The 71,343-nt window shown below is 35.6% G+C and overlaps 5 protein-coding genes, 1 long non-coding RNA gene and 1 other non-coding gene across 14 annotated transcripts; 5 read left to right on the forward strand and 2 right to left on the reverse strand.

Moving 5' to 3' along the window:
* The first annotated feature begins 8,262 nt into the window (after positions 1-8,262).
* Positions 8,263-8,370, forward strand: LOC130943041 (small nucleolar RNA R71). Its single transcript, XR_009071579.1, has one exon. It is a non-coding gene; the product is annotated as a small nucleolar RNA R71 (small nucleolar RNA).
* A 3,195-nt stretch (positions 8,371-11,565) lies between these two features.
* LOC130942120 (protein FAR1-RELATED SEQUENCE 5-like) lies at positions 11,566-13,895 on the reverse strand. 2 transcript variants are annotated; one of them, XM_057870817.1, is made up of 3 exons: positions 13,702-13,895; positions 12,960-13,226; positions 11,566-12,170 (listed from the first exon to the last, which is right to left on the reverse strand). In XM_057870817.1, exons 2-3 carry the CDS (start codon positions 13,203-13,205, stop codon positions 12,156-12,158), a joined length of 261 nt encoding a protein of 86 aa, XP_057726800.1. In that variant the 5' UTR covers positions 13,206-13,226; positions 13,702-13,895; the 3' UTR covers positions 11,566-12,155. The 2 variants fall into 2 exon arrangements, with proteins under 2 accessions (XP_057726800.1, XP_057726799.1); XM_057870816.1 differs by having other exon boundaries at positions 11,566-13,226.
* Positions 13,896-14,303: 408 nt separating this feature from the next.
* LOC130941873 (uncharacterized) lies at positions 14,304-18,392 on the forward strand. Of its 6 annotated transcripts, none has more exons than XR_009070736.1 (6): positions 14,305-14,767; positions 15,223-15,364; positions 15,556-15,644; positions 15,852-16,683; positions 16,779-16,983; positions 18,128-18,392. It is a non-coding gene; the product is annotated as an uncharacterized LOC130941873 (long non-coding RNA). The 6 variants fall into 6 exon arrangements; XR_009070734.1 differs by having other exon boundaries at positions 14,309-14,767; positions 15,852-16,017; positions 16,465-16,683; positions 16,779-18,392; XR_009070737.1 differs by having other exon boundaries at positions 14,309-14,767; positions 15,852-16,017; positions 16,490-16,683; positions 16,779-18,392.
* A 2,939-nt stretch (positions 18,393-21,331) lies between these two features.
* On the forward strand, positions 21,332-28,045 carry LOC130939200 (style cell-cycle inhibitor 1-B). Of its 2 annotated transcripts, none has more exons than XM_057867321.1 (4): positions 21,332-21,497; positions 21,742-21,873; positions 26,447-26,502; positions 27,349-28,045. In XM_057867321.1, exons 1-4 carry the CDS (start codon positions 21,440-21,442, stop codon positions 27,574-27,576), a joined length of 474 nt encoding a protein of 157 aa, XP_057723304.1. In that variant the 5' UTR covers positions 21,332-21,439; the 3' UTR covers positions 27,577-28,045. The 2 variants fall into 2 exon arrangements, with proteins under 2 accessions (XP_057723304.1, XP_057723305.1); XM_057867322.1 differs by having other exon boundaries at positions 21,333-21,497; positions 21,745-21,873.
* Positions 28,046-29,252: 1,207 nt separating this feature from the next.
* LOC130940252 (proteasome subunit alpha type-2-A) lies at positions 29,253-35,786 on the reverse strand. The gene is made up of 12 exons (XM_057868348.1): positions 35,538-35,786; positions 35,299-35,358; positions 35,086-35,162; positions 34,289-34,353; positions 33,917-33,963; positions 33,246-33,321; positions 32,460-32,527; positions 31,810-31,879; positions 31,247-31,332; positions 30,273-30,335; positions 29,873-29,938; positions 29,253-29,545 (listed from the first exon to the last, which is right to left on the reverse strand). Exons 2-12 carry the CDS (start codon positions 35,337-35,339, stop codon positions 29,497-29,499), a joined length of 708 nt encoding a protein of 235 aa, XP_057724331.1. The 5' UTR covers positions 35,340-35,358; positions 35,538-35,786; the 3' UTR covers positions 29,253-29,496.
* Positions 35,787-37,953: 2,167 nt separating this feature from the next.
* Positions 37,954-41,751, forward strand: LOC130940251 (uncharacterized). The gene is made up of 7 exons (XM_057868347.1): positions 37,954-38,709; positions 38,834-38,940; positions 39,045-39,085; positions 39,165-39,246; positions 40,396-40,483; positions 40,567-40,623; positions 40,814-41,751. Exons 1-7 carry the CDS (start codon positions 37,954-37,956, stop codon positions 41,459-41,461), a joined length of 1,779 nt encoding a protein of 592 aa, XP_057724330.1. The 3' UTR covers positions 41,462-41,751.
* A 20,352-nt stretch (positions 41,752-62,103) lies between these two features.
* LOC130940536 (uncharacterized) lies at positions 62,104-65,772 on the forward strand. The gene is made up of 4 exons (XM_057868699.1): positions 62,104-62,398; positions 63,168-63,460; positions 63,610-63,726; positions 64,467-65,772. The coding sequence occupies exons 2-4, from the start codon at positions 63,170-63,172 to the stop codon at positions 65,316-65,318; spliced, it is 1,260 nt and encodes a 419-aa protein (XP_057724682.1). The 5' UTR covers positions 62,104-62,398; positions 63,168-63,169; the 3' UTR covers positions 65,319-65,772.
* Positions 65,773-71,343: the final 5,571 nt, after the last annotated feature.

Raw genomic sequence — 71,343 nt, forward strand, 5'->3', positions numbered from 1 at the left:
GCTTTCTTTAGGGACCATCACAACTGAGACCTAAGGTTGAGAACTAAAGTATGGATATTGAATTTCCGCATCATCATCCACTTCATCATCCGCTAGTTGTGCACCACCAAAGTCGCTCCAGCATGTTTGAAAATTGTCTTCATCATCCTCCTCCTCATCCTCACCCTAACAATTAACAAAAGCAATAATATACAACACACCTTATTAATTCATGTCTACTTTGAAGGCAACTTTGAAGGCATTTAACCATATCAGCTATTAGTATCACTTGTAGGAAACAAGGAATAAGTGATTCCCAAAAGGTAACACATAATTTCCAAAAAACATTATCCATTTCATGCACACAAAAACTTATTCAAATAAAACATCAGATCATATTCATAGAACATTATTAACACTCTAATGAATCCAAACGAATAGAGCCACAAACCTGGTCTGACCATTCCCCAAGACCTTGGTTATACACGTCGCTCTCCAAGTAGTCCTGATCGTTGTCATGCCTATTCCTACGGCTGTCCGCATTCAAATAGCAAGATAATCGGTTATGCCCCACCCTCCTACAAAGACCACACCTCTTAACTCCCTTCACTGATGGGTGATTAATTGAATCCTTTCTTTGCCTCTTCGTGCGGCGGGCCAGTCGCGGATCCCTGACGCATCCCTCAAGTGTTGATAATTGTGCCACACATGTCCGCATGCCTGACTGGGGGAAATCTTTTTTCAGTTTTAAATTTAGTAGCTCATTGCGAAATTTATTCCTCAGCTCATTAAATTCGGCTTCACCAGAAGATGCAAGAACACATATCTCACTGCAAAGATCATTTAACATCCAATTACGGCAGGTTTTCATTGATTCCCAACAAAAAGGTCCCTTTTCCATAAATTCCCACACTTTTGACCGAGCATTCTTCGACCATCGATCTATAAGAAGACTCTTTGGTATCTCTTCCGCATCAACATGTACTAGAACTGCCACGATATGATCACAAGGTATGCCAACCGATTCCATCCTAAAGCAGGAGCACTTAAATATTGATCTGTCCCTATAGTGAGACACGTTCCATTCTTTATTAGGATTTTCCGACCTGGACAGTGTATAAATCTCACAACTTGGTGTCAGCGTACATGAACGCACCTTTAGCGTACAAGCTCTTGACAACATTGGCCTGAATAACATGAAAATCTCTCTTGTTAGTATGTTGGCGGCAGATCTTTCCAATGCATGTAGTGGACTCTACAACACTAAATCTCCAACAACAGATGCCAACTCACTTTGTGCTTCCCTTGACCTCATTTCGCATATGCATCGCAAGAACTGTTCGATAAAGTCTCTTAAGTTATGTCGAGAGTGCACGAATTTTCCGAGCATAGAAAGCAATCCCTCACACCTTGACGTTGTTCGAAACCCACCAAAGAAATGCCCACGAATGTAAGCAGTCGCCCACATTTTCCTCCTAGCATACAAGTCACAAACCCATTCATTATGTTGAAGACCGAGCTCCGTAACCAATTTGACCCACCGATCTTCGAACTCTGAAATCTCATAATCAAAAAGCATGCACTTCTTAAATTCAGATGTGAACGTCGGATTGCTGAGATTAGAGGTTGCATTCCTAAGTAACTGCCATGCACACAACCTATGGTAAGCACTCGGAAACACAGATTCGATTGCTTTTTTCATGGCCTTGTCCCCGTCAGTTATTACACACCCTGGGGCTTTGCCTTTCATAGCCTCAAGAAATTATTGAAGCAACCATGTATATGTCTCCTCCTTCTCATTCGCAACAAGCGCTGCGGCAAACACAATGGTTTGGTTGTGGTGATTAACCCCAGAAAATACAACCAACGGGCACATGTACTTGTTCTTACAATAAGTCGCATCGAACGCTAACACATCCCCAAACAAATTATAGTCTAGTTGACTACAGCTATCTGGTAGCGCGAAATTGTGAATAATACTTTTCACAACTCTCATAATCCCTGGTCATGAACTCCAAAAACTTGGTGGTTCAATTCCATGGCATTACACAACTTCGCACAACTAACCAGCAAGTGCACTGGGTCGTCCAAGTAATACCTTACGTGAGTAAGGGTCGATCCCACGGAGATTGTTAGCATTGAAGCAAGCTATGGTCATCCTGTAAATCTTAGTCAGGCAGACTCAAATGTATATGATGATGAACGAAAATAATATAAAAGATAAAGATAGTGATACTTATGTATATCATTGGTGTAAGAGCTTCAGACAAGTGTATGAAGATGCCTTCCCTTCCGTCTCTCTGCTTTCCTACTGTCTTCATCCAATCCTTCTTACTCCTTTCCATGGCAAGCTCGTGTAGGGTTTCACTGTTGTCAGCAGCTACCTCCCATCCTCTCAGTGAAAGCGATTGCATATGCTCCGTCACAGCATAGCGGAATTCATCTGTCGGTTCTCAATCAGACCGGAATAGAATCCATTGATTCTTTTGGCATCTGTCACTAACGCCCTGCCCTCAGGAGTTTGAAGCACGTCACAGTCATTCAGTCATTGAATCCTACTCAGAATACCACAGACAAGGTTAGACCTTCCGGATTCTCTTGAATGCTGCCATCAAGTCCTGCCTATACCACGAAGACTCTGATCTCACGGAATGGTTGGCTCGTTTGTCAGGCGAGCACTCGGTTGTCAGGCGATCAACCATGCATCGTGCAATCAGGAATCCAAGAGATATTCACTAAGCCTCAGATGCTTGTAGAACAAGAATGGTTGTCAGTCACCTTGTTCATGGGTGAGAATGGTGATGGGCGTCAATCATCACCTTCATCATGTTGAAGAACAAGTGATATCTTGGACAAAGAACAAGCGGAATTGAATGGAAGAACAATAGTAATTGCATTAATACTCGAGGTACAGCAGAGCTCCACACCTTAATCTATGGTATGTAGAAACTCCACCGTTGAAAATACATAAGAACAAGGTCTAGGCATGGCCGAATGGCCAGCCTCCCAAAGAGGGTTCAATCCTCAAAACATGATCAAAAGATCCCCCCTTTTACAATAGTAAAAGGTCCTACTTATAGAAAACTAGTACATAGATGAGTAAATGACATAAAAATCCACTTCCGGGCCCACTTGGTGTGTGCTTGGGCTGAGCAATGAAGCAATTTCGTGTAGAGACTCTCTTTGGAGTTAAACGCCAGCTTTAGTGCCAGTTTGGGCGTTTAACTCCCAATTAGGTGCCAGTTCCGGCGTTTAACGCTGGAATTTCTTGAGGTGACTTTGAACGCCGATTTGGGCCATCAAATCTTGGGCAAAGTATGGACTATTATATATTGCTGGAAAGCCCAGGATGTCTACTTTCCAACGCCGTTGAGAGCGCGCCAATTGGGCTTCTGTAGCTCCAGAAAATCCACTTCGAGTGCGGGGAGGTCAGAATCCAACAGCATCTGCAGTCCTTTTGAGTCTCTGGATCAGATTTTTGCTCAGATCCCTCAATTTCAGCCAGAAAATACCTGAAATCACAGAAAAATACACAAACTCATAGTAAAGTCCAGAAAAGTGAATTTTAACTAAAAACTAATAAAAATATACTAAAAACTAACTAGATCATACTAAAAATATACTAAAAACAATGCCAAAAAGCATACAAATTATCCGCTCATCACAACACCAAACTTAAATTGTTGCTTGTTCCCAAGCAACTGAAAATCAAATAAGATAAAAAGAAGAGAATATGCAATGAACTCCAAAAACATCTATGAAGATCAGTATTAATTAGATGAGTGGGGCTTTTATCTTTTTGCCTCTGAATAGTTTTGGCATCTCACTTTATCCTTTGGAATTCAGAATGATTGGCTTCTTTAGGAACTCAGAATCCAGATAGTGTTATTGATTCTCCTAGTTAAGTATGATGATTCTTGAACACAGCTACTTATTGAGTCTTGGCCGTGGCCCAAAGCACTCTGTCTTCCAGTATTACCACCGGATACATACATGCCACAGACACATAATTGGGTGAACCTTTTCAGATTGTGACTCAGCTTTGCTAGAGTCCCCAATTAGAGGTGTCCAGGGTTCTTAAGCACACTCTTATTTGCCTTGGATCACAACTCTTGTTCTTTCTTTTTCTTTCTTTTTCTCTTTTTTTTTCTTTTTTTTTTCTTTTTCGGTTTTTTTTTTTCGCTTGCTTTCTTTCTTTTTTTTTTTTTGTATTCACTGCTTTTTCTTGCTTCAAGAATCATTTTTATGATTTTTCAGATCCTCAGTAACATGTCTCCTTTTTCATCATTCTTTCAAGATCCAACATTCATGAACCACAAATTCAAAAGACATATGCACTGTTCAAGCATACATTCAGAGAACAACAGTGTTGCCACCACATCAATATAATTAAACTGTTATAAAATTTAAAATTCATGCAATTCTTTCCTTTTCAATTAAGCACGTTTTTATTCAAGAAAGGTGATGGATTCATAGGACATTCATAACTTTAAGGCATAGACACTAAGACACTAATGATCACAAGACACAAACATGGATAAACATAAGCATAAAAAATCGAAAAACAGAAGAACAAATAACAAGGAACGGGTCCACCTTAGTGATGGCGGCTCTTCCTTCCTCTTGAAGGTCCTATGAAGTGCTTGAGCTCCTCAATGTCTCTTCCTTGTCTTTGTTGCTCCTCCCTCATGATTCTTTGGTCTTCTCTAATTTCATGGAGGAGAATGGAGTGTTCTTGATGCTCCACCCTTAGTTGTCCCATGTTGGAACTCAACTCTCCTAGGGAGGTGTTTAGTTGCTCCCAATAATTTTGTGGAGGAAAGTGCATCCCTTGAGGAATCTCAGGGATCTCATGGTGAGAGGGGTTTCTTGTGTACTCCATCCTTTTCTTGGTGATGGGCTTGTCCTCATCAATGGGGGTATCTCCCTCTATGTCAACTCCAACTGAATAACAGAGGTGACAGATGAGATGAGGAAAGGCTAACCTTGCCAAAGTGGAGGTCTTGTCCGCCACCTTGTAGAGTTCTTGGGCTATAACCTCATGAACCTCTATTTCTTCTCCAATCATGATGCTATGGATCATGATGGCCCGGTCTATGGTAACTTCGGACCGGTTGCTAGTGGGAATGATTGAGCGTTGTATGAACTCTAACCATCCTCTAGCCACGGGCTTGAGGTCATGCCTTCTCAATTGAACCGGCTTTCCTCTTGAATCTTGCTTCCATTGTGCGCCCTCTTCACATATGGTTGTGAGGACTTGGTCCAACCTTTGATCAAAGTTGACCCTCCTAGTGTACGGGTGCTCATCTCCTTGCATCATAGGCAAGTTGAACGCCACCCTCACACTCTCCGGACTAAAATCCAAGTATTTCCCCTGAACCATAGTGAGATAATTCTTTGGATTCGGGTTCACACTTTGGTCATGGTTCTTGGTGATCCATGCATTGGCATAGAACTCTTGAACCATCAAGATTCCGATTTGTTGAATGGGGTTGGTAAGCACTTCCCAACCTCTTCTTCGAATCTCATGGCGGATCTCCGGATATTCACCCTTTTTGAGTGAAAAGGGGACTTCGGGGATCACCTTCTTCAAGGCCACAACTTCATAGAAGTGGACTTGATGCACCCTTGAGAGGAATCTATCCATCTCCCATGACTCGGAGGTGGAAGCCTTTGCCTTCCCTTTCCTCTTTCTAGAGGTTTCTCCGGCCTTGGATGCCATAAATGGTTATGGAAAAACGAAAAAGCAACGCTTTTACCACACCAAACTTAAAATGTTTGCTCGTCCTCGAGCAAAAGAAGAAAGAAGAGAGTAGAAGAAGAAGAAATGAGGAAGAGGGAGAAGGTGGTGTGTTCGGCCAAGAAGGGAAAGGATGGGTGTTTAGGTTGTGTGAAAATGAAGGGTTGGAGAAGGGTATATATAGGAGAGAGGGGGGTAATGGTTCAGCCATTATGGGTGGGTTTGGGAGGGAAAGTGGTTTGAATTTTGAAGGGTGAGGTTGGTGGGGATTTATGAAGGATGGATGTGAGTGGTGAAGAGAAAGATGGGATTTGATAGGTGAAGGGTTTTTGGGGAAGAGGTATTGAGGTGATTGGTGAATGAGGGAAGAAGAGAGAGAGTGATAGTGGGGTCCTGTGGGGTCCACAGATCCTGTGGTGTCAAGGAAAAGTCATCCCTGCACCAAAAGTTGCTCAAAATCACGTTTTGAGCCATTTCTGGCGTTAAACGTCGGGCTGGTGCCCATTCCTGGCGTTTAACGCCAGGTTGTTGCCCTTTACTGGCGTTTAACGCCAGTCTGGTGCCCCTTTCTGGCGTTAAACGCCCAGAATGGTGCCAGACTGGGCGTTAAACGCCCAACAGCTAGCATTACTGGCGTTTGAACGCCAGCTTCTTCTCCTCCAGGGTGTGCTGTTTTACTTCCTATTTTTCATTCTGTTTTTGCTTTTTTCATTGTTTTTGTGACTTCTTATGATCATCAACCTACAAAAAAAGATAAAATAACAAAAGAAAATAGTTAACTATAAAACATTGGGTTGCCTCTCAACAAGCGCTTCTTTAATGTCATTAGCTTGACAGAGGACTCTCATGGAGCCTCAGAAATACTCAGAACCGTGTTGGAACCTCCCAACACCAAACTTAGAGTTTGAATGTGGGGGTTCAACACCAAACTTAGAGTTTGGTTGTGGCCTCCCAACACCAAACTTAGAGTTTGACTGTGGGGGCTCTGCTTGGCTCTGTTTTGAGAGAAGCTCTTCATGCTTCCTCTCCATGATGATAGAGGGATATCCTTGGGCTTTAAACACCAAGGATTCTTCATTCACTTGAATGATCAACTCTCCTCTATCAACATCAATCACAGCCTTTGCTGTGGCTAGGAAGGGTCTGCCAAGGATGATGGATTCATCCATGCACTTCCCAGTCTCTAAGACTATGAAATCAGTAGGGATGTAATGGTCTTCAATCTTCACCAAAACATTCTCTACAAGTCCATGAGCTTGTTTTCTTGAGTTGTCTGCCATCTCTAATGAGATTCTTGCAGCTTGCACCTCAAAGATCCCTAATTTCTCCATTACAGAGAGGGGCATGAGGTTTACACTTGACCCTAAGTCACACAAGGCCTTCTTGAAGGTCATGGTGCCTATGGTACAAGGTATTGAAAACTTCCCAGGATCTTGTCTCTTTTGAGGTAATTTCTGCCTAGACAAGTCATCCAGTTCTTTGGTGAGCAAGGGAGATTCATCCTCCCAAGTCTCATTTCCAAATAACTTGTCATTTAGCTTCATGATTGCTCCAAGGTATTTAGCAACTTGCTCTTCAGTGACATACTCATCCTCTTCAGAGGAAGAATACTCATCAGAGCTCATGAATGGTAGACGTAAGTCCAATGGAATCTCTATGGTCTCATTTTGAGCCTCAGATTCCCATTGTTCCTCATTGAGGAACTCAGAGGAGATTGGTACACGCCCACTGAGGTCTTCCTCAGTGGCGTCCTCCTCCTCTCTTTCCTCTCCATATTCGGCCATGTTTATGGCTTTGCACTCTCCTTTTGGATTTTCTTCTGTATTACTTGGGAGAGTACTAGGAGGGAGTTCAGTAATTTTCTTGCTCAGCTGTCCCACTTGTCCTTCCAAATTCCTAATGGAGGACCTTGTTTCAGTCATGAAACTTTGAGTGGTCTTTATTAGATCAGAGACCATTGTTGCTAAGTCAGTAGTACTCTGCTTAGAACTCTCTGTCTGTTGCTGAGAAGATGATGGAAAAGGCTTGCCATTGCTAAACCTGTTTCTTCCACCATTATTGTTATTGAAACCTTGTTGAGGTCTCTCTTGATTCTTCCATGAGAAATTTGGGTGATTTCTCCATGAAGAATTATAGGTGTTTCCATAGGGTTCTCCTAGGTAATTCACCTCTTCCATTGAAGGGTTCTCAGGATCATAAGCTTCTTCCTCAGATGAAGCATCCTTAGTACTGTTTGGTGCATTTTGCATTCCAGACAGACTTTGAGAAATCAAATTGACTTGTTGAGTCAATATCTTGTTCTGAGCCAATATGGCATTCAGAGTGTCAATCTCAAGAACTCCTTTCTTCTGATTAGTCCCATTGTTCACAGGATTCCTTTCAGAAGTGTACATGAATTGGTTATTTGCAACCATTTCAATGAGCTCTTGAGCTTCTGTAGGCGTCTTCTTCAGATGAAGAGATCCTCCAGCAGAGCTATCCAAAGACATCTTGGATAGTTCAGAGAGACCATCATAGAAAATACCTATGATGCTCCATTCAGAAAGCATGTCTGAGGGACATTTTCTGATTAATTATTTGTATCTTTCCCAAGCTTCATAGAGGGATTCTCCATCCTTCTGTCTGAAGGTTTGGACTTCCACTCTAAGCTTACTCCATCTTTGTGGTGGAAAGAACTTTGCCAAGAAGGCATTGACTAGCTTTTCCCAAGAGTCCAGGCTTTCTTTAGGTTGAGAATCCAACCATATTCTAGCTCTGTCTCTTACAGCAAAAGGGAATAGCATCAGTCTGTAGACCTCAGGGTTAACCCCATTAGTCTTGACTGTGTCACAGATTTGCAAGAATTCAGCTAAGAACTGATGAGGATCTTCCATTGGAAGTCCATGGAACTTGCAATTCTGTTGCATTAGAGAAACTAATTGAGGCTTAAGCTCAAAGTTGTTTGCTCCAATGGCAGGGATAGAGATGCTTCTCCCATAGAAATCAGGAGTAGGTGCAGTGAAGTCACCCAGCACCTTCCTTGCATTGTTGGCATTATTGTTGTTTTCGGCTGCCATGTGTTCTTCTTCCTTGAAGAATTCGGTCAGGTCCTCTAAAGAGAGTTGTGCTTTAGCTTCTCTTAGCTTTCTCTTCAAGGTCCTCTCAGGTTCAGGGTCAGCTTCAACAAGAATGCCTTTGTCTCTGCTCCTGCTCATATGAAAGAGAAGAGAAAAAGAAAATGTGGAATCCTCTATGTCACAGTATAGAGATTCCTTGAAGTGTCAGAGGAAAAGAGAAATAGAAAGAAGAAGGAGAAGAAGAATTCGAACTTTAATTAGATAAGGTTCGAATTGTGCATTTAGAAGGAGTGGTACTCCATAAATAGAAGGATGTGAGAAGGAGGGAAGAGAATTTTCGAAAATTCAATTAAAAGATGTCAAAAACATTTTAAAAATTGATTGATAATTTTTGAAAATTGAAAGTGAAAAAGAAATCAAGTGATTTTTGAAAAAGATTTTGAAATTTGAAGTCAAAAAGATTTGATTGAAAACTATTTTGAAAAAGATGTGATTAAAAAGATTTGATTGAAAAGTTATGGTTTTAAAAAGATGTGATTGAGAAGATATGATTTGAAAACAATTTTAAAAGATATGATTTGAAAACAATTTGAAAAGATATGATTTTAAAAAAAAAAATTAATGACTTGCCTAACAAGAAAAGATATGATTCAAACATAAAACCTTTCTTAATAGAAAAGGCAAAAAATGTTCAATCAAATCATTAATTGTTGGTAAGTATCTTTGAAAAAGGAAAGAAATTGATTTTGAAAACATTTGATTGAAAAGATATGATTTGAAAAAGATTTGGTTTTGAAAAACTTTGAAAATTTGAAAAAAAATCGATTTTGAAAACAAAATCTTCCCCCTAGCACCATCCTGGCGTTAAACGCCCAGAATGGTATACATTCTGGCGTTTAACGCCCAAAATGCTACCTCTTTGGGCGTTAAACGCCCAACCAGGTACCCTGGCTGGCGTTTAAACGCCAGTCTGCCTTCTTCACTGGGCATTTTTGAATGCTCAGCTTTTTCTGTATAATTCCTCTGCAGTATGTTCTGAATCTTCAATCTTTTGTATTATTGACTTGAAAAGACACAAATTAAAAATATTTTTTGGATTTTTTTAATAATCAAAATGCAACAAGAATCAAATAACAATGCATGCAAGACACCAAACTCAGCAGTTTGTGTACTACTGACACTATATGAGACACATAAACACTCAAGCCAAAAGAATTCAAAGATCAGAGTAAGAAATCATCAAGAATTACTTGAAGATCCTTAAGACACATGAATGAATGTATGCAATTGACACCAAACTTAAGATGAGACACTAGACTTAAGCAAGAAACAGCAAATATTTTTTGGTTTTTATGATTTTGTAATTTTTTTGTGTTTTTCGAAAATTAAGTGGAAAAAGATATCAAAATTCTTAATGAGAATTCCAGGAATCAGTGCAATGCTAGTCTAAGACTCCGGTCCAGGAATTAGACATGGCTTCACAGCCAGCCAAGCTCTCAAAGAAAGCTTCGGTCCAAAACACTAGACATGACCAAAGGTCAGCCAAGCCTTAGCAGATCACTGCTCCAAAAGCAAAATTGATGAAAATCAACAAGCTCTTGTGGTGATAAGTTGAAACCTCGGTCCAATAAGATTAGACATGGCTTCCCAGCCAGCCAGATTTCAACAAATCATCATGAAACTCTAGAATTCATCTTCAAGAATTTCGAAAAAAAAATAAATACCTAATCTAAGCAACAAGATGAACCGTCAGTTGTCCAAACTAGAACAATCCCAGGCATTGTTACCAAAAGCTTGCTCAAAACTTGAACAATCCCCGGCAACGGCGCCAAAAACTTGGTAGCGCGAAATTGTGAACAATACTTTTCACAACTCTCATAATCCCTGGTCATGAACTCCAAAAACTTGGTGGTTCAATTCCATGGCATTACACAACTTCGCACAACTAACCAGCAAGTGCATTGGGTCGTCCAAGTAATACCTTACGTGAGTAAGGGTCGATCCCACGGAGATTGTTAGCATTGAAGCAAGCTATGGTCATCCTGTAAATCTTAGTCAGGCAGACTCAAATGTATATGATGATGAACGAAAATAATATAAAAGATAAAGATAGTGATACTTATGTATATCATTGGTGTAAGAGCTTCAGACAAGTGTATGAAGATGCCTTCCCTTCCGTCTCTCTGCTTTCCTACTGTCTTCATCCAATCCTTCTTACTCCTTTCCATGGCAAGCTCGTGTAGGGTTTCACTGTTGTCAGCAGCTACCTCCCATCCTCTCAGTGAAAGCGATTGCATATGCTCCGTCACAGCATAGCGGAATTCATCTGTCGGTTCTCAATCAGACCGGAATAGAATCCATTGATTCTTTTGGCGTCTGTCACTAACGCCCCGCCCTCAGGAGTTTGAAGCACGTCACAGTCATTCAGTCATTGAATCCTACTCAGAATACCACAGACAAGGTTAGACCTTCCGGATTCTCTTGAATGCTGCCATCAGGTCCTGCCTATACCACGAAGACTCTGATCTCACGGAATGGTTGGCTCGTTTGTCAGGCGAGCACTCGGTTGTCAGGCGATCAACCATGCATCGTGCAATCAGGAATCCAAGAGATATTCACTAAGCCTCAGATGCTTGTAGAACAAGAATGGTTGTCAGTCACCTTGTTCATGGGTGAGAATGGTGATGGGCGTCAATCATCACCTTCATCATGTTGAAGAACAAGTGATATCTTGGACAAAGAACAAGCGGAATTGAATGGAAGAACAATAGTAATTGCATTAATACTCGAGGTACAGCAGAGCTCCACACCTTAATCTATGGTGTGTAGAAACTCCACCGTTGAAAATACATAAGAACAAGGTCTAGGCATGGCCGAATGGCCAGCCTCCCAAAGAGGGTTCAATCCTCAAAACATGATCAAAAGATCCCCCCTTTTACAATAGTAAAAGGTCCTACTTATAGAAAACTAGTACATAGATGAGTAAATGACATAAAAATCCACTTCCGGGCCCACTTGGTGTGTGCTTGGGCTGAGCAATGAAGCAATTTCGTGTAGAGACTCTCCTTGGAGTTAAACGCCAGCTTTAGTGCCAGTTTGGGCGTTTAACTCCCAATTAGGTGCCAGTTCCGGCGTTTAACGCTGGAATTTCTTGAGGTGACTTTGAACGCCGGTTTGGGCCATCAAATCTTGGGCAAAGTATGGACTATTATATATTGCTGGAAAGCCCAGGATGTCTACTTTCCAACGCCGTTGAGAGCGCGCCAATTGGGCTTCTGTAGCTCCAGAAAATCCACTTCGAGTGCGGGGAGGTCAGAATCCAACAGCATCTGCAGTCCTTTTGAGTCTCTGGATCAGATTTTTGCTCAGATCCCTCAATTTCAGCCAGAAAATACCTGAAATCACAGAAAAACACACAAACTCATAGTAAAGTCCAGAAAAGTGAATTTTAACTAAAAACTAATAAAAATATACTAAAAACTAACTAGATCATACTAAAAATATACTAAAAACAATGCCAAAAAGCATACAAATTATCTGCTCATCACTATCCAACCAAAAAAGATGTACCAAACGACCCTCTTCATCGGCTAGGTATCGAACAAACATTCCTGAGTTTTCCTCAGCCATTGACTCCAAGAACTTCAAACAACACATAGCATCCCCCCTATGACCCTCCGTTGCTTCACTATCTGGTTATACATATCTCTCTTCAGGAAACGTACATTTTGGAATCCACCCGCCGTGTGCACAAACGATGAATATATTTGAGGTATTTTGATCCCAACTTTTAGCATTAGATTCATTTGATCGATGGCGGCATCATTCATCTTCCTATGCCCGGGAAGCATAAAGGTCAATCTATTATCAAGCATTTCATGGTTGTGCTCATCCTGAAAGTATGAAATGATCCATCTACCGCTTTCGACATGTACATGAACTCGCATTTCAGCCAAACATCCGCATCTAGTCTCAGGCTTTGGCTCGCGTTTGCGTCGATGGGAATCATTCTCAGACCCCAAATCTCTAAACCCCTCCCTAAAGCAAACAAATTGTTGCTGTGTCACCTCGTTTTTGACATTCCTTCTAATCCTATTCTTTCTAACAGCAAAACCGTTCATCTTTGAATACAATTGGTAGAAAGAAAATGCAACAGTTCGATCACGAAAATGTAACAACCTAACCTCACTTGCAGTTATTTCTTTCAGATTTATATGCCCAAGCTCATCAATACCGTCAACTGCTCTTTCCTCCCAGTTGTCATAGAAGGTGTCACCAAAAAATTCATCAACTGTATAATCAACACCCCGCACTTCCTCGGCATAATTTTCCGGAACACGACAACCCTCAATGTCCTCCCATGCCAAAGGATCATTGTCAGCACGCACATCTTCATCTTGCAAATACAATGAACGCTCGAAATGGTCCATTACTTACTCATTCAAGAACGCCTACATATAACATCAAACTAGCTCTCAGTACAAATAATTTTTTTTTCAATACTTTCAATAGTATATGTATTCTGAATCAATATTGAATATCAAATAGCTTATTAAAAAATTTTAAATCATGCACGTTCTTAAGTTCAAATAAGTTCTTAAACCTATTTTACATTGTGAATAGAACAGATAGCTTCTTCAAAAAAAATAGCTACTTCAAAAAAAATTATGCAACTTGCATAAAGGGATCAAACACGTTCTTAAGATTATTTTCCAAAAATACCAACAACTCAGTTTAACACTATTCTATTTTTAAACCCTATGTGCAAAGTATTATGATTTTTCCGTGCTTCAAAGAAAAAACTTCTAAATTATAATCACACTCCGAAAAGATTTATTATAAATAATAAACAATACAGTAACAAACAATAACATAATAATAAACAAATTGCATTAGAATTCAAAATTGATGTCTTAAGATACTAACCATCAAATTGTAGCAGAAGCACAGTGGAAAAACACCGAAAAGTCATGAGTTCTCATCAACACTCCGGCGAAAATTCCATCCACTGACTGAAATATAAATTTCAAAACGATCCCCTTAGCTCAACTGAATTATGCAAGAATCGAAGAAGATGAGGCAATGCAACCACTATAGTCAATGTTAGGGTTTGAGAAACGGGTTTCAGTTTTACACATGATCCATTGCACAGCACAACTTTGCCTTCTTTTTTTTCTTGGGTTGGGTCATGTATAATGAATTAATCCAAAAATAGATAACCGAGCCCAACAAATTAGAAGACTTCTTTCATATGTCCAACTGTTTAACAAAGGACAACATTGCAATTCCTCTTTTTTATCTATCCCGTTAAACAATATCCTAATATTCTAATGGTCAAATTAAAATTTCTCAATTAACAGGACACCTAATACACTTACCTGTGTCAGCAGTGAGAGGTAAAAGATTCACCTTTTCCTGCCAGGTGCAGGCTAAAAGTCACCCTCTTTCTCAACTTGCTTTACAATTTACATGTACACACTACACACACCCCTAAAATTCTAATTTTTAAATTTTGAACACAAAATTAAAATTAAAAAAAGGGATTCTTTCCATTCTCTATTTCCAATTTTATCTCTTCTTCCTCTTCTTCGGTCCTTCTACTCCTTCATCTTCAGTTCTTCTTCTTTTTTCCTCCTCCGTTTATTGATTCTATTTTCGTATAATCTTCTTCTTCTTCCGTAGTTTTTATTCATCTTCTTCTTTCTAATTCTTATTATTCCTAATTTAAGTCAGATTAGAGTTAATGTACGCACTGAGGCAGAGATTGTCACTGTACCTGATGGCTCCAACCTTTAGGGGAGTCATCTCGGTGGAGGCAACGCTATCACTGGTGGTAGGATTGCGACGGTGGATGAGATGGTGACTGCTATGGTGGTGGACCATGCTATGGCGGTGGTGGTCGCAGTGGGTGCGGTGGAGTTCGTGGTGATCTTCAATGCTGTAGTGATGGATACGAAGGAGGAAGCGGTGGAAGAGAGCAGATCGCTGGAAGGTACTAAGTCGCCGCCACAAAGAGCACATGCAATGAGACTATAAAACCAGAGAGCACAACAACGATATAATAATTTTATATTTGTCTTTATCTTTCTGTCTGTATTGGATTCATCTTCATTTTCAAGAGGTTCCTCATTTTCAAGATGTTCCTAATGTCCGTCCTTTTAATTTTGACTAAATCTATATGTAATTTGAAATTGAAATTTGAATTTTAAATATGCACAACCTTATCAAGCATTCAAACCATCTCTCAAATAATCAAATTTCATTTTTCTTCTTACCATAACCCTCTTTCTTTCTCTATCTTCTCTCATGTCTTTCTTCTCCTAGATCTATATATCTCTCTGCATCATTTTTTTCCTTTTATTTTTGTTATCTCTGTGTTCTCTTTGTCAAGCGGAGATTTCTTGATGGTGACATGCATTATGGTATTGTGTTTGTTGCGAGAAGCAGAGGGAAGAAGTAGAAACACGACAGTTTGGTGAGGCTGAGATGATTCGGATGGCAATAGACAGAACGGAAGAGAAGTCATAGTTGCAGCACTAGAAGCGGCCATCAATGGTCGTGGTGCGATGATTCTGTATTCTCTGTTTATGTAAGTAGTCATCTTCTTCAAATGAATGTATATGATTTTTAATTTTGATATCCCTACTCATGCTCCTCTTTTTTCAGTCACAGATTCATAATGGTTTGCGATGATGAGCTGTGTGTGTTCCTTATTATTTGATCTGATGTATATGTTCTAATTTTGGTAAGAATTGAAATGATGATGTTGTTGTTGTGCAGAGGCGTCTTTGCCTGGTGTGGAGCTTTTAATGCAGAAAATCCATAGCCTCATTGTTGTTGCCAGGATTTTATTGACAATTTGCCAAAAGGTTTTAATCTCTTTCCCTCTTATCTTTAATTTGCATCCAATGTACAAACCAAATAAAATTGTTAAGTAATGCATCATGAACTAATCATTTTTCCTTTGGTTTTTGATGTCCTAGCTTTTGTATTTTCAGAGTATATATTCATTTTCATCATCCTCATAGATCATATTTTTCAATTTTTTTCTTCTCATCACTCTAATAACGGAGCAGCAGTCCGCGACGCTAAAATCAAATTGGCTACTGGAAACTCGTGGGCACCCCGGCAAGAAGGTTCAGCTCTCGGAGTCCAAGATCTGGCAGCTCTGCTTGATTTCCAGAGACATTTTATTGCAACGGCCAAATTTATGGGATCTCCAATCCTTCATTTAGATTTGTGGTACTCTAACTTCTTGTAATCCCTGACTCTACCGCTTTCTTTCTTAATAACAAGTGAATATGTACACTTTTGTGCATCCCTTACTCTACTGCTTTCTTTCTTGCAATCCCTTTTGTTTCGGTCTTCTAACTTTCTTTTTGAAGTCGGCATTTGATTGATTTGTTATTGCGTTTATTTTTTATTTTAATTTTTTTTAATAGTAGTTTTATATTCTTTTAATTTGAGTGACATTACTATTATATATTTTAATATGTTTTTTAACCATATTTTAAAATCTTGATTTTCATTTCATATCACTTCTCTAGAATCTTATTTTTTCAATACATTATTGACTAAGATTTGGTAACTTTTACTGTTTATGATACACGATTTGGTATCTCCTTTTTGAGTTTTGATAATGGAATTTGGTAAATATTTTGATTTTAACTGCTTATGTGATCTCTTTAGATCTTTATCATTATCATAACCTCAGAAACAAGAAAATAATATCACTACAGAAGCAAGGAGGTGAAGAAACCATGATGGCAATCCTAAATGTAATAAATGAAAGAAAAGGGAGGAATTGGAGAAAGAAAGTGGTGGTTCAGGTTCGCATTCCTCCTTGTAAAGCCTTCTCTGGCATCATGGTTCTGCTATGGTGCTTGGTTCAGTTGTGCTTCAAATAAGGTATATATGGTGGATATGAATGAATCCACAAGTTGAGACAATTTCATTTCATAAATAACAAAGTAACTAACTCAGATTATTCTTTGTTTTCGCAGGTAGCATAGGTTCCATTAACATTGTCATACCCATTCTCACATTAGTTTATTTTTTATTTTTTAGTTATTAGTTTAGTGACTTCATTGCCATACTCTATTGTGGCATATTTTTTGGGGTGCATTAAAACATGCGAATGGAATTGAAGGCGGATCAACAATTGTTGTTAGAGTAATAGCATGCTTTCAACCCTTGCACAATTGTCAGGTAAGTACTATATGACTTATATAGACATGATTTTTAAGCTTGATATGAGATAAAAAAAAAACACTTATGTCTATTATGTGTTATCCTCTGTTATTAATTATTGGATTGTTTTATGAGCTCATGGGGGATGAATGCTATCTTCAAGTTTTTCATCGTTTGCTGAAGCCTGTTATGAAGATACATAAACTTTTTATCATCTAGCTGAAGCTTGAAGCTTGTAGTTTTCTTTTATTATTATTTATCTATAAAAGAAATCAAGTTATTGAAAATTCCATATCAAAGCATTGTAGCATCGTAGCACCTACTGATAAATATTTTTATGTTATGCATTTTCACTGAAAATTCATTATTGATTGATTGACTATTGTTCTTTAACTCGATTATTTCCTAATAATTGCTGTACTTCACAAGTCACGTTAATTTGTTGACCAACAATGTCTCGACCCTTTACTACCAGAGCGTTGTAAATATTTGGCATCTTCCCTGAAGGGAAAGCTACATCCAATACCGGACCTATTATTTGGTCGATACGTCCCAGGTTTTTTTTTTTTCAAGCACAGAAATCTTAGGACCAGAAGTGGTAGGATTTATTCTCATATTTTAATATATCCTTTTTTTAGTTTTAGTTAGATTGTTATTTTTTTTCTTGGATGGTTAAGGCTCATACGAGCTAAGGATTTGTATTTTATTTTTATTCTTTTTAAATTATATGGTGTGCTTTATGTATTATGGTATGCTTGAAAGACATCACAGCAGAGGAGGGTATTAGGTCAAAGTTTTTACGATAAAAAAAAGTGTGAAAAATAACAAATATTGATAATCAGGTTGAATACAACCTTTACTCTCCATTTCAAAGCTTTGGTTGGACATGGTGAATAAGATTTGGAATTACTTTTGCTCATGTTTTGATCTATGAGAATATGCATTAGAGTATATATATGTTTGTTTTCTTTTCAAATTAATTTTTTTTATTTGTGATTGAACTTATGTACCATATAATGATTAATTCAAATAATCAACATATATTGTTGCCCGGAGAGGTTTCTTCATTTTATGGTATTATGAGTTCAAATATCTTAGTGATTAAATGATAGATTAAATAACATTAATTATGTCTCTGTTTTTTGGTATTATTCATGAAAAGCCAATGACAGCTTTGGGTGAACAAGTGTGTCAATCTGTGGAGATAATATTGGAAAGATTATGTGCGGGTAACCATTCAATGTATGCAATTTATATGCCTTCCATATGTTCAAGCCTTTCAATGAGTATGACAGCAAGGATGGAACCAGCACTGCCCCAGGCCATTCACTATATACACCATTCTTCATTCATATATTGCAACTGTGCTAAAGATTTTTAGCATTATAAGATGTTTTAAATATTTAATAAATTACTTCTAAAAAATAGATTCATTGTGTTTTAAATGGTTATGCTGTTTTATTTTTTAGTCTCTCTTTATGTTATATGAGATATTCATATTCCAACTGCATAATTAATTGAGAATCCACACTTTTGGCAGGATTATTTTATAGACTTAAACTTTAACTAAAGATTAAATACATGTCATTAATAAACAATAGTCCAGTTAATGGAACCCTCATCCTCTTGGTTGATGTTTTTATTAATTTGAGTTTGAAATCTTAGTTTTAGGTAGGGGTGGCAAATGGGCCTCAACCCGCCGGGCCAGCCCGCATAACCCGCCAAAAAAGACGGGCTGGGCTGGAAAATTGGGACCGCCAAATAGCAAAAATTCGCCTAACCCACACTACTTAAACCGCCGGCTTTGGTGGGGCGAGGCGGGGCGGGCTTCCCCGCCGGGTTTAGTGTTTTTTTAATTAGGGGGTATTTTGAAGAGTATGAAGATAAAAATTGAGTGGTTTGGATTATGTTTATGTTACTTTGAAGAGAATATTTATAATTATGATTTAAATTATGTTTATTTTGTTTTGGAGAGAATATTTATACTTATGTTTTGAATGAAAATTTGATTTATAATTATGTTTATTAGATATTTATAATTACAAAGATTTTAATGTTTATGAATATAAAAATATAATTTTTTATACTTTTAGAAATTATAAATTTATTAATATAGTTGTAAAATTATATATATTGTTTAGTAGTTAATAGTATAAAAAAAGGGAGCTTAGGTGGGCTTAGCCCGCCAACCCCCCAGCTCGCTGTTAGGCGGAGTGGGGTGGGATTTTAGGACCGCCTCATTAGGCGGGACGAAGCGGGCCAGCCCGCCAAAAGGCGGACTTCTGGCAGGGCGGAGCGAGGTGGGTTTTCCTGCTTGCCACCCCTAGTTTTAGGTTTCTATTAATTGGTGCTAAACAACCATTGTATTTTGTTATTATAATTTATTTTGATTTAAGGGTCATACTTTTACTTTGGCTTATTACATAGTGTCTCATTAATTGGCAGGGTTTGATAGTTGATGAAATTTTTTTTAGCGTGTGACTTGATTTTAGTTTGACAGAAAATCTTGCCAATGGTGTGAATGTTACTTTTTTTAGTTTTATTAATAATATTATTTATCTTCAAATAATGACTTTTAAAAGTTTATTATCTAAATATGATGATAATTACATTGCGTTGTATTGTAGTTTTTTGTTAATAAAATTTTCTCATCTTTTTATAATTTTGTAGTAAATGGCATAACAAATATTTTTTGTTATATTAAGGTAATAATTTGTTTATTAAAATTTTAATTTTATAGTTAAATTTTTTACGAGACTTCAATATTAAATTGTTTTGTTTACAACTTTATTATACAATTATATATAATGTGTTTATTATAATCAAACGAAAATTTTATTTTTTTTCTTATAAACTGTTGCATTTTTCTAAAAATAAGAATTTTCTAAAAATTAAAATTATATATTCTTATTTTTATGATCTAATTTAATATTAAAGATCCATATTAAATACTTAATCTAACGATATCTTAATATTATTTTTTTTTTCATTATACTTATTATACCCGTGGCACGGGTACTTCACTAGTTATATATTAATAGATAGATAATAAATTCTGCTTCATGGTCGCTGTCGACTGTCGTTAGGTATATTGGTGTTAAGTACACACTCCTCTTTTAACTCTGAGTCCCTCCTCCATGTAATTGATTAGAGTAAGGTAATGTATAAGTGGTGATACTTGTGGTGGCATACCTCCAAAATTGCTGCATTAGAACTCGAAGGTCAAATGCATTTTCTTATATCTCCGATTTCAATTAGAGTTCCATCATTTGTTGAGTTGGAATTTTTCTTTGACAATCGAATATGGGTAATGCTAGGTAAACAAAAAAAAAACAGCCAAAATTTGTCTTATTTAATATTAATTAATTGTCGCAATGAATATTAAATAAGGTAAGTTATGACTATTTTTGGTTGGTTTTTTTTTGTTACCAAACATTTCCGTAGAAATATATACTTGACACTCTCAATCACTTTATGAATCAATATGAGATTTTTCATCTTAACCAAAAAATTTACATGACGCATATACATAAGTGTAAAGTGTAGGATGCACATATTTACATGAGTCACATTTTCATCACCCTTCATGTTTATATTTACATAAACTTTGACAAATATTATTCATTATTGATCATGGTTAAAAAGGAATTTTATTTTTACAAAAAGGTTTTAAAAATCTTTGTAGAGATTTTTTTAACTAAGAAATGGTAAATTATGAATATTTTAGAGAATATTAAGAACATAAGAATTGAATATAAAATCCTAAATTGAAATAAGATATAGATATATTAAGTAATAAATTATTTTTATGTTTAAATGCAAATATTTTTAAAGAATGTAAAAAAAAAATGAGCAACGCTATATGATCAACAAATATTATTATTTTTTATCAGTACTTAACCAACATAATTTATATTTATATTTATCGAAATTTTGTACTCAAAAATATATATTTTATACTTATATTTATTAGAGTTTATACAAATAAATTAATATAATTTGTACTAATATTTTTTAAAATTTACACATATTAATTAGTATAATTTAGTTGTTAAAAATAATTTAATATATAATTAATTAAACAATAACAAAAAATACTAAAAATTATTTATTTGAAGAATTTCAAAAAATATATATGTTAAAGTAAATTTGCAATCTCGTAAAATATAAGATTGTGTCTTTTAAATTTTAATATAAAAAATATATTTTATTTTATATATATCCCGGTAATGAAAATATTAAAGTTAAAATTGACCCTTAATTTTACAAATTAGAAATTAAAGAATAAAGTAACTCATAAATTACAAGAAATAATAAAGTCGGCCTTTAATAAAATAGAATTCTACTATTTGTACCAAAATGGCGAAATCGGTCAGTGTTGTTTCATGGGAAATAGGTCAGCAGAAACACAAACTCACAGAGCTTTCCATACTTCTCTGTAGCCGCTGTAAAACAATTATCAATCATCAAAATCATGGGAAGCGATAGAAAATGCAAACGACACAGTTATTCCTCACCCTCGGACTCCGAAGGTTTTAATTTTCCATTCTTTTTTACTTTTCCTTTGTTAGATTTTCTTTCTTTATTTAAAACGTAGAAGGTTAGGGTTAGAGAAATTATGGATTTTAGTACCAAATCTCACTCATGAGGTGGAATCATTAAGGGCTTGATTCAAGGGCTGTGCACTAAGCAACAAAAACATGCATTGTGTGCTTCACTTTGTCTGTGTATTTATTTATTTCAAGTTCTTGGGGTTAAATTTTGGTGTTAAATCAGCAGATGAGAGGAAAAGCAAGAGGCAGAGAACAGTAGAAGATGAGGAGAAAAAGAAGAGGAGGAAGTTGGAAAAGAAAGAGAAAAGGAAAGACAAGAAATCTCACAAGCATTCCAAGGAAAAATCTGATAAGGGTAATTTAGCCTCTAAGCCTCCTTTTCTAACCTAGAATGAAAGAAAATTGAGCTGTGCTTATAAAGATTATTAATTGTGCAATATGTCTATGAACAATTAAAATGTGCTGGCAGAACTTGAAATCATTGGTTGATTCTGTGAACTTTGCATATACTTAGGTTTTGATTGTCTGGTTTGGACTACATAGGTCTACACGTTTAACAATTTCATATTAAATCATGATTTGCCGAAACACGATAAGTTATCATATGGTTTGCATTTTGCAATGGGGGAGTTGAGGACTTAAAAGAACGTACTCGTTTCTTAGGTAGTTGCAGCCTAGACATTCTGCGGAAGTTCCTTACTTGTAGCTGGTCCCGACTAGTGGGATAAGACTTTGTTAGACAGCTTTGTCATATCCACTTTAAGCATCGTTCTTCATTCTTTTTATTCAATATGTAGGGTGTGAATATGTTAATATAAGAAGTCATTTGCAAACATTATACAATCATTTCCAGTATATACAGTGTAAAAGAAGGGGAATTAATTTAGTTGTACATGATTAGAGACTGAAAGGTGAGAGGATTATGTCTAATCACATTCACACAACGTTATTATAAAATGATTTCCGATAGTAGAGTACATTTTTGCACCAAATGTAGTTGGCCTGCACCATCTCACAGTTGATTGTATTTGCTACTTATTCATATCTTTCTTTTCGGAAATAATCATGATATCTATTTGATTATGTTCTCATGTCTCATAAACATGATTTTGCAATTTTGGTAAGCAGTAACGGTTATTGGGATTATGGAATGCTATATTTTTTTAGTATAAAAAAATTGTTCAACAATTTGGGATTTCTCATTTTAGTTAATCAAGATGTTTAGTAATTAGGGTTGCATAGAAATCAAATTTGATTTTCGGTTATACTTGTTTCACTCTATAATTTACAATTGAAGTTGTTGTTTGCTGATATCTGTTTTGTCTCTTATCCTTGCCTCCACTTTCTTGTTCTATATTATCACTTTTTTCTAACTTCTCTCCAGTCTTTTTGTCCATATTATGTTCGGTTTGTTTGACATCAATCTTATAAATGTTTGAGCTTGAGTTGTCAAATCCAGTTATTGGACAACCATTGAATGTTTGTCTCTTGATGGAAACAGTACCATCGAAAGTTATTGACTTATAGTCACCAGAAAATTATTGTCAGTGTCACCGCTGGCGCACTGCTGATTCATTTTAGCACTTGTCCATCTTTTCTTGTGGTGAAATGCTTTTCTCTTTGTTGTTTTAAGTAATTAAGTTAATCTATCTGTGCTGAATAGCAAGCAAAGGAGAAATTCTACTTAGAAAGATTTCCCTTATTGTTTAATTCTCGAATTTGTGGTACAGGTGAATTTAAGCATAGATACTTTTTTTTTAATATGGATAAAATTAAAATATTTTTATGTTATGTTCATGTTCATGTTCTCTTTCTGCACTATGGTTCTGCCAGTTGTTAATTACTTTGGGTTAACCACCAAAAGCAACCCCGAAATGTTTTGTTGCTGACAAAAATGACCCCCATTTTTCGTATTGACAAAAATAATAATTTAAAAACGTGCACGAAACTCCTTCCATCAAGAGTGACGTTTTCTATTAACGTGAATGTCTGATGTGGCAAACAGGAAAGCATATGTGGCAAACGGAGTTACCTAGCTGGCAACCTATTCTCAAATTTCCAAATTTCTTAACCCTAATCTCCCAATATTTCAAAATCAGAAAGTCATCTCTGTGAAGAGTGGTTCCCAACAATGGCAGATAGGGTGGTTCCTTTTCCTCCATCTTCCACTATGGTCTCTCTCTTTCTCTACCCTCCATCTTCTTTCATCTTCGCGCATTTCTCCTTCCTCTTCTCTCCATACCGATGTCTCTCTCTTCTCTATCATTCTTCTCTCTCTTCTGAGAATCAACGGCGGCTCCTCCCTTTGCTGCCGCAAGCCGTCTTCTTCTTCTTTGGGAGGTTTTCTGGCTTCAGGAGGTAGCTGTACTGAGTCCTCTATTTCTACAGCCACAACTTCCTCAGCGCTAAGTCTCTTCCTCCTCCAAACGTGGTGTCTTCGTCTTCTTCTTTCAACACCATTCTCCTCTTCTTCTCCTCCCGGCACCGCATCTTCGCCATCTTCTCCTCCTAGTGCCGCCAGAATCGAATTAGTATTTTGTGCAAGCACTTGCAACAAAAATGGTGATTTGGGATCTGAGAAATTGACGACTTTTGGTGAAGGTTTTGGAAGTTCAGGATGAGAGTGATGTTGGGATCTGAGAAATTTGGGGATCACCATCATGAATCATTCTGAAACTGGGGTTTGATTTAATTAAAATTTGGGAAATTAGTGTTTTATATTAGGTATATTAGGGTTTTAGTTTGAAGCTATGCATGTTCTATTCTTCAATTTGATCTCTATTTTTGTCTTTTTTTTTTATAATTTTGAAGAAGATAGTGGCTGGACTGTGTTGATGGTCAGGAGGTGAGAGAGGGAAAGTGAGTGTGAGGAAGTGAGAGAAGAGAGGGAGAGGAGCGGGAGGGGGATGGTGCTGCGGCGGTGGTGGTTCTCTAGTGGCTCTATCACGGCCGGTAGAGGTGCTACAGATGGTGAGTGAGCGAGTTAGAGGGTGAGTGAGTGTGCAGGCCACATCATCCTCCCATTTTGCCACATATGCTTCTCCGTTTGCCACATCAAACATTTACGGTAACGGAGAACGTTTCTCTTGACAGATTGTTTCATGCACGTTTTTAAATTATTAAAGGATATTTTTGCGATACAAAAAATGAGTCATTTTTGTCAACGACAAAATATTTTGGGGGCGTTTTGAGTGGTTAACCCTAATTACTTTATGTAATATTTTTATGGAGTAAACTACCAAAATGGTATCCGGAAGTTTACGTCGCTAATAAAAATAACGGGTTAACCACCAAAAACGCCCCTGAATTATTCAAACGCTAATAAAAATGCACCCGAATTTTACTATCGACAAAAATACTTTCAAATAATTTAAAAATACAACAACAATACCCAACAGTAAATATATATTTTCAAAAATACCTTAGAGATTGAATTTTGATGTAATTTTTTGCAAGCATGATTATAAAAATAAGATATTATTATACATAAAAATTGCTGATTTTTCGTTAAATATATATTTTTTTATAATTTTTTTGTTAACAATCAATAATACTTTTAAAAAATCACAAAACATTATATACATAACAAAAAATCACCAAATTTTATGAATAATAATATCTCATTTTTATAATCATGCTTGCAAAAAATTAAATCAAAATTCAATCTCTAATGTATTTTCTGAGAAATACATATTTTTAATGTTAGTTTTTTTGCAAGATTATCTAACATTAAATATGTATTTCTCAAAAAATACATTAGAGATTGAATTTTGATACAATTTTTTACAAGAATGATTAAAAAAATAAGATATTATTATCCTTAAAATTTGGTAATTTTTCGTTGAGTATATATTTGTTTTGTAATTTTTTTGTTAACAACTAGTAATACTTTTAAAAAATCACAAAAAAATATATACTTAGAAAAAAATCACCAAATTTTAAGAATAATAATATATCATTTTTTTAATTATGCTTGTGAAAAATCACATCAAAATTCAATCTCTAAGATATTTTTTGAAAATATATATTTACTAGTGGGTATTGTTGTTGTGTTTTTAAATTATTTAAGGGTATTTTTGTCGATAGTAAAATTCGGGTGCTTTTTGGTCCGCGTTTGAATAATTCGGGGGCGTTTTTGGTAGTTAACCCTAAAAATAACTCTAAAAGATGCTAACGCCAAATAAGCCCCCGAAAGACTTAAAATCACGGAAAAAGAATAAGATATTAAATATATATTCTTAAAAATCAACTTTAGAAATCAGATTTAGATGCAATTTTTTATAAGAATTATTAGAAAAATAAGATCTCTTTATTCTTATAATTTAATAATTTTATGTCAAGTGAATTTTTTTAATTTTATTGTGAATTATCAATTTTTTTTTAAAAAAAGAAAAATCTAGATATGAAATTTTGCTTTGAATTTTTGTGTACCTTTTAAATATTTATTTAAATGTTACCACAAAAATTTGAATCAAATGAATAAATCGTTTGCCAAATACGAATTTTTTTGTAATTTATAAAAAATAGAGTTTAATTTTGATGCACTAACAGTGTAAAGTGTTCTACATAATCGTGCAATCATATCCATTCTTTTGGATAATCATTCGCGCAGTCAATGTAAAAGGAAATTATTTTAACTGATGTGATGTTACGTAATTGGATGTGTGTAGAATTACTTTACACGGACAGTACCTCAAAATTAAATTCTAAAAAATATATTATTTATTGTTTTTGTCACATTTTGAAATCATTAAGGGACTGTTTTATCCATAACGTCTTTTAGGAATTTTTTGGTGAGCACCTGAATCTCAGGTAGTTGGTCTATTTTTATGGGCATAAACTTTTTAAGTGTATTTTCTCTAGATAAAGGTCATGGTTATTTTATTCTTCTTGGGAGAAAACATAACTGCATGCCATTGTTATTTCAGACAAGAAGTCGAAAGAGACATACAAAAGCAAACGTAGTAAAGGAGATATCCCGAAGGTGAGTTATATTCCTAATAATGCCGCGTGCAATTTGAGAACCTTGTATGTAATGAGAAATTCCTAATTGGGCTATTGGGCCTATTTTTACTCATTACATTGTATCAAGTCTTGTCTCTTCTCGTCATGCTGACTGCTGAGTATCTGTGTCAATTTGCTTTTCCATTTCATTTTACATGTTTTTTCAAGCGTGTTCTCATGCTTTTCTTCTACATTTGAATATATTAATTTTTACTTAAGTTCAATTCCTCAAATCCTGGTTCGCCCACTCTGTCTTTCTGATCAAATTATTTAATATTTTAATATACTAAATGTTGAAGAAAATAGCACAAATGATTGCTCATGCTGCAATTTTGGACATGCGAGAGTATTATATTCTGTAATTTTGAAAAGTCCACGGATAGCTTCTACCATGATTTCATGGTCCATCTCTCCCAAAGACACATGAATGGTTGTATATCCGACAGACACCCTCACGTTTTTAAATTATTTTTGGACTTGAAGCATGGAAGATACAAAAAATTGAAAAATAAGAACAAGAATCAAGTTCTAAAAGTTTTGGTCATAGAGATTCTTATACTATGTCATGAATCATCTCTCCCAAAAGCTTACATTGTTCCGTTAGAGGCACATAAAAGGTTTTATATTTAACAATTTCCCAACTAATTTAGAACTTTTAAGATGGATCATTCATCTGTCTACTCATATCTGTGAAACCTGGAAAAGTTTCTTGCTGATTGTCATTTCTCAATCTAGTGACTACATTTGTTAGTTAGAAGCTGCAGTTGAAATTACTTACCAATTAGTGTATCGGTATTTGTAGTTCATCTTTGTCATTTCAATGCAGGGAATCCAAGAGTTGTCCAGTGATGATTATTTTGCCAAGAACAATGAGTTTGCTACCTGGCTAAAAGAAGAAAAGAATGTGTTCTTCTCTGACCTTTCGTCCGAGTCGGCACGCGAGATGTTCTCGGATTTTGTTAAGGCTTGGAACAAAGGGAAGCTTGAGACGAATTACTATGAAGGCATTGCGAGCGGCCCTCGGACAGCACATAACTGGAAAATCAAGAAGTAGATTTGACGAATTACCTTTCTAACCACTCCCTTGAAACTCAGTAAATATAGATAGATCTCTTCCTGAATCTGCTGTTCATGACATTCCAAAGGAAAGAGGATAAGAGCAGAAAATTAGTTGAAACAAGAAAATTTGGTGGATTTTGGCTTCAATTAGTTTAATGGCGGGTAGGTATGTTATTTTCTTGTGTTTCGGTGAATTAATGTCTGACCAAGGGATGGTAGATCTATGCATATGTAGCATTTACCTCTCTGTATAGCAAAATATTTTATTTTGTTTTATACGAGGGTGTCTCATCTATGGCATAACCCGGAGTATTTTCCCCCCCATAATGTGTAGCACATTATCAGTATTTGTGGAGAATCCCAACGTTATTTACATGCAAAAACTAAGAAAAGTTTGTTCTTCCAAGTAAAAGAAAATTTGCTGGTACTTTTACCAATGCCATTATGATAATGGAAATTTTTGAACCGAGTAAGTAAATTAGCTTATCAGCTAGAAATATTTCATGTTTTTGTAATATGTTCAATCTGTATTCTAGGTTCCTAACATCATGTTACATGATCAAGTTAAATTAATAATCAAGTTTAATCAAATTGCACTAATAATTTAGTGATTTACAATACTAACAAAAAATACACCCACTCTCAATATGTGTGGCTTAGCTCTATTCCACTTTCACTTGTACTCTTCCTCTTTTCTACCAAAATGGCTACACTCACCCTTTTGATTTTTCGATTCAAACCACAAATTCTGACTAAGAATCTCTGATACACTCAGAATCTCACTCTCTATTTCCATCACTCTTGCGTTGATTTTTTTGCTCTCACTCAATCTTGTGATTTCTTCATTTTTTTTCTCACTAACTCTTGGTTTCTACCTTGTAAAACACAAATTCCTTAGCAAAAAACTTAGAAGTTAGAACCCACTCTTACTTTTTCTATTCTATTTCTCTCTTACTATGCACAGGAACCTTAATCTTACAAAACCAGAGAGTAAAATTAATATTACTATTTTAAAATAGTTATCCAAACTTCAATAAAAAATTAATGTTTCAAAATAATTATATATTTATAATACTATCAATTATCTTCTGTTAACACCCTTAATTTAATTATAATAAAAAATTATTACATGTGTTTATTTATTTAAAAACAATTGTTTATTCATACAATTTTAAGTATTATTAATCCAAAGTATTTATTACCTTTTCTAAAGAAGTTTTTACTTTTATACACTGATGTTAAAATTTTACACATTCATTTGATCGAATGATCAATTCATTCATGCAATAAGTATAAAACGCAATAAAATGGTTTAACGTAAGAGACTATTTTTATACACTGATTGTGTTAAATATTTTACACATTTATTAATTATGTAAGTAATTTTAAATAAGCATTTTATGAGCCAATTTGATGCACAAGCATCTAGCATTACAAACTTTGAGCAACGTACCCAAAGAATATAAACAGCCTTATCATTAATGTATCAAGTACTGATTTCACATTTTTACATTATCAATTTATCATTACTGCATTTTGGGTCCAAATTTATGGATTGGTTTAGGGTATAGTGGAACCCAAACCATAGTCCATAGGTTGTTCTGTAAGAACCATCTCCAAATAAAGTCATCGAATGCGAGATTCAACATCAATAAATAAAAAAGAAGCATATAAATTTAATAGTCATTGTCCATTGGCTCATTGCTAGATGGTACAGTTAGACAAGCAGGAATGTCTGGCACTTTTAATAACTTTGAAAGTCTATCGTTCGCCACAACAAAGAGTAGCTCATAAATTTCACCAGTGCCAATTGCAAATAGCAAGTCTTGGTTTCACAGCTCTATCCACCTTGACATTCAACTAAGCACAACTTTCAAAGAAACACCGTCTTACATCAAGGTTTGCTTCATCAAGATTATTCTACTTCACCCAAGTAATCGTCGATTTCGGCAGGGGTCAATACTCTGCAACAAAATTAACCACCTATTAAAGTCACCCATTTAAATTAGCCAAATATGTAAGGATGATTTGAAGTAGCTTGTGCATAATTGTCACGTCTAAGTTCTACAGGAACAATTTTTTTTACTTTTTCTTTTCCCCCTAAAAACTCCTAAAAGTTCAGATAGTCCAATCCAACAAAATCAGCTCAGTTTTCTCAGTAACGAAAATCACAAGCAAGGTTCATGTAATATAGTGCTTGAGGAAAGCAAACCAGAAAGTCAATAAAAAATTCAAGCTACATAAGAAGCTAGGCACACAAATTATTATGTTTTGCAGAAAGAGATTTCCACCTGAACTTTTTGTCGGACCCAATTATGCCAATTTCAATGTTCTTTCCCGAGATCTGTCCCTCAAATCTGTAAAATACCCATGAAAATTAACAGTTTCAGACTATACAAGGTCTTTAAAACAATAGGTTCCAGGATACAATACAATAAACATGAAAAGCAAACAAGATGACTACCAATTCTTAAATTTTTAATACTATTTAAGTGAAACGCCTATTAGGATTAACCTTAATATTGTAGCATCTAAATCAAATCATGGATATTAATTTATTTACCTCCTCCAAAACCATAACTCTGAAACAAAAGTGAACAATCAAACAGTACAAAATTTATTTCGGCCTCCTAGTAGATAGATAGTTAATGATTTTATCTAGTGCATAAACTTGAAAGGACATGACCTTACCCTTCCTTCAGCGTCAATATTGCCGTATGGACTGCATCATCAAGTTCCATGTCATCTGTATACCTGCAAGTGGAGAATGAAATTAACCACTGAAATGATGTGGGAAAAAAGAATAACTCAGATATGAACAACAAACAAAGAAACAAAACCAAACGCATATCTTTCGGGGGAGAGAAAAATGCTACCGCAAACTCACATAGATTAGTCATCCAATAGAATAGACAGACATAGCATATACTTCTAAAGTAAAATTTCAAAGTATGTATTGGGAAAGCATCAATTTATCTATTCTGAGTCCTCAAGTTTGCCAAGTCAACTTTTGATTAGCAACTAATTGATGTCTGCATATTTAAAGCAACTGCACGCTCCACTTAGGTGATAGTAGAGAACCTTAACAGCTATAAGTTATTATGTCATTTTGAATTTTAATACATAAAGATCCATGCCAGTGTCAGCTTTAACAAATTCAACACCTGCACATCCCATTATACTTTCTGATGCTATGGATACGTGTAGGAGCTATTCCTCTTAATGAGGAAATAACAAGAAATAAACTTGGAGATAATAGATTTAATTAACAAATTAACTGCAAAAGAAAAATGTATTTCATCCTGTCAAGCACTCAAGGTTTTAGAGATATGCAAGCCCAAATTACAGATATTAATGCAGACATCATGACTTTTGTGCTTAATAATTAAAGATATTTCCTACATTCATTAAAGTACAACATAAACCAGGTGCTTTCATCAAAGTATAGTATATGGAATGTTGTAAATCAAAATGCGAAGTTTCAAAGATATAAGATAATCCTTTGCACATCAAGCATGACATAAACTGAGATAATACACTCATTCTCGATATCTACAGGAAGGAGAGTGGCCACACATAATGAGCACAGGAGATATATATACAAAAATAACACATTGAACACCACATATTTTGCATTTATAACTTTCGTTAATGTTAAACCATACCTCTTCTCAAGAAAAGTCTTCGCATTAGAAACATTTTTGCCCATAGCAGAAGCTTTCCAAGAAAAGTAAGAACCAGATGGATCCACCTACAGTACAAAAGCAAATTGCACCAAAGCCCAAACTTCAGCTCTCCTAAATCCAAACTAGTGAATTTTCAAAATTCCAAGTACAAGAACTAAGATCCCAACACAAACCTATCGTGCACACAAATATGCAAAAGCATAGACAGACAATTGATTGTTTAAGATAACCCACTAAAATTTAAACTGCATAAATATCAATAACTTCTTCCTATAAATCAAAAACAAAATCAGTTCATGCAAAAGCAAGATAATGTTACACTGTATCGAATTATATGCTCTTTTCTTTTCTATTTTTAATAGATAACTAAAGTAAAGGACCACATGGATTACATTATTATCTTCAGAAACTGCATACATCATTGTTGTTTCATATCGAACTGTGAGACAACACAATGTGATCAAGATAGTAGGTGATATTCATCTACCAGGGTTTACAAAGCAACAATAAAAAAGTGAAACTCAAAAGGCAGATAAGCATACCTGATACAATTGTGGTCCGTTATCATCAAATCCAGCAACTAGTAGGGACACTCCAAATGGCCTAACACCACTATTAGGGGGGAAAAAAAGGAAAAACAGAAACATCAGAATTGAATATAGCAATGAGATAAAATAATGGAGAGAAGATACATCAATTGCAAGTCTACTGATCACTGTAAGCCAGGCATACTATGGTAGTGTTTTGGAACATAAAGGGTGAAAGCAATAAAACAGCAGTGATGCATCTCGTGTCCCTTCTTTCGGAAATCTCATCCCTCTATTTTGGAAGTATAGAACTTATGTAAGAAGTCTTCAAATGAATAAAGAAATTTAAGATTTTGCCTTTGCCCCTCTCAAGTTGATAAATTACATGCTTACAGTAGTTAGAAATGTCTAGTAAGGGCATCGTAAAGTAGATAAATTAAAGGGGAGAAAAAACAGTTAGAAGCAGCTTTGAGATTCGAGAACTAATTAACATTAGAGGGATCGACCTCCTAACACATCAAAGTTAAAGAGGGTTATAGAAATTTATCATTCTCTCTTGAGTAGGGTGGGCAGGGATGACTATATGCAGAAAATAAACTTCCAATCGTATGAGTAGAATGGTAGCAGCTAAAACATATCTGAGAGCTTACGGAGAAATTTATTACCCTGACTGAGTGAATTCCTGCATAACAGCAGCAACTTCCCTTACAAGCTGTGTGACAGGGATTGGTTCCTGCAATTTCCATTATATTTATCATACAGAAGATCCATAATAGAATACCAAAAACATACAAGACAGACAAAAACTAAGTAGAATACCAAAAACATACAAGACAGACAAAAACTACGGCAAAAATTAAGTGCATAATTCTAATTTTAATATACTTAATAACATATAATGAAGTAAACAAAACTTTCCAGAAAGGGGGACAAACAGTGAGGAACATCTAATTCTAATCTATATGTAACAACCAACATTCACAGAAAAAACAGTTACAGATCATATCATAATCATAATTATATATAAATTGTAACTCTAGATGATTCATGTTATAATAAATGAAAAGTATTACAATCATATATAGACTTTATCATTTATTTTTCAATTCAGCACAGCTTTTCATCATAATACACTTTATATTGCCTTTCAGTACAATATGCTGAAAGATACTGAGCAGACAGAGGTATGTAATTTAAATTAATCCATTGGCATATTGTACTGACAGAAAATACAGAAAATAATCAATATAGAATGAATTACAGTACAATATAATGAACATGCTTTACACGGGAAAGTATGAGATATTCAAAAGGTAGAATTCTTTTAAAACCCATAACTCCAAAATGAAACTGGCAATATTATATCTGAATCTGATTTATCAAGCATATAGAACTCAAGCAAGATTCGAGAAACAAATGATATTAGAAAGGGAAAGGTAGATATACTATACTTTATATAATCGGTGATATTGCTCTGCCTGTTTCCTGCTTTTCCTAACCAAGACTCGAAAATCAGGACCCATGCCACTGAACAACAAGAATAAAACTTAGATCAGATGAGATACTAACAGACTAGTTAAGGATAAATGACCACTTCCATTTACAAAAAACTCAAACGCAATAAAAAAGAAAAGAAGAAGAAAAAGTCAGGCTAAGAGCCAGTAAATCTCTTTATCATAATTCACTTAATTCCTGTAGCAGAAATTCATAATCAATTTACCACATGCTTGATTACTGCATGCTTTTTATTACACATGAATAATATAGGCAGCAGTTTGCCAATGAACAATACAGAATAATTGATTCAGATATATGTAGTAGTTTATCGAGTTTGCAATAAGTTTTAACCATTAAGCATGCTATGTCTTGTTTCTATTCTATGCATACTATGTGCTCTAAGTTTGCCAATGATTATTCTATTCTATGGAAGAGATTTTCCCCTACAATAATTGCATCTATTCCCTAAAGCATAACCTTGCCCTCAATCTTGATCATTTATATTTCAGGGTCATTTTAGACTTAAGTGGCCTCTAATGGTTGACAAGACATCAGATAATCATAATTAATGATATCATAAAAATGATTTAATGTAGAAATATTTGACTACATAGAAAGAACAAACCTATATACAACCCCTATATTTGGTGTTAATAACTGAATCTTCTGAACCTGCAATGAAATAAAACAAAGAACTAAGATCAAGTTTCAAATAAGGATGCAACATAAACAAATTAACTTCACACTAATTAGTAAATTGACTAAACAGAAATGCAAGAAAGATAAACTTCATCCTTGGCAATTAATTGACTAAACTAGACAATTGCTTTAGCAACAGTCACACTCTTGCATGTTTCCTTGAAATTCAAAATATACTTAAATTATTCACTTAGCAAATAATATTTGAAGTTAGAGAATAGTAAAACTAAAAATATGTTAATGTCATACTTACAAGCACTGGCTACCAAGTGGGAATTCTAACAAATAACAAGCTTACCGATGCTTCATCAACCAATATAGATGGCAGTTTCTTCTCAGTTGCAATGACTACGCCATTTGCAGCTGCAAGAGTGAAACATAAAGTTACAAATTACAAAAACCACATCACAGAGCAGTTATATTATATGATCGGAATCACCTTCAAGACAAAAGGGCCCAATGAATTAGAGATAAATACTGATTGAGATAATGGATTGCAATATGTCACATACAAGAAATTCAAAAATAAAATAGACAAGATTAAAATGTTAGTTCTAGCCTACTCATTCCACAAATTTCTACATTTCAAAAAGAACACTTTTGCCAAAACCACTTACATGATCTCATAAAGAACAGGAAACCTTTTTACAACAGATGATCATCATATAATAAAAACACTATATAAACATCTGCCTTCTGCTCATCTAATACATCACCATCATATAACTAGAGAGCATACTCTTAAGAGTACTCTTCTTTTTAAGCGTGGCTCTTATAATAACCCTAACACCAAAATGAGTAAGAACTCCATACAATTGAGTCACTGATTTCTTTCCTAAGCCACTATATACCGCCTTTCAAGTCGTATTGTTTTAATATTGTTGCACCAAATTTCGGTAATTTGAAACTGCAGATTTTTTAGCATCCTACCTTACACCTAACAGGACAAGTCAAATATACTCAGCTCCCACTATCCCAGTAGTCATCCACCAAATTATTACTATTTTATTTGCAATAATTAAATTATAAACAGAACCAGCATTGAGCATCTAAAAGAGCTTGAAACAGATCCAATGCCATATATAGCGAAATTACCTTTAATTCCCAAAGATGTCTGTCCAGAACCAACCGCCGTGAGAGCATGTTCAATCTGAACCAGCTTCCCAGAAGGGCTGTTTTTATTTAACACGAAATCTCAAGCACAATAAGCTCAAATGTTGAGACATAAAATCACTCCCACTGTAACTATAGACCCAATAAATAAATAAATAAATAAATAAAGGAAGAAAAAGTCAGCAATGAACATACCTAAATGTGGTGAGAGAGAATGAGTACTGACTATCCCCCATAGGTAAAACCTACAAGAACCTGCGTATATACAAACGCACAATTTTCCTTACAAGAGTTACAAAATCCTAAGCCTTAGATCAACGAATAGTTGGGTGTGGGGAAAAAAAAAGTGTACAGAAGTTAATGGAAAAATGAGAGTGTATAAACAAAGAACAGAATAAAATAAATGAGAAATGGAGAATTAGAAGTAGTATTGCCTCTTGGAAGCGATGATTCTGAGAGAAAGGCGTATGAGAATATGAATGAGATCGCGAAAGAGGGATGAGAAATTGAATTGTGAGTTCCTTTGTGAGGTTTTCGTGGTAAAAGAGAAAACCCTTCCCAGTGAGACTGAAGTGTCCCCCAAGCCACCCTCTGCTTCTGGGGGCGGCGGCCCAAGAGCTAAGCCCATGTAACACAGGGTTTTTTTCCTCAACAAATACGAGAAGCAAACAGGTTGTCAATATTTTTCATAATAAAACGCTAACCCATGTTATAACCCAAAACAAAAAAGAAAAAACAAAAGAACACTAACCCGTGCTACCCTCATCAGTGGTCATTCTCACTCCTCATAATACCAGCACCAGCCCCAGCCGGCTAGCCCTCCACTAGTCCACTCCCTCATTGCAGACTGCCTAGACAACTTGTTCGCCGCCCTGTCGGTGGTCCGCCCTTGTTCCGTGTGCTCGCAGCTGATCTCCTCTGCTCACCGCTCCTGTTTCCGCTCGTGTTAACTTCCTAGTCCACCTCTGTGCCTCTGCTCGTGCTTCTCTGTGGCCGCTGGTGAGTTCTTTTTCTTTTTTATGTAATCAGTTTGGTTAATTAGTTGATGTAGGCATTTAGTTGAACAGACTATAAAATTAGAATTCCGAAAATGCCCTTAACCTAGTGTTAAACCTCAACACCACCACGTCACGCTCTCCCTGCTCCGTTCTGCTTCCTCCTCTGTCCTCCGCGTCGTCAGTAGCCTCTCCGCCATGCCCATCGTTGTTTTCGTGCATCACAATGCTCTGCTACTCATATTGGTTCGGCTGATGTTTCGCTTTGTGATACTATAAACTTGGAGTTATTTTATTAGTTCGAGTTTAGTTGGATTTCTTATCGTCTGTTAAAACTTAGTTATACTTGTTAGTGTATGTAAACTTTTATCAAACACTGTTTTCCCGGTAGTAACGTGAGTAATGCTACCTTGTCTCGATGCTATCCTTCTCTGGCGGTGCTTTGCTCCTTCTCTCAACTTTGTTCTTCTCTGTCTCTTCTCTCATGTCTTCTATCTTGGTTTGCTTGTCAATAATCTTCGTTTGTCAATCATAAAATTGTAGGAATGATGACATAGGAAGGATCAATGGCAGCGTGAATATATAGCGATATAGCACTATGTATCTGTTTGTTAATTTGCTTCTTAGAAATTGGGACCTTTTAATCACTTACAGTTTAATATTTCAATAACTCTTTTGCTTTCTTATTGCATTGAAGAATTACTACTCAATTGCTGTCGTGGAATATTATACATATATTGATTCAATTGTAGTCTAGTGTTTCTTGATTGACACTGGATTTGTTAATTTTTACTCCCCCCCCCCCCCTCTCTCTCTTCCCACCACGACGACCTCCTACCCCTTATTTTTTAAAGAACAGTAGCTTGGTGTTTCATGTAACAAATAAACGATGACTTCTAGGCTTGTTATGATCTTTGTTTTGTCATTTTAGTTTGATAATATTCTGAATTGAACCCTTGTATCAGTATGGGTCTGCTACTAGTTCATTTTTATTCTTCTGGTGTGAATGTTAAAGTACATAATTTGTGAATGGTATAACGTATAATTTGTCGGTGTCTAAATCTTGATGAGTTAGCAAGATTATAGTACGAAGGCCTAATTTTAATGCAGAGTTTTATGCAAGGAAGTTGGTACTCAATTGGTCAATTGGATGAGTTAGAATGATGTTAACAAGAGCTGTTTTATGCTACGGCAAAAAAAAAAGAAAAAAAAAACTATTATTTGGTGGAATTGAATGTTTTCTTAATCAATGAAGTTATTTAACAGTGTTTGTTTATGTTAGTTGCAGTAGTGATGCTTTCATTTAACCTTGGAGAAGTCATTTAACACTGGAGAGGAGTGGGAAAGAAGAGGTCATGGATGAGGTTAATTTGGGAGTTTGGATTTTATTTCATGAATTAGGTTGGGACCAATTTAAGTCAAACAAAACTCATCTGACATCATCCTCCATGTCAACTAGCCGTTGGAGTGCCACGTGAGCTCTTAACCACCCATGATGGCACACTGTTAATGGCAGTGAGACGGAAGAGCTATCAGGATTAACGTGATTCACGGTGAAAATTTTGGGTTCCAATTTGGTGCAAGTTTGTTTAGGGACCAACTTGATTCAAACAAAAAAATTTTTGGGAATAAATTGAGCATTTATGCAAATTGAAATACAAGGGAGTAAAACTGATAGATAGTTCTATAAATATTGAGAATGGATTATGGTTCTCGATTTCTCATCATTTGTAGCTTTTCATTGTGTAACAGCTAACTCTATTATTCATTCCTTCTTGTTTTGTCAATGACCTTTGATCATGTGTTATCCAGATTCAAGTTGTAATAAGACGTTTTCCACTCTCAATCTGGTTTCATGAGTGCTCCTAACCATCAAATTCCATTGCAAAACAATGGCATGGGGATGCAGAACCAGCCTCAAATGGGTGCAGCCAACCAACTAAACCAAAACTTGATGCCACCCTATGTGTCAAACATGCAACCATCGATGAACACACACCAATTCATGAATGCTGCTAATCATCTCCTTCCATTGCAAAATAACCAGTTGCATATGTCTAATATGGGTATGAGTGTGCCTCCGCAGGGTCCATCCCATGCCGGATTTGGTCCCCAAAATGGTGTGAGCAATGCTGGTTACAATCCAATGTTTCAGGCTCAAGGACAAGTCATGCACAATGCAGCTCAAATCAATTTGTCTCAACTCCAGGGGCATATTCTAGCACAAAGTATTCTGAGCATGCTTCAGCAGCCTAATATGAATATGAATATACCTAATGGTCAATTTTCTTCTCAATTTCCTGTGCAAAATATGAATCAGCAGTTACATATGCAAGTGCCGAATCCTTCTCAAGTTGGTCGGCATGGTATGCATCCTGGTTCTGGCCCCATGTTTGGCTTTCCAGGTCAAGTGCCTCAGGCCATGGTTTCTCAAAATCCAATGTTTTCTGCAACACTGCATACTGGTCTAGTGCAAGGAAATCAGGCCAGGCCACAGTTTGACCAGAATGAGAAAAGCCTGGTTCTACCAAATGGGAACACAAATGCCTTTGTCTCATCATCTTTTTCATCTATGCAGTTGCAGGGGAATAGTTCTGCATCACATGCACAAGTACTATTAAATCTATTATGCTTCTTCCTTCTCTTTGCTAAGCTGAGTTTGTTATTGTACTACTTTACTATTGTTGAGGTAGTTGGCTATTGTAATTTAAATTTGAATCCCGTAATTGGTACAGACAAATGTGAATAGCAATACCAAAAGTAACGATCGAAATTCTAGCTGGAAAGGATCACAAAGCAAAAACTTCAAAAATAAACAAACTCGAGGGGGGTTTGAAGGAAGGTATGCTATTTTCTTCTCTCTTGTAATCCCTTGGTACACTGGGTTTACAAATGATGGTTTAGATGGTTTTCCTGTGGTTCACTATTGTTTTCCAATTTGTGTAGATTCCAGAAGTGTAGGTTTCCTAAAGAACATAGGGACAAAGGTTTGAACATTTCTACCTTATCAAGAGGTAAACTTTTTCCCTCCCTGAAGTTAGAGACTAATGCTTGTAGCAAAAGCAGGGCCAAACAATGGAAGAATCGAACATCAGCAGAAACCAAAATTCAGTTTGAATCATAAGGAACAACAGCAGGAACCAAAAAGGTAGTTCTACTTGGCTTTCCAGCCCTTTCTTATTTGGTTTTAAGTGTATCTCTTGTTTGCAACTGCCTTACATTCAACTACTTTAAAATTGTGATTTGTTCATAAGAATCTGCATCAAGACCATTCAATGGCCTTCAAGTAGATATGTTCTTTGAAAGGTTTTAGACAATTTGAGTAGCAATGATGTAAGTGGGAAAGGTAGAACCATGATTTTACATCATTTTTACAAATTGGTTAGAATTTTGGGAATATAGTACCTAAACAAAAAATTTGTAACCAGCCTCAAACATTTGATGAGCACCTCAATAGTTTCTATGGTATAAAAGAGACTGTTATGAATTGACTTGGTAATTGATGATGTTCGATGGTTTAATATGAGAAAAGAGGACGACATGCAAAACCAGACATATTCTTGAGGATATTTTACAACAGGGAAAAGTTGGTCCAACAGGAAGAAGTTTTGGAACCAACCAACTAACATCTAGTCAACTTCGTGCTTCTCTTTCCCCCTCTCCTTCTCTTAGTGGCTAAAAAAAATTGTGTTTGAATCTTTTGTTGACTGATTGTTGGCCTAAAATTGTTTGATTCCTTAGTTGGACCCTAAAATTAGTGTCATTAATTAGAACGGTGTCTATTAGCCCCATCTCCTTGTATTAGTTTTTCTCTCCAACTAAATTATATTCTTTGTTTATCCAAAATAATAATAATAGTAATAATAAAATATAAGTTTGTGCCTATATCCTCTAAATCTAAAAATCTAAATTAGCAAGATATATAGACTAACATCTAAATCTTGTATGTCTAATCATTTGAGTCCATCTGAACAATGAGATCAAATGGAAATATGGAATCGCCAAATAATATCTGTATATAATTAAAAGGCCCCGTCCTTTTGCAAGGCTGTCACAGAATTTTTAAGATATTTGTTTTGTTCAAGTAAATGGGTTCTAACTATCCACATGAAGCATTTCTCACTTTTGCATTGTTTCAGAAATTAAGCTTGTTTTCTCCATACGATTTAAGCTGTTTGTTTTTGGTAATTATTGGTAAACTCTAATTTCATAACAGGTTCTTATGTACTGCGACAATTTTATAACCCTTAATTTTGTATGTGGTTACTGTTAATTACTTTATCTCCTAAATGGTTAGATCATTCTTTGTAACTTACACTGACCAAGAAATCCAACAATGGCGGGAAGCTCGGAGGAAGAATCATCCTTTCAACAACATCCAGAAGGTTTGAAACAAACGGTTCTATTTACTGCTCTGGATTCATCAAATTATCTGTCACAAGTAAAATAACTGAATTATTACATGCAGAAACAGAGTGATCATACGAGAAGCCCCAAGGTGGATAGGGTTGTCTTACAAAGAGAGGTATACTTGACATTTATTTAGCATACAATACCATCCAATATAATAATTTATATTGCTAAAATTAACATTATTCTTCAATTGAGATCCAAACTTTTTTTTCCCATCATAAATACAAGTGTAAACCAGTTGATTGGTTTGGAATCATATCTTTCATCTGATTCTGAGTATTGTGCATATTTGGTCTTTGCAGCTCAAGCAGGTTTTAGCTAAGCAAGCTGAGTTGGGAGTTGAAGTTGCTGAAATCCCATCCTACTATCTGAAGGATCGTCAAAATCAAGGTTCTCAGAGTGAAGGAAAAGACACACTTACCAACAAAAAGAGGAAATTCCAGAACAAGATCGACAGGAAACCCGACAGAAAAGGTCGGTTCTCCAAGAAACAGAAGTTTACAGACAAAGATTCCTTAGAACAACGACCTTCTATAACCAAGAAGAAGCCAACTTTATTGCAGAAACTCCTGAGTGCTGATATAAAGAAGGATAGGAGTCACCTGATTCAGGCTTTCAGGTTCATGGTAACAAATTCCTTCTTTAAATACTATCCAGATAAGCCACTGATATATCCATCAGTGGTTGTTAAAGAAACCGGGTCTGAAGGCAATGCTGGAGAGAAACATTTGCACGCTGGAAAAGATGTTCTTGACCATGAGAACAAGAAAACGGTTAAAAAAATTGTAAATGACGACATTAATGATGTCCATTTCAGTGAAGAGGAAAAGAGTGATGATGATGATTATGAAAATCTGCAAAAAGAACCGTCTTCCTTGGTTCAAAGGCAACGTGATAATGGAATAGGCATTGAGAAATGTGACGAAGAAGAGGGAGAAATCATAGATTGAAATCCAATAGTTAGCCCCTCGTTTTCTTGCAGAGCGCTTTATATATATATGTGGATGTGGATAAGTTATTTTGATTTTTTTTTCTTATTTTATCTCTTTTATTTTTACCTTCATATTATAATATACATCTATTATTATAGAATTTTGTAGCAGAGCGGGGCTTCTACTTACCTACTGGATTCGTTCGGAATTTCTGATTTGGAGATCTGATTTATAGAAGTCAAGTAACTAGTATTTATATTCAAAATATTAACGAATTATTTAATTTCCATTTATTTATTTTTTATTATTAGAGAACTTAAGGCATTATTTATTTTCATTATTAAAGAACTTAAGTCAAATATTTAATATTTTTTGTAAGATAAATGTCTTGTATTATGATCTTTTGGTAGCAACTTTATAATTCAATAAATAATTACATTATTGAACTAGAGCAATTATGTATAGAATAAAAGAAGATTTTGATGAAAGATATTTTAGATTTTCTAATCGGCAAAAACAAAAATGATAAATTTCTTCTTATATTTTTAAAATTGACTAAATTTTTATAAACAGTTAACTGTTTAAGTTAGAAATTCTTATATATATTTGATATATTAATTGTATGAAAATTAAAACTGTAATTAATAAATACGTTAATAACTATCATAAGAAAAAGAAAATGAAATTAGTCTGATGTTTTTCGAAACATAAATACTATTTGATCAAGATGGATACAGTCTTTCTTTTTCTTTGGTGCTCAAGAGAAAAGTGATTTTTTCTTTTTTCTTTGTGCCTTATCCAAAACAACATAGCACCACCAACAGTAAGATGTTCTTCTTTTTAAGAATGGCAATGGGTTGGACAAGGCTTAGTCCAAGTAACTATGGCTCAGATACTTAGTTTCATTATTTAGGTTTCACAATGACATTTAGGCCTATTTCATTTTAACTTGAACTAATTATGAACTTACTTATTTTGCTTGTGAAGTTCCTAAGTCTTGGTTAGTATTCAGCAACATTCAGCATAGTACAGCATTAAATTCTTTTGCCCAAGAACCACCAGCAATGGACCTTTTTTGAATGTCCTTGCTAGGCCAAGAGAGTAGCAACTTATTGATTTGCTTAATGTCCAAAGTTCATCCCAATATGCTTAACATATTGATCACTCCTCTTCTCTATTATAGGCCTACAAAATAAAATACATTTTAAACAATCTTGAGCTTTCAACCCAGCTAACTATCAATGTTTGTTATTATCAAAAGTTAATATATTATTTCTCAAAATTAACAATTTCCTCTTTAATGACAAACATAATATATTAGGTATTAATCAAAGAAATTGAAATAGAACAAGTTTAGAAACTTCCCTTTGATGATACCAGATTAACTTGATGTACTCCCCCTCTCTTTCATAAGGATTGCTCTCCCTTTCTTCCATAAATGTTGCTCCCCCTTAATGTACACTTATCGCTTAACCTAAGGACACAATCAATAATGACAATAAAATATTCTAATGTATATACATGTTTATCTAGAATTTTATGGTTACACAAAAGCATAATAATCCATACAAGCAAATATTACAAATTATTTTAAAATAGTCTTGTATAGCAGTATGGTAAGCAACAATTCAGCAACACAAGTATAAGCTCAACATAATCATAAGCACATAAGTATCTATGAAGTTCAAAAGACTTAAAGTCAAACATTCAGTTCACAATCACAAGACTAATCAAAACTAATAACCAATAATCTCAATAATCCTTATGAAGCCTCATATATACATTTTTCTCCCCTTATTGTCATCAAGGTGGGTAAAAATAAAACAAAAAACAGAACTTACAAAATAATGATGTATCCTTGAAATATTGTGGAAATGAAGGTAATGTTTAAAAAAATAACATCATAACTGTAGCAAAGTAGTACTATAATGAGTCTATATTTTATGATAATTTTTTTTGAATTGAGTAGATTTCATCACATAAACTTGTATTTATTCACTTGAATAGCATACTTTTGTGAATTCTCTTTAAATTGCACTTAATTGTTAAAAATATGCTTTTTGTGCTCTAAATAATCAATTTCATTCCACTTTTATTCCATTTGATACCGTGATATATTTTATTGAGTAATTCAAGATCAATAGGCAAGGATGGCTCTGGAGAAGTGGAAGGAAAGTATGCAAAGTGGGAGATTTCATGAATAAATAAGGAGAACACAATGGTGTATGCGTACTGATATGGAAAATTGTGAGAACAATATTCCACCGGCAAGTATATCGGGTCGTATTTAAGTAATAACTCACTTAGAGTGAGGTCGATCATACGAGAATTGATTGATTAGAAAACTTTAATCTATTGGTTATACTAGTTGAACAAGCAAGATAATGGGATTTGGGTGAATTATAATGACAAGAATTTAAATAACTAGAAACATACAAAGAAGAAAATAAATGACTAAGAATTTAAAGTGCATAAGAGTAAATTGCTAGAAGGTAAATGACAAAGAAATTAAATTGCTAAAATGTAAAGGAATTGTAAAAGAAAATTGCAATCAGGAAAGAAAATAAATGAAATAAGAAAATGCTAATGGGTGAGGTTCATTAGAGATTGGAGATGCTTGGATCTTCCTGAATCAATGAACTTCTTTTCTCTCTTTTGCATGCAATGTTTAGATTTATGGCGGATCATATGTAATTGAGTTTCGATTCCTTGGTTACTCAATTTCTCAATTCATGATCAAATATCAATTCCTTAATCAAATGCTTATGCAAAGAGATGAAGCATAATCTCTAATCCAAAAACACACAACTCATAAGATCCCAATCTCAAAGTGATTATATGTCATGTATCAACTTTGAATCAAAATCAAACTCATTGTGAGAAGAAAACTTCAAACTGAATTACTATGACTCCTTTTCCAAGGTTATCATAGAATTCTAATAGATTCAATTCCTCTCCCGATGAAATTGAATCTTTGAAGAACAGAAGCCCTCTCTTAGATAAACAAGACACAATTTCTAATCCAAAATCACACAACTCCTAAGACCCAATTTCGAAGAGATTACATGTCACAATATCAACTCCGAATTAAGCCAAATTCATTGTGAGAAAAGAGTTTCAAACTGAATTTCTATTATTTCTTTTTCAAGATTCACATAGAATTCTAATAGATCCAATTGGATCTTTGAAGAACGAAAACTCTTCTCAAATATAACAAGGATATAATCAAGAAGAAAAGAAGAAGAACATTAATTCATTTCAATCTTTGCAGAGCTCCTTCCCTAATGAATTGGGGTTTAATGAATCATCGGTCTGTTACACTAGAATTCAAAATTACAATGTTGGAAAATAAACTAAAAACTAAGTACAAGTAAAGTATGAAAAGTGGTGTGTAATCTCCTCTAGGGAGTCCCCTTTTACAGTTCAAAGCCCCCTCCATTTATACTAGTTCTTTAGCTTCTCAAGTCTTCAAAAGATGCTTTGGAATTGGGCTTTGTGGACTTGAGTTGGAGGCATTTGGGGAGAAGTTGCCGCTGTCTAATCCAACGCCAATTCCAACGCCATGTTCTTCCAGGATCCAGTGATAAAATCCACTCATTAGAGCAAATAAATATCATAAAATGTGGATTTATCACATCCCCACACTTAAACAATAGCATGTCCTCATGCTAAACTCAAAAAAGAGACAAGGGGTATTACATTTATTCAATCCAAGAAAACTACATATATGCAATCTATCTAAATGAATGCAACTACTTAGTCAAAATGAATCAAATTCCAAGAATACATATATAAACATAAGGGCTAAAGCAATAACAATCAAATCAAATCCACAATTGAATTGAGTTATTGAAAAGAGTTAACAACTTGCAAGAAAGGAGATAATCAAAGGTGGAAACATAGAATTTGAGCAATCGAACCCCTCACCGGTTGTGTATACACTCTAATCGATCAAGTGTTTAGGGTTGATTCACTCAATTCTCTTCAAATCAAGCTTTCTAAGATTTGTTTTCCATCTAACAATCAACAATCATTCAATGCATGCATACAAGTAGCATGAGGACTTTTCATGGTTGTAATGGGGTTAGGGTAAAGGTAAGGTTATATATGGTTAAGTGAGGTTGATATTTGAATCTTTGACAAACTTAAGCTCTCACCTAACCTACATAACAACCTATACATTTCAAATGCAACCTAACTACTCATTCTTCACTTTTTCACACACTCATGCATTCTTTTCAGTCCATGTCACATATGCATTGTTCTTTTATTTTTCAAACTTTGGGCCATTTTGTCTCCTTTTTATTATTTTCTTTTTTTTTAATACAAAATATATACAAGAGTGTTAATGAATATGGTTTAGGTATTTAATGCATGAACATGTACCCAATTTCTAAGATTTTCAACAAAAGTACAAAAATCTACTTTTACCTCAACTAAAGTTCCCAAACTTTCCCACATTTAGATGATACACCCTCTCACTATCCTAAGCTAATCAAAGATCCAAATAAGGGATATTTATTATTTTTCACTTAGGGGTAGTGGTGTGCTAAATTTAAGAACAAAAGGGGGTTAAAATAGGCTCAAAATTGGTTAACAAAGGAAGATAAAAGGGTAGACTATTTGGGTAAGTGAGCTAATTGAAAAGATTGCCTCAATCATGTAAATGCATATATACATCAAACAATGGACATAAAGAATCAAACAAATCAAAGATTGCAATCATAGAAAGAAAATAACACACACAAGAATGAGAATAGTGGTTATATGATGCAACCACATAATGAGGCTCAAAAGTCACATGCTTATGTGTTCTTAGCTCAAAAACATGTTCCACAATATTTTTCAAGCAAGTTTCAATCAAAAGTTCCAACTCAAATCAATTAGGATGTCAATGACCTATAAAAATTATTTTTTCTTGGAAAATTTCATTAAATTAACTAAGCTTATTATATGTATGCAAAGACATGCAATAGACTATGAAAAAATGCAATTAAAGCTCTAAAATATATACAACTAAGAAAGATAAAAGGTGAAAGTGTTTGGAATTATAGTATGTCACCCAAGATTGCCGATCGGTAACGACCTCCTCACACTTAAAGGGTTGCATGGTCTTCCGTGCATTCAACGGTTAGCAAGGGGGGTATGGCAAATTCAGATTGCCACCTTCAGCTGGTGGATCAGTCGGCTGCTGCGTGCTCTTTCTCCCGCTTCCCTTACTGTTAATGGTTCCTTATCCATGAAAAATAGAAAACCGGATGGCAATACAAGTACATGCAAAAATAAGGAAGTATAGAGTGTTGGAATGAGGTGGTATGCACTAAAAGGAGTGAGTGAATTAGTTTGTGATAAGAAGGAAATAAGTGTGTGTATTCTAAGTTGCGCAATTTAGAACACACACTAGTATGGAAAGCCATGTCACAATTACACAAAGGAAACATGCACTTTATTCATTCTAGTGTGCTTGAAATACTTTAAAGAAAACTTGTAAGTTAAGATAAACAAACAAGCAATAGAGAAGCATGAAAGCATTCAAGCAAGAATCAAGAAATTATGAAATGGATGTAGAGGAAAGTTTGTTTGCAACACCTAAATGACATGAAGTGGAAAACATGATCCACAAAACTTAAAAAGCTAAAAAAATGTCACTAGGTATGCTCATGATCCAATTTCACAATTTCTTAATTTTAATGCATCAACTAGGTGACTTAAATAAAAATCAATCATAACAAGCATCACCTAACAAAAAATGCATCAACTAAGAATAATTTGCCTAACAAAAGATAGTGAAATCAAATTATATGGTGGCCAAAACATGCAATTTAGAAATCCAAAAGCATTCTCAATGGCAATGTTGTGAGTACTTGGTATGCACAAAATTAAACATTCAAAACTCAATACCAAGCAACAAAGTACAACCTCAATGAAGATATCCAACAAAACACTTAGAGTCAAGGTTAGGCTCAAGTGCAAATGCACTCCTTCAAAGCTCAAGGCTCTGAGCATCAATGATTAGAGAGTTAAGAAAAGAAGCAAATGAGCTTAAAGAAGTCCTCTAATTAAATGTTTGTGGTGCTTATGTATCAAGAGGTAATACTTGAAAACAAAGCATTTAAAAGTCGTAGCTTTGTTACAACTCATGGGGTAAAACACCCAAAAGGAGAAGCTAATAAAAAAATCAAAAGCTTGTTTCAAGGAAGAAACATAAGGAAAAGATTTCATAAAATGAGTTAGATAGAAGTATCAATCATTTACACTTATTTTGTGATTGTAGCATGCATAGAAAACTAGCTAACCAAGAACATTGAGTTGCTATTCTTCTTACCTTGGATTGTCAATCTTTATTGCATGATTCTTTTCTTGCTTGGGGACAAGCAAGGTTTAAGTTTGGTGTTGTGATGACATGTCATGTTTTTCTATACTTTTTCATACAAGAAATTGATGATTTGTGCTTAAATATTGAATATTTTTGTGCTTAAATGATATATTTTTTTGATCTTTTGATTTTATAAATTTTGTATGAAATAAATGAAAAAAGAAGCAAAATGACACAAAATAAGCTAAAAAGAAGAAAAGAAAAATTTTGAACACATTTTGAAATTAAGGCACACTTTAGAACCTTAGGCTACGTCTTTAAAAACGTGGCCCATGATCATGAAACCTTATCATGCATAAATGTTTATGTATGCATGCATTTAATTGTTTATGTAATGCATGGACGCATTAGCATTATTAACTAAGGCCAATGCAAGCATGCACGTAATGCATTATTAATTAAAGTAAATGCATTGGCTTTATTAATTAAAGTAAATGCAAGCATGCATACATAAATCAATTAATTACTAATGCTAATGAATAAGCAAATGGCATTACTAAACAAATAAAAGCATGCATGCATTTAAGCTAAAGGCGTTAATAAAAGAAAGTGGGAGCCTCAAATCCAAGCAAAAGGGCGCTGCGTTGTTTCTCTTAACCGAGCGCTATGCTTCACAAGGAAAAAGGCATCAAGGAAGCAGCGCTCACCAAGGCTCGAAGAGGGATGCCAAATTAACAAGGCATCAGCGCTCAAAAAGTGAGCGTTACGCTCACTTAGTTAATTTTATTGTGCCTCATTCAAAAAAAAAAAAAAAAACAAGGAGCAGCACACTAAAGGGAGCCACCAAGAGTGGAACCTTGCACATGGAACCAAGAGAAGCGCTACTTCATAAGGAAATTGCTAACAATTGAAGCCACCATAGTTTGAAGGGGGAGTCCCACCCAAGGTTTGTAGTGCTACGTTAAAATAATTAACTGAGCGCTATGAAGAAAGGCTTGGTTCGAAGTCTGGGGCAAGGTTGATAGCGCTGCGTTGCCTTAGTTAACCGAGCGCTCCCCTGGAAGGTTTCTGATACGAACCCAAATCCAAACCAACAAAGCCCAGCTGAAAAGGAACCAATTGAAGATGAAAAAGAAGAGAGTAATGGACCAGAGATATTGAGTCCTAGAAGAAAGAAACGCCCAACTTGGCACCAAGATTATGTGATGTAATAAATTGCTTCTAGAATGCCTACCTGGCAAAGTTAGTTACATTTGAGTATGAGAATGATTGATATAGGGTAAAAGTAGCATCAAGAAAGAGTAGAGAATTATCATTTGGCCATTAAAGAGTTGGCTCTAGAGTATAACCCTCACTCGAAGCAGGAAAACATTTGTGTTCGTACTCCTTTTCATTCATACTATTCACTAGTAATACACACTAATTCAGTATACTTTCTTCCCATTATACAAATTCATTACAAATCCTATTACACATCTATCATTGGTGCTCTCGTTGAGAGATGGTGGATACCAATGAACTCCGACGATCCCAACCGGAAAGTGCAGCCTTACAGCGGGGTCAGATTGAGATTAACAGCAATGTCTCTGACACTAATGATCGCTTGCATTCCATGGAGGAATTCCTGAAAGAAATCAAAGGAATGTTAGCAGATTCCAAGAAGAAAAAGAAAATAATTAGAGAAGAGGACTCTGATTCTGACGTTGAGAACAACAACAAGCAGCAACATCATCATTCTAATTACTTCCACTCGGGAAATAGAGGTATGCATGTTGAACTACATATTTTTGATGGTGAAAGGGTTGAGGAGTGTGTTTTCAAGGTACAAGAATATTTTGAATGGTTTAGTGTGCCTGAGGATATGAGAATCAGGATGCTTTCTTTTCATTTAACTGGTCCTGCCTATTCCTAGTATCATTGGTTAGTAAAAAATGATATTCGACATACTTGTGACTTATTCTTGAATGCATTGTTAATCCGTTTTGGCCAGAATTATTTCTATGACCCAAAAGCAGCTCTTAAGGAGCTAAAACAAACTGATTCTGTGGCAGAATATCACACCCAGTTTGAGGAATTATCAACCCAAGTGACTGGGTTGAGTGAGGATTGGTTGGTATCCTTGTTTATTGCTGGCTTGCAGGAGTATCTCAAATACGAGTTGATGATAGCTAAACCTCAAGAGTATGATACCGCAGTAGCCTTAGCCAAATTGCATGAACAAAAGCATGATGCGAACCCTACACAGTCAATTAAAAGCCTAAAACCATACACAAACCCTAACAATCGAAACACCACCACATACTTCAGTACCCCAACTCCACCACCTAACCGAATCCCAACAACAAAACACACACACAACCCTACAACAACCCTAGAAGCACCCAGCCCAACCACACCCCAAACACAACCTAAGCACATCCCAAACACCCCTTACAAACACTTATCAGCAGAGGAGGTTAAGCTAAAGAGGTCTAAAGGATTATGCTATTATTGTGAGGATAAATGGTCACCTTCTCATCGCTGCAAAACCACACTGCATCTGTTAATTGGAGAGGATGCAATGCAGGAACTGTTGAGGGAACCACCAGCAGAGGAGGTAATTACTGAAGGACCAGAACAACCGGTAATTATTGAACCGGTGCAACCTGAGATTAGCTTCAACGCTATGGTGGGGCAGTACCAGCCTACTACCTTCAGGTTGAAGGGAACATATAATGGCCAGCCCCTAATGGTGTTGATTAATGGGGGCAGTACCCATAATTTTGTTAAAACCAGTGTGGCTCAGAGACTTGCAATTCCTATGCGTGATGTGACTCCTTTACAAGTACTAGTGGGAAATGGAGATAGTATTGGCTGTCAGGCACAGTGTGAGAAAATTGCCTTGATTCTCCAAGGCTACAAGTTTAACATCAGCACGTATGTGTTGGACTTGCAAGGTGCAGATTTGGTTCTAGGTGTCCAATGGCTTATGGGTCTTGGTTAAGTCACTACTCATTATGGGTTGTTGACTATGGAGTTTGTAGTGCATGATTTGAAAGTGAAGTTACAAGGGGAAAGGCTATTGCAATCAGAAGGGCTCAGTAGTAGAATGCTGCAGAAATTAGTGACAAATGAGGTCATTACTACATTCTATCACCTGAGAATGATTGAGGGAGAGACCAACAGCAAACCAACAGTCCCGGTAGATATTCAGTAGCTTTTGGAAGAATTCCAACAAGTTTTTGAGGAACCTACACGGCTCCCTCCCACTAGGGAGATTGACCACAAAATTGAGCTCATACCGGGTGCCCAGCCGGTTAAGGTATGACCCTACAAATATCCTCAATTTTAGAAAGAGGAGATGGAGCGTTTAATTGCGGAGATGCTTGAAACCGGTGTGATTAGAGAAAGCCATAGTGCATTCCCTAGCTCGGTGCTTTTGGTAAGAAAGAAGGATGGTGGATGGCGCTTTTGCGTTGATTATAGGGCTCTCAACGCAGTTATGGTTAAGGACAAATTTCCTATACCAACTATAGAAGAGATACTTGATGAACTCTTTGGTGCCGAATATTTTTCTAAGATTGATCTGCGGTCGGGCAACCACTAAATCAGAATGAATGAAAATTCAATGCACATGACAGCCTTTCGAACTCATTTGGGTCACTATGAGTTTGTGGTAATGCCATTCGGCCTTACTAATGCCCCTTCTACATTCCAAGCTACCATGAATCGGATTTTTCAACCTTATCTACGAAAATTCATCGCAGTTTTCTTTGATGACATTCTCATCTACAGCCGCACATGGGCGGATCATTTGGAGCATCTCAAAACTACTCTTGCTGTCCTACGTACTCATGATTTATATGCTAAAGCTTCTAAATGTTCTTTTGGTCAAAATCAGGTTGATTATTTGGGACATGTTGTATGCTCTATGGGAATCAAAGTTGACCCTTCTAAAATTGAGGCAATACAAGCTTGGCCGAAGCCAACTCCTCTTAAGCAATTGAGGGGTTTCCTTGGGTTAACAGGCTATTATCGGAAATTTGTTTTGGGCTATGCCCAGCTAGCTCATCCACTCACTGAATTGCTGAAGAAAAATAATTTTTATTGGGGTGCTGAAGCGGACATAACATTTGACAAATTGAAGACAGCCATGACTCACACACCTGTGCTATCCCTTCCGGATTTTTCTCAGAGGTTTATTGTTGAGACCGATACATCTAACACCGGGATAGGTGCTGTCCTATCCCAGAATGGGCACCCTTTAGCCTACTTTAGCAAGAAACTAAATTCGAAGTTGGCTATGTCTTCTGCCTATATTCAAGAGTTATATGCCATTACTCAGGCGGTTGCCAAATGGCGTCATTATCTACTTGGCAGAAAATTCACCGTAAAAACTGATCATCAGGGTTTAAAAGAGCTGCTGACACAGGTGGTGTTGACCCCTGAACAACAATTTTATTTGCACAAATTATTGGATATGATTTTGACATAGAATACCGACCGGGAAAACAAAACCAGGTGGCAGACGCACTATCCAGGCATCCAGAGACAACTATGACTCATGAATTCAGGGCTTTCACTTCAATCCATCTCACACTGATGGAGGATTTATTGGAAGGAAATCAGACTGATCCAGCCATGCTGCGCCTCCATGATAAGTTGAAAACAGGGGAATTGGGGCCAGATTATACAGCCAAGGAGGGTCTTTTGATGTATCAAGGGCGAGTTTGGGTTCCCGATTTCAAAGGATTGAGGGAATTATTGTTGCAAGAGTTTCACTCGTCACTTAGGGGCGGTCACGGGGGAATTCTCAAGACTTACAAGGCCCTTGGGGAGTCATTTTTTTGGCCTGGAATGCGAAGCCAAGTCTACAGGTTTGTTGAGCATTGTCAAGAGTGCCAAGTCACTAAGTACATTCCTGCCAAGTTCCAAGGTTTGCTACAGCCATTACCAATTCCGGTTAGACCATGGGCCGATATTTCCATGGATTTTATTGTGCAACTTCCTAAGTCGGCTGTGTTTACAGGGATCTTAGTCGTGGTGGACCGTTTCAGCAAAGTGGGTCATTTCAGTGCTCTAAAACCTGGGTTTACAGCCAAGGATGTGGCACAAGTATTCATTACTTTAGTAGTACAGTTACATGGCTTTCCTGTTTCTATTGTTTCGGATCGAGACCCGATTTTCTTGAGTCGGTTTTGGAAGAGTTTGTTTGAACTAAGTGGGACTAAGTTACTTTATAGCTCTGCATATCACCCTCAGAGTAATGGCCAAACAGAGGTGCTTAATCGAACACTTGAGCAATACCTACGCGTATTCACACACACCTATCCGAAACAGTGGACCTCCTATTTATCATAGGCAGAGTTCTGTTATAATGGCTCCTACCATTCTACTATTAACATGACTCCACATGAAGCTTTATTTGGATTTCCCATGAATGTACTCCCTGGGTACCCTCAGGTACTATGAGTGTTATAGAGGTGGATGAGATGTTAAAGGTGAGGGAAGTTCTGACTTACTTTATTCAAAAGGCTCAAGATAAAATGAAGAAGCAAGCTGATTCACATAGAAGGGACATGGAATTTAACCTTAGGGATTGGGTTTTACTCAAGATTAAACCCTATAGGCAGTGCTCCCTAACCTTGGAGCCACGTAATAAACTGCGGAAGAGATATTATGGTCCCTACAAAGTCATTCAAAAGGTAGGGAAGGTGACTTACCGGTTGGAGTTGCCGGAGTCGTGTGCCCTTCATCCGGTCTTCCATGTGTCAGTGCTAAAACCCTTCCACGGTCCTCCACCAGTGTTAGTGCCATCTGCAGCTGAATTACCGTCTTCCCTACAGCCACGTCCAGCCGCCATCATAGCAAGTCGTGTTGTCTCCACTCCAACAGGACCTCGAACTGAACTCCTTGTTGATTGGGAAGGAGTTCCTCGCCATGAGACCACATGGGTAGATATGGTTGAACTTAGCAGGGAGTTTCCAGATGTGGACCTTGAGGACAAGGTCATAATGGAGAGGGGGATAATTGATGCGAACCCAAATCCAAACCAACAAGGCCCAGCTGAAGAAGAACCAATTGAAGATGAAAAAGAAGAGAGTAATGGGCCAGAGATATTGGGTCCTAGAAGAAAGAAACGCCCAACTTGGCACCAAGATTATGTGATGTAACAAATTGCTTCTAGAATGCCTACCTGGCAAAGTTAGTTACATTTGAGTATGAGAATGATTGATATAGGGTAAAAGTAGCATCAAGAGAGAGTAGAGAATTATCATTTGGCCATTAGAGAGTTGGCTCTGGAGTATAACCCTCACTCGAAGCAGGGAAACGTTTGTGTTCGTACTCCTTTTCATTCATACTATTCACTAGTAATACACACTAATTCAGTATACTTTCTTCCCATTATACAAATTCATTACAAATCCTATTACACATCTATCAGTTTCTCACACCAAACCAACTTGAACCAAGTAACCTTGACTCATGCTCCAAACCAATTGAACCAAGGTCAACCGGATCCATCTCTCTTCAAATCCAAAGCAAGCAAAACCCACATAATCACTCAAAGACACAAGAACAAGCTAGATTAGGAATTTCATTTAATTGTAATTTATTTTTAATTTTAATTTCATTTTAATTTTGTAAAGCCTATATAAAGGCATTAGTTTCATTTCAAAAAGCAGGCTGGCTCTACTAGAGAGCAGTGGGAATGGAATAGAGAGCTCTCTTTTAATTTTCCTTTTTAAATTCTAGAGAATTAAGATCGGATCTGAGATTGTTTCCTGTTTTCATTTTTTTCTTCTACAACCTTTGCTTTCTGATTCTGGGTTTGTGAACTTTGATTGAAGAATTCTTTGGAGTTCTTCCTCTTAGAGTTCCATTGTTTTTCTGCTTTCTGAATTTAAGAATTAAAGATCTGATCTCAATTGTTTCTTTAAGTTTCAATCTGAAGCAAGTTTTCACTTCTGATTTTCAATTCTTCTAAAATTTTTATTTCTGCTTTAGAATTTCTGCAAATCTACTTCATCTCTTACTTCTCTACACTTTACAATTCCAGTTTTATTTTGAATCCCAGTTCCCAAATCCTTTATTCTTCAAGCAATTTAATTTTTTCAGCAATTTAAATTCAAGCAATTTATATTTCTTGCACTTTAAGTTTCTGCAATTTACTTTTCTTGCAATTTAAGTTTAAGCTCTTTTACTTTCTTGCACTTTAAGTTTCTGTCTAATTTACTTTCTGAACTCTACTTTCACTGCGATTTACATTCTGTTGCTCAATTTCACCCAATTCACCAATGTTAGTTTGACTAGACTAATCACCCACTAAAGTTGCTTGATCCATCAATCCCTGTGGGATCGACCTCACTCTAAGTGAGTTATTACTACTTGATGCGACCTGGTACACTTGCCGGTGAGTTTTGTGTTGGATCATTTTCCACCCATCAGTCACCTTTCCAACTTGTTTATGGAATAGAAGCCATAATCCCCATAGAAATTGCTGAAGAGTCACCTAGGGTTATATTCTATATTGAAGGAGCCAATACCCAAGCAGAAAAAGAAGAGCTCGACCACCTCCTAGAAGTTTAAGAGCAAGCTCAAATGAAAGAGGAAGCACTAAAGCAAAGGGTGGTCCTAAGGTATAATCAAAAGGTGATCAAAAGAAGCTTCGCCACAAAAACCTCATACTGATTGGAAATGACAACGGAGTTCAAAAGTTGGGCAAAGAAAAGCTAGCGTCAAACTAGAAAGGACCTTATAAGATTGTCAAAATCTTAGGAAAAGATTACTACAAAGTGTTCGACCTCCAAGGAAAAGAGTTCCCAACGTCATGGCACGTCTGTAACCTAAAGAAATATTATAATTAGGTAACATACCTTGTTCCCTGCTGTACTCCTTTTCCCAACCTTAAGATTTTTTTCTTAAAAAAGATTTTTTCTGAAGGGGGTTTTAATGAGACACCAAAACAAGGGCTAAGGGTAGACAAAACCCTTAGCAACAAACCTATGTGAAGGGATTTTTCAATAAAATTCTTTTTCTTATCCAAAAAATTTCCTATAAAAATGCATTAACTTAAGCTCAAAAAATCGCAAAAATCATTGTCCGACCTAAGATGGTCAGCAAGATAAAGCGATGAGGTACAAGTTAATGTAAGAAGTTATATAAACAACTCATAAAAACCAACCTTAGAATCGAGGTGAAACAAAAATGAAATGTAAAAGTAATTTAAAGAAGTCCGATTACACAAAGTCAGAACTTGACAAAAAGAGGAATTTATACAAAGAAAACGATTAAACTTAGCGAGAAACAAGCATTAAAAGTTTTCAAGATACAATCACCAACGAAAGAGCCATGACAGCCAAGAGCCCATAGAAAAAACAAAGACCTAATATCACTATCAAAATGAATAAAGGTTCTTTATATTCTAAAGTTGTTTGAAAAACAACTTAAAAGCAAAAGTAAGTTTGTCTAAAAAACTACTAGCTATTACAAAGATAAATTGTTCAACAAAGACCCACAAGCCGGGCCATACAAAATTAAAAATAGAACTACAAAAAAGGACCTAACAAAGGGTTGAGGTTGTCCTCAGTCACAGCATCATTGCCTCGAATAGAAGGGGTTAGGTCATACTCGAAAATCGGAACGGCCGGGATGGCACTAGGGGATGAAGGAGGGAGCTCAGTATTAACAACTTCATGAAGGACCTCGGGAGCCTGAGAAGCTTGGCTGACTTGAGCACCCGCAGACTTCGGGTTGGACAAAGGCTCCTCCTCGTCGTCTTTAGGGGCCGAGGCAATCTTTCCATCTACCACAATGTTATCCTGACTAAACAAGGATAGATCGGCCTCAGGGGCAAGGATTCGGACTTGAACCTTCAGGTTAGCAAACATCTCGTCTATCCCCTTGGCCACTAATGTAAGAATTTATTGTTAACTTAGAATTTCTCAAAAATAGAATTTCTTCGTTGCAAGTATAGTCTAAATCAACAATTAATTCCAAATGAAATTTTAATCTAAAGATGTCATAATCAATACAAAATAAACTGGGAGTTTTTAAATCCCAGGTCGTCTTCCTTAGGAGTTACAATTTAGGTGCTCAATTATTGGCTATGGAAAATGGGGGTTGGTGGCAAGAGACAAGAAATGTAAATAGTAAGAAAGTAAATGAGAAAACAATAACTAAATATCAAAAGCAATCAAATTCAAAGGCAATTAATCAAGAAAAAGGGGAATTCAAATGCAATAAAAAACCTCTTGGCAAGGATTGAGAGCTACGGTTACCTATCCTAGCCATTGACAACAAACACATGATAATTATGAAGAGTTAATCCTACTTAGTTAACCCTACATCGAGGATAAGTCAAATAGGCACAATTGATTTCAATCCTCAAGTCCTAGTCAACTTTATTAATGGAAGACTTAGAGTTAGTGGAAACCAAATCAACTAACTACTCTAATATATCAATCAAGAATGGACATCAATGACTCAAAGGTCACCAAAGTTCTCAATTCCAAGCCAAGAGTGAGGAAAACCTAAGTAAAAACTAAGCCAAGTATTTTATCAAACACTTTGTGTGCATAAAAATAAAATAATATTAAATTTTATTAAAAATAAAAATCTAACTACCAAAAGCAAGAAAATAATAACAATAACTCAAACAAGTATTAAATGAACATAAAACGTAATTGCATTAAATGGAAATTAAGATTTATAAGAGTGTTCATAAAATAAAAAGGGACATAAATGAGAAATTAAGAAGAAGAACTAACAGAACTAAGATAATAAAGCATGGAAACATAAATAAAACTATATTAGAACAAGAATTAAAAGCTGAAATTAAAGGAAAACTAACTAAGAAAACCTAAATTCTAGAGAGAGGGGGGAGCTTCTCTCTCTAGAAAACTAAGACAAAACATAGAAAAATCTAAACCTAATTGCCCTCCCACCTCTTCATTCCTCTTTACTTTGGGTTGAAATAGCTTCAGAAATGAGTTGGATTGGGTTTTGGAGGCCCAAAATTTGCCCCTAACGATTTGCAATTAATGAGATCACATGACACGGGTCACGCGTACGCGTCACCGGACGAAATTCACTCCCACACGTATGCATGGGTCACGCGTACACGTCGCCATGAGCTCACACATGTGTGTACGCACGTATCACTGTGCGTACATACGGCTGCTGAAACATCCAAACTCCATTTCTTCATGATTTCTTCTCTTTTGCATGCTCTTTTTCTCACTTCTTCAACCCATATTTGCCTTGGAAACCTGAAATCACTTAGCAAATATATCAAGGCATCAAATGGGATTAAAGTGAATAAAATTTAGCAATTAAAATGCCTAAAAAAGCATGTTTTTACTTTCAAGCACAATTTAAGAAGAAATCATGAAACTATGCTATTTCAATGGATAAGTGCAAGAAAAGTTGATGAAATCTACCCAAATAGCGCAAATAAATATCATAAAATGTGGATTCATCAGCCACAAACTCCTCAAGAGTGGCATATCTTTCCTTGGCCTTCTCCAACTCCTCTTGAAGATCGAGCTTTTTCCCGAAGGCTTGGATATAACTCTCCTCGGCCTTCTTTTTTAACCTTTCCGCAATAGTTGTAGCCGCCTCAGCCTTTTTTACCCTGGCCTAAGCCCTCTCCAGGTTGGACATTAGCCCGTCCCTCTCCTTCCCCAACTCCTTTTTTATTCCATTAAGCCTCTCCACCTCAGCTCGGGCAGCAACTAAGCAACTATAAGTGACACTAAAAGGAGTCTTCTGCAACTCCTTAGTAAAAAATTTACACACTCCTGCTGTCCAAATTTCACCCTGGGCCAAGAGTTAAAGATGCTTCTGGAGAGCCACATCATCCATACTATGTGGCTGAAGGGGAGGATATACATTCTTTTGTCTTTTAGGGCAAGGTTCCAAAGATGAAGGAGAAGAAGGAACAACAGAGCTTTCTGGAGGAGAGTCAAGAGGAATCAGCCAACTTGATGGAACAGGAATAACTTTCTTTTGAGTGGAGATACCCGAGTTTGATTTCTTGTCAGTAGATTAGACAAAAGTACCCCTAGCTTCTTTTGTTGAATACCACGAGCCACAACAATCTTTGTAGTGTTCTGCAGTGTCCTCATAGCAGATTTAGGAGCCATTTTTTCTGCAAAAACGAAAATAAAGGTACATTGATCAAACAAACCAAAAAACAAAAAAATCTTAGAAACCTTTTTGTATCCAAGTAAGGAGCCCGACCCTAAGACTCTTAGAACACATCGACTATACACTTTTTAAGTTCATCTAGTTGCTCTACCCCATACTTGACAATTATTGGATTTTCTTCCCAATATAAAGGAAAGTAGGGCTCATCGTTCTCATCCAAGAAGAAAGGTCGGGTTTTCTCTCCAGCTCGGATTTTGAAAAAATAATTTTTGAAGTCGTGAAAGGACTCATCAAAAATGGAAAAAACCTTTCTACCCTGAACAGAACGAAAGGAACGCCAAGATAGCTTTTTTGCGCCAAACGGTTTAGTTAAGACAAAAAGGTAAAAGAAGACCTTAAGGGATGGTCAGACATCGAGCTCTCGACATAGGAGCTGGAAAATTTTCAAAAAAAACCCAAGAGTTCGGGTGAAGCTGGGAGGGAGCGACATTACAAGCTCGAAGGATATTTGTCTCAAAATCAGAAAAAAAAAGCTTAATGCCTAACTTTGTAAAAAATCACTCGTAGGCATAAAAAAGGGGCGTTATGGATTATCTAAAGGGGGGAAACAAATCCTCTTCTTAGGATCAGCCACTACTATTTCGTAATTCCTCTCATCCTCCCGATTTTTATATGGCCTATGGTGTCTATGGAAAACTTCAGCATATTCTTTATCAACTACTAGTACAGGAGTAAGAACAGAGGTATATACCCAATATAACAAAGAAGGCAGAACTTTTGTAGACATGTCGATTATAACAAACCGAGACAATAAGTTACACCTACAAATACCAAAGGAGAAATTGTTACTAAAAGAGCTCGGACACCAGTAAAAAGAAGTCGGATAAAAGCAATAAAACATAAAGCATGATTTCAAAAGATCTTTTCAAAACAGAAAGCATAGAAATGGCGTCCCTTCTACACTATCAGTAGCGACACCATTAGAGGGCAACATGATTATGTTCTACAGCAATAAAATGGCAACAAGTTCCTCTAAATTCTATAAACATAGCTAAACATTCATAACAGAAGTATCAGACGACAAAAAACGGTGTCAAAAAAGGGGTTTTTAGCAGAAAAAGCAACAACAGGTAAAGAAGCTATCAAAGAAAATCTCAAAGGAACAAGCATCGACAACGTAAAAGCAAAAATTCAGCCACCAACACTACTACCCAGGGAACCATTCAAAATAGTTTCATGAATACAAAACAATCAATGCTAAAAGAAAAAGCGAATAGAAAAGCCAACCTCGATGAAATTCGAAGAAAGGGGCACATCAAGCAGCAAAACCAGGGATGATCCTCTTCACGAAGAACTCTTCAAAACGAATCAAGATAAAGACAGTCTTAAAACTGAAAAGTGGTTGCGATACAAGAAACAAGGAGAGAAAATGAGGGAATTCTTGCAATGAAGAAAGCAAAGGAAGCGTTTTCAGAAATGGAAAAGGGAGAAGAAGGAGAGTGCGAAGCATTTTATAATAGAAAAGGGGCAAAATAGTCACTTCACACCCCTTCTTAAAAGCCATGCACAGATTCTAAGGGAACTGCCACGAAATGTTTGCTTCTCATTTAAAGAGGCAACATTCAAAGTTTTAAAATACGTCGAGTACCCGACCTCTTGACGGCGGTATACCCGACGTCGAAGCTGAAGCCACGACATGCTCGAATCCCACCTCATAGCAAGCCCAGACTCAAGTAGGGACGTTGTTCATACCCTATTCCAAAACATAAAAGTCAGGCCCAATAAAGATAAAAGGCCCGACCCAAAGGGGTGGCCTCCACCATATACCCAACCTTTTTGGAGGAGGTTGGACACAACGAAGGGAGTACAGCTCTATTTGTCCAAGCAAGTAACTGCCTCTGTGAATCTCTCAAACTATCTCTATCTTTTTTGAAAGATAGGTCCTAACAAACTCCCAAGATAAAAGGAACGAACTACTTTAACAAGGGTGGTTATCAGTAGGGACGGATCTACATAGGAGAGTGTGGGGGCAAATGCCCCCATTGAGATTTTATGAAGGTACATGTATTGTATGGGATAAAAATTTATTTGTCCCCAATCTCTAACTCAATAAATAAATTTGACCCTACTTCAATTATTTTTAATTCTCTTTTATTGTTATTCGTTTCTGATTCTGTGTCTTCTAGTAAGGTTCCTTAACTTCATTCTTTATTTCTTTTTTATTTAGCTAAATATTTATTTTTATGTTTTTATAATTTTTAATTCGTGTAATTATTCTACATTTTATTTTGTAGTTATGTTATTGTATATATTTTTTATTACATAGTTAATAGTTATTGAATAATAAGATTCATTAGTAATTTAAATTTTAAAATATAGTAATATTAACTAGCAACAAATGATAGTTCAAATGAAAAGTAATATCTAAATACATAGATAACTATTAATGTTTCATCCTTTGAAGTTAGCTCTATTTTTGCTGGCAATAATGACATCAACTGAAATTTTAAATTTAATTATGAATATTATAAAGAATTGATTTCATAATCCAATGAGAGATGAATTTTTAAATGATTATTTACTAACATATAACAAAAAATTGACATTTAATTATATTGACAATAAAAAAATTATTCATTCTTTTTAAAAAAAATATATGTTATTACTTAAATTACTATACAAATATTTTAATCTAATAGTTAAGTAACTAAAAGACTAATTATATTTTATAATAATAAATATAATTATAAAATTATTATTATTATTATTATTATTATTATTATTATTATTATTATTATTATTATATATTCTGTCCCATTGAAAATATTTTTTGAATTTGTCATTAGTTATCGGCTCTATTATAAATACACTGACATTCTTTAGGTATATACACGTTCTAATCTACTAAATCTTGTCTAATGTCTTTGCTAACTTAAGTATTGAAGTCTCTTATAGGTACTACCCTCACCTCGTCACGAGTAACTCGGACGGCGACATCTCGACACCAAACAAATCGAATGCTGCCTCAGAAGAATCCTAAATCCCACGTCCACACCGAAATCAACGTTTTAGATAAATCTCATAACAAAATATATATTCTAATATTATTATCTTAATTTAAAAATTAATAATTAATTTTTTATTTTATCAACTTTCTCCCGTTAATAGATCCTCCTCCATTACACATTACACATTTACACCTAACCTACCAAAAGAGCGAAAAGACGATCTTGGAGGTTCATTAAAAAAGAAAAAAAGAAAAAAAAAAAGATAAACAGCACGTAGCCACGTAAGGAAATGCTGGACAACTGGAGTAAGGCACCGGGGTTGGGGCAAACCGGCAAATGTGGGATTGCACGTTGCGACTTTCCATGATTGTTTACAAACTACGATCTTGCTAATCGTGGTATGGTTCCCGCGAAAATTCACAAGAAAAAAATAAATAATAAAAAAAGAAAATTTAGCCTCTCCAATTCCACAAGAACGTGACGTGCTGCGGAGCTGTTCAGGTAGTGTTCTATCATCTCTCTGTTCATTTTATAGTTATCATTATTATTATTTTATCTTTTTGGAAAATTTCTTTACGTTTTCTTGAGCTACGTTTTGGAAGAATTACTGATAGAATCAAACATTTTCTGTTTTATCGAGGTATTAAGTATTTTATATCCATTACAATTGATTCTCAAATCAAAAGATGACATAGGATCTTCGAATTAGCGACTTAAAAGTTAAAAGTATACACTCTTCGCAAGAAAAGTTTCCATTTATCATTTGCGACTTCAGAATGGGATGAAATGTATGAAAGGAGCTTGATCTAGGTTTCTTATTAGAAAGTGATTCTAAAATGGCAAGTCTCTGCGAGAAATGTTGCCTCGTTTGCTAAGATTTGAGCACTGATTTCGTTTCTGATAGACATAGCACTGTGCAACATTTTTCTTTTCTTTTAGGGTTTGTTTGTGAGTTGGGATCTTTGGAGGTGACGGCAGGGAAGGGAATGAAGTGTTTGTTATTTAGTTTAGAATTACAAGAGCCACTTGTTTGCTTAATGGTTCATGACTCGTGTATTTATAAATTTAGCTGTAATGTGATTATGAATGTGATTTACTAATTACTAGGTTCAAGGTTAATTTATTTGAGTCTAGTTTAAAAATATCAAAAGAAGCATGTAATATGTGTATTTTGGAATTTGTTCTCTGTTAGTATGGAATGCTAGGTAGTAGGCTTGTGGATTTTTGTTGTGGTTTGAGTCACCTTTAATGGTTTTCTATGTATGCACAGACATGAGGTCGAGGAAATTGCACCAAAGAAACGAGGTGCTTGGAGGTTTTCCTGAGTTTGGTGCAATATTCATGTCTAATAGAAGTACTTTGCAAGAATGTTTTGAGAAGAGATTGTTTGGGCTACCTGTTGGTTACTCTGATTTTGTTCGAAACGTAAAGGAAGGAATGACGCTGTTCCTTTTTGAATTTGAAGAAAGAAAGCTTTATGGGATTTTTGAAGCAACATCAGATGGTGGCCTGAACATTGTTCCCCAGGCATATGTTTCAACAGGAAGGTCATTTCCTGCGCAGGTGCCAATTTATATGTTCCTATTTCATTTGTTTTTTTCCAGTTCAGAGATTCTTTTGTTGTTTCTGTTGATGTAAAGATCAGTGATCACTTTAAGAAAATTCTTATGCTGATCTGTTTAATTGTTGATTCTGTTCTTTATATTGACCAGGTCAAATTCAAAATAATATGGCACTGTGATCCTTTATCTGAAGATGAGTTTTATGGTGCCATTCAAGATAACTACTTTGGTTCCTACAAATTCAACTTTGGTCTCACTAAGGAGCAGGTGTGCTTGTTTACAAGTTTTGGTTGACATTTATGCTTCATGTTCCTTGATACACTAGTGTGAGAAGTTAGTGTTTATCCATCTGTGTAGGATAGCCTGCTACAAAGCATTGTCCCATGACTTTAGTGGTGTGTCCATGTGTTTGACTGTTTGACACACATAAGGCATGCATATGTATATGTTCAACTATTTTATTTATTATGCTTGGACACACTTTGGACATGGCTCACACAAGGGCACGTGGGATACTCAACTTGGACAAAATTTTTATTTTTCACATCTATTCTGATGGGCAAACTCATTGGAAAATCCTCTCCAATAGCCTACTTGATCTATTTCTAGTCTGCTCTTTGATTATGAATGCGATAACAACAATGGTGGAGAAGGGAATGAAGTTAATATTTAAATGCTCCCTCTAACTAAACATCAAAAATCAAAGGATGTCAATTAAACATCTTTCATTAAGTTCACTAATTATGTTATGTATTGGTAGGTGGCCTGCAATTTTTTCAGGATGGGATTTAGTAAGCATTGACATATAAAGAATGTCCAAAGTAGTGAAAATTGATGATTTAACATTTATGAATATCTAAAGATATTGTAAATCTTGAAACTTACACTCATGTGCCATATTTGTTTCTTACAATGTTTAAGGATTTGGTGCCTTTGTATCCATTTCTTGTTGATTATTTGTGTCCAGATGATGTATAGTTTTATGATTCTTATTATTTTGATGTTAGATTGAGAGCCTTCTGCAGTTGTTCAGTTCAAGAAAGATTGAAGTCCCAAGAACTCCATGTCACAGAAAAAGGAAGAATAAAAAACAGGGTTACAAGTCTATAAAAGATGTGGGGAAGAAAGGGAGGTTTGCGGAGGTTGAAATCTTCAGAAGGAAGCCTGACAAAATTCATGGCAGTTCAGATATTTCAGAGCTAGACGTGGAAACATTTTTGGCATCTATTGCTTGTGGAAAATCTGAAGTCACCCATTCTGATGATGCTTATGATCCTGAAAATCCTGGTTTCCATCATTCAGTTGTCCCTAAGGATCTCAATGCTGCTTTTGGAGAATCACATGAGCTGGTTGCCTTGCAATCAAAGAAAGAAAACTTCAATTTTTCTGCAGAAGACACCTTGGAATATATACCCTTGTGTTTACCAGATTCTGCTGATGAAGAGGGTTTTGATGTTGGTGAATGTACAGGAGAAGAGCTAGGTAAATTTGTTGACAACAAATTGTCTATTATCCCTGTCCCTCAGTTACCACTTGTGTCTAATCTGAGTGATGAAGGATGTAACCAAAAGAAAATGGAGGATTCAGTCACTTCTTCAAATGGAAGTCCATGCTCTGGATTAGATAACTCGTCCTTGGCTGCTATTTCCTTCTCAGATGCAATTGGCTTTCAGTCCAAACCTGGAAGTAATTGTTGTGAACTACAGCCAGCCAAGTGTTTGTACTCTGACAACCTGAAAAAGAGAGCCAGTGTGTTTTCCCGGTTAACTTTTCCTTCTAAGGACTCCATTTCAAAGAATCAAAACGATCTTAGAATGAAGTTAGTGGATCATAAGTTGAGAGTCAAGCAGCATAGTTGAGGACAAATTTCCCAGAATACAAACATTATGATAAAGTTGACATACCAGGAATGTTGGGTTCCTATTATAACAGGACGTTTCAAGAAATCACTGCCAAATGATGGGATTGGATAGTACATAGTAGTATATTTAGATTGCTGTTTGGATTTGGAAACTGCATGGTTTTGCCAAAAAAAGCTAAAAATAGAACCATTGTTAATATACCATGATAGAACAGTGATTCTTGGTCTAATTTTAATAGAAGTGATTTTAGCTTGAAGTGAGGGAAGGGAAGCCTAGCCCAACCATTAATCTATGAGAAATCTCATTAGTTTCGTTAATCGTGAGTCACATGATCTTAATGAAAGTAACGTCAAGCTTTCTGATGGCTCTATGCTTAACGAGTTCAGTCCAGTCTTTTCTTTTCTTTTTTAGTTTTTGTTTTATTTTTTTATAGGGAAATATTTGGTGTTAATGATTTGGATGAACCGAAGCAATATGAAGAGCAACATCTTGTTCGGCATATGACTGTATTGAGAGGTAATGTCATGTATATATGATTTGGGATTCAACTAGTCAAAAGTAACATGGCACTCGATCAGTTTATGCACACTCAATATATCATGAATTGTTCAGCCATCAATAAGTTAAAAAGCCAAGTATTATAATCTGTACATTTTTTTAGGAAAAAATAACTCGTGACAATAGTTATTTCTACTTGATAAATCATGCATTGTTCAGGTGAATGCTGCTATACACCATCTGACGTTGGGTGTAATTCAATGATAAAAAGTTGAAACGATGTTCCAGCTTTGCAGTTCGTCTTTCCCCTTGTTTCTAACTTCCAAAGATTTGTGAACGGAAAATAAAAATAATCATCATGTGATCTAATATGATGTATGCTCATTTAGTTTTCATGTTGGTTTCACAATTTGTGGTGTGTTACAACCAAAGAAAATTGGTAAGAAGAAAGGAGTCATTTTCAAATAGACAATGACTGATGGAAGAAACCCTACTGTTGTTGACCTTGATTCGTTGAACTTTTCTCTTATTCTGCGTAGAAGAGGAAAAAGGATAAACATTTTGCTAGTACAGAAAAAAATACGGTGATAGAAAATTCCTTTCAAAGCTCTGCATAGCTAAATAACTAAAAGGTTGAACATTCAACGCAATGAAGTAGGAGACTTAGTTACACACATTAAGTTAACTTGCGTTTGTGCTTGATCAACATCGTTTCTTTGCGAATTGGGCTTGAATATTGAAGGTTTAGCTGGATTGTTTTTGTAGCTTCTACATCGATACATAATTACATAGTTCTCAAACAAGCTAACTCTTATTACCTACAATACAGTTAAACAATGTGAGCATATATTTAATTAAACTTAAAAGAAAATGGTGGTCTTAATTACTTCCACATTTCCATCCCATGTTTTGTCAAGAATCTTACCTCATCTTTTTATATATCTACTATATATAAGTTACTGGAGCAAGTTTTGTAGCATCTTTAGCGTGTCTTCATACACGTGTCATCTCAATCTCTCTTCATTCTCCCTACAGTTATTCATCCCTCTTTATACCATGCTACCCCTTTGATGTGTCATGTGGCTCGCTCTCTTTAATAACTATAATTTATATTTTGGTTTAAAGTGTTGTCATGCGTTATTTTTTATTGCGGTTTACTTACCTGTGTTCCAAAAATATACATTAAATTATAAATTAAAAGATTTTTTTATTGAAAATATAATTTTTTAATTTTTAAAGCATTTGTTTTGTATTTATTCAAAAAATCATTTAAAATTTTTTACTAATAATAGTTTATTATATGTTCTTAAGACACATGTTAACTAAGTTTTTTGTTATTATTATTTTGTAAATTTCTTGAGTTATATAATTTTTTAGATAAATCATTTTCTTAGTGAATATGGTTTTAACTAAGTTATGAATCTAATTTTTCATGATACAACTAATATGAGTAAAGTATCGTTTTTGTCCCCAACGTTTGGAGTAAGTTCTAAAGTTGTCCCTAATGTTTCAATTGTTCTATTTAAGTCCCTAACGTTTCAAAACTGACTCAATGTTGTCCTGCTGTTAGGGATCCGTTAACAGAATTGACGGCAGGACAAAATTGAGACGATTTTGAAACGTTGGGGACTTAAATAAAACGAAAACGTTGGAGACGAAAATGATACATAGAAATAAAATTTAATTTTATCCTTCAATAATATCGATTTTTTACTATACATAGTATTCAATTATTTTTTAATCACATTTAAGTAAATTACACTTAATCATATTACTTTCATTTTAAATAAATTAATTTTTTTTATAATTTTACTCTTAAAAATTTTTAGTTATCATGAAATATTTGTAGAATGACTAGTATATAAACTTGCAGAAAAGAAAAAAATAATATATATATACAATAAAATATAAATTATACCTTTTGTCTCTAATGTATTAAAATTCTTTAAAATTATAAAAAAATAATTTTATTTAAAATAAAAATAATGTGATTAAGTGTAATTTATTTAAATGTAATTAAAAAATAATTGAATACTATGTACAGTAAAAAATTAATATTATTGAAAGATAAAATTAAATTAAAATTTATTTTTATGTATCGTTTTTGTCCCTAACGTTTTCGTCCTATTTAAGTCCCAAACGTTTTAAAATCGTCTCAATTTTGTCCCGCCGTCAACTCTGTTAACGGATCCCTAACGGCAGGATAACATTGAGTCAATTTTGAAACGTTAGGGACTTAAATAGGACGATTGAAATGTTAGAGACAACTTTGAGACTTACCCCAAACGTTGGGGACAAAAACGATACTTTACTCAACTAATATTTATATTTTTTTATAAACATTATATGTGTTTACGGTTTTGTAACTTAAGATATAAGTATATATTGCTAAATTTTAATTAAATATGCTAAGAAGCAAGTCTCAAGAATATATAGATTAGCATTTATCAATAAACGGTTTAATTTAAAATATTTTTATTATTAGGGTTAGATACTTTTTTCGTCCCTAAAGTTTTGGGTCAAAATCAAAATCGTTCCCAACCTTTTTTTCTTATTAAAATCATCCTCAACGTTACAAAATGTTATAAAATAATCTTTTTTGTCCAGAAACAATATTTTTTTGACGATTTTACCCTTAAAACAAAAATAAAAAAAGCTTCAAAAAGTGGATTCCACCAGATCCGTCCCTCTTTCCACGCCACACTCCCTCAGTTCCTTCAGAACCCTCAAACTCTTCCCTTAGTTGCGGCACCTCATGCTACGGTTACCACCAGTGCCACGATGACAACGACGACGTAGGTTCCAGTTCCACCGCAACGTCAACAGGGAGAACCGGCTAGAGCAGAAAACGGAGAAGCTGGTGGATCTACTGAATGAGACGGAGGAGAAAAAGAAAGAAGAGGCGCTGATGGAACTGAAGCGAGCGGTGAAGGACCTGCAGCAAGGAGAAGACTTGGTGATTTGTAATTTTCTACGTGTTTTAGAATTTTTGCCAAACCTTCAAATTGTACTCTCAACACACCAAATCTTGAAATCGTACTCTCGTAATGGCGTAAAACAGAATCACCAACCCTCTACTCCCTCTATCCTCCTCCTCTAACCACATATTCATCAACCTCTCTGAATCCCAATTCCCCCAACCCGTTTCAGTTCATCGGATGCTCCAAACCCTCAATCGTTCCTCCTGCTTCAACCGTGGACCCCTTTCGAAACGGCACACAGAACGTGGAGGGACTGTACGAGTGGGTGAAAATCCTTACCTTTGGCGTTGATTCAAGTGGTGGTGTTTGGAGCATGCTTGATGGTAGGGTACTTGGCAATGAAGTTGTTTAGCTGTTTTAGGGTGTTTTGGGTTCATCTTTGTTCCTCCTCTTTTCGTTCTTATTTTTTTATTTTTTTATTTTTTAAAAAACACAAATATCATTTCTTTCTTTTTAATTTTTTTTTAATTTCTGTTGTTGCTGATTGTTAGAAACAAGAGACCAAGCTGAAGAAAGTATTTTGTGTATTATTCAGTATGATCAAAAGTACAATATACAAGGGGTATATATAGGTACTAGAAGAATCAAAGTAATAAAAGCATAGAATCCTACTATTAATATACAGATATGCTATATAAATAAAAACGATACTAACTGATCTAAACTGATTCTAATGATTCTCTAACACCCCTCCCCTCAAACTCAAGTGGGAGCTAAGGATACCATCTTGAGTTTGGATAACAAAGTCCGAAAATGAGTCGGATGATGAGCTTTCTTGAAGATATCAACAGTCTAATCCAGTGTTCCAACAATAATGAGACGAACAGCATCAATAAGGATACGTTGCCGAACAAAGTGACAATCAATCTCAATGTGTTTGGTGTGTTCATGAAACACATCATTATGGGCAATCTGAATAGCACTGCGGTTGTCACAAAAAACATCAGTAGGGGACAATAGAGGAGCACCCAAATCTTCGAGAAGCCAACGAATCGAGATAACCTCAGCAGTGGTGTCAGTGAGGGCACGATACTTAACTTCTGTGCTTGAGCGAGCAGTGAACGTTTGCTTCTTAGAGCACCAAGAAATGAGAGCGTCGCCAACAAACAAACAGTAACCAGTAGTAGAACGACAATCAGTGGGATCACCAGCCCAATCAGCATCGGAGTATGCCTGAAGGAACAAAGAGGAATAGGCAAAAAAATAAAGGCCATGAAATAGAGTGCCTTTGATGTAGCGAAGAATGCGAAGAACTGCCGCATAGTGAGTAGTACAAGGAGCTGACAAGAACTGGCTAAGTACAAGAACTGGATAGGCGATGTCTGGTCAGGTGACAGTCAAGTAGACGAAACCTCCAACTAACTGTCGATAGAGAGTCGGATTATCCAAAACAGTGTCATTCATAGGGGTAAATAGAACATTAGGCTCAAGAGGAGTAGACTCAGTGCGACTATCTGTAATCACGGCGCGAGCAAGAAGATCTGAAGCATACCTAGCCTGAGAGAGATAGATGCCATCATATGTAGAGATGATCTCAAGACCAAGAAAATAGCTGAGAGCCAAGATCTTTCATCTCAAAGGTACGGTGAAGTGAGGCTTTAATTTGAGATCAGAGATACCATCAACATCATCTCTAGTAATGATCATGTCATCAACATACAAAAGTAGAAGAATAACTCCACGTGCACTTTTACGAATAAAAAGCGCATTCTCATGAGGACTGCAAGTGAAACCGAGATTGCAGATGATGGTGCTAAACTTGTCAAACCATTCAGGAGGAACTTGCTTAAGACCATAAAGTGCCTTGCGAAGAAGACAGACTTTGTTAGAAGGACAAGGATAACCTGGAGGTGGTTTCATATAGACCTTCTTTTTCAAATCTCCATTAAGAAATGCATTCTTCACATCCATCTGACTGAGAGACCATTTTTTTTACTGTAGCAATAGCAAGAAGAGCTCTAACAAATGTAAAAGTCTCTTCATAGTCAATACCATACTCTTGCGTACAACCTTGAGCAACCAAGCGTGCCTTATAACGGTCAATAGAGTCATTAGAGCGAGTCTTGATCTTGTATACCCATCTACTGACATAACTTCCTAATTAGAAGGAGGATCAACCAAATCCTAAGTGTGTGCTTTTTCAAGTGCCTGTATTTCTTTCTGCGTTGCTTGTTGCCAATTTGGATTTGTGGAGGCTTCTCTAAATGACTTAGGTTCGTTTTGATGAAGAATAGTAGAAAAGCAATGATAATCAAGAAGATGAGGAGGTGGATTTCTTACCCTAGAAGAACAAGTGGGAGGAGGAGGCATAACGGTAGGAGCGGGATCGCCGTCCGGTCTGGAATCATCAGGAGATGGAGAAGGCAGAAGAGCAATAGGCTGTAGAGGATGACCCAAGATAGAACCTGTAGAATCATCACTAGGAAAAATGTCAACATTGGGGTTAGTGAAGAAAGAAAACTGAGTGGGAGGAATAGACTCAAAGGAGGAAAAACGAGAAAACATGTAATGCTCCCAGAAGAAAACATGATGATATATACGAA

The sequence above is a fragment of the Arachis stenosperma genome, chromosome 7, assembly GCF_014773155.1.
Source record: "Arachis stenosperma cultivar V10309 chromosome 7, arast.V10309.gnm1.PFL2, whole genome shotgun sequence".
Lineage (NCBI taxonomy): Eukaryota > Viridiplantae > Streptophyta > Magnoliopsida > Fabales > Fabaceae > Arachis > Arachis stenosperma.

Bases quoted from the DNA above. Each gene is read 5' to 3' on its own strand.
- LOC130942120 (XM_057870816.1), bottom strand. From the start codon at position 13,205: ATGGACCATTTCGAGCGTTCATTGTATTTGCAAGATGAAGATGTGCGT.
- LOC130940536 (XM_057868699.1), top strand. From the start codon at position 63,170: ATGAGGTCGAGGAAATTGCACCAAAGAAACGAGGTGCTTGGAGGTTTT. The intron at 63,461-63,609 runs GTGCCAATTTAT...TATATTGACCAG, and splicing joins GAAGGTCATTTCCTGCGCAG to GTCAAATTCAAAATAATATG. The intron at 63,727-64,466 runs GTGTGCTTGTTT...TTTTGATGTTAG, and splicing joins TTGGTCTCACTAAGGAGCAG to ATTGAGAGCCTTCTGCAGTT.
- LOC130940252 (XM_057868348.1), bottom strand. From the start codon at position 35,339: ATGGGGGATAGTCAGTACTCATTCTCTCTCACCACATTTAG. The intron at 35,163-35,298 runs GTATGTTCATTG...AAATAAAAACAG, and splicing joins TTCTCTCTCACCACATTTAG to CCCTTCTGGGAAGCTGGTTC. The intron at 32,528-33,245 runs GTATAGTATATC...TGGAAATTGCAG, and splicing joins AATATCACCGATTATATAAA to GAACCAATCCCTGTCACACA.
- LOC130939200 (XM_057867321.1), top strand. From the start codon at position 21,440: ATGGGAAGCGATAGAAAATGCAAACGACACAGTTATTCCTCACCCTCG. The intron at 21,498-21,741 runs GTTTTAATTTTC...GTGTTAAATCAG, and splicing joins CTCACCCTCGGACTCCGAAG to CAGATGAGAGGAAAAGCAAG. The intron at 21,874-26,446 runs GTAATTTAGCCT...TTGTTATTTCAG, and splicing joins CAAGGAAAAATCTGATAAGG to ACAAGAAGTCGAAAGAGACA.
- LOC130940251 (XM_057868347.1), top strand. From the start codon at position 37,954: ATGAGTGCTCCTAACCATCAAATTCCATTGCAAAACAATGGCATGGGG. The intron at 39,086-39,164 runs GTTTGAACATTT...TAGCAAAAGCAG, and splicing joins TAAAGAACATAGGGACAAAG to GGCCAAACAATGGAAGAATC. The intron at 40,624-40,813 runs GTATACTTGACA...TGGTCTTTGCAG, and splicing joins GGGTTGTCTTACAAAGAGAG to CTCAAGCAGGTTTTAGCTAA.